The sequence below is a fragment of the Leiobunum rupestre genome, chromosome 11 (assembly GCF_980474605.1).
Source record: "Leiobunum rupestre chromosome 11, qqLeiRupe1.1.hap1, whole genome shotgun sequence".
In the NCBI taxonomy this organism is placed as follows: Eukaryota; Metazoa; Arthropoda; class Arachnida; order Opiliones; family Sclerosomatidae; genus Leiobunum; species Leiobunum rupestre.
In genome coordinates this window covers 32475533-32547621 of record NC_143394.1, presented here as the reverse complement: position 1 = coordinate 32547621, position 72089 = coordinate 32475533, and the positions used below count along the sequence as shown (strand labels likewise).

The following is a 72089-nucleotide window of genomic DNA, read 5'->3' as shown; positions in this document are numbered from 1 at the left end:
CAGCGTGTCCATGTACTGTCTTTCATTGTGTTCGAACCTTGTTTGGTCGATCCATGGCCCCAACCAGCCGTTCCTTCCCGCTTCGTTACGACGTCCGTGGGTTGTCCGCTTTTTAAGAACTCTCTCGAGGACGGAGGAAATTGGAAAAAGTGTTTCCCCGCTTTATACGTTTCCGTTGGGAATGAGAAAACAATGCCTCCGCGATTCATATAAAAATGTTTGCCGCTTTCAAAATAACTAAGGACACGCGTCACACCATCGTTTGAAACACGCTTTCATGGACAGTTACTTGAAATTACATTGGTCGAAATTGGCAATCAAACTGATTTCGACTGAGTTTTTAAGGTCTGCTGTCACCTTCTCATTAGAATCGTTTGAATTTTGGGGGTGAAGCTACATAAGTATGAAGGTAGGCCTCAAGAAAGTGACGGAAGTGGAGGGGCTACCTGAAATTCGACCTGAATTGTTTCAATGATTCTGTGCACCTTTAACATTCATTATTCTGAACCCGGAACCAAGTTTTATTTTCTTTAATTATATTGGTCAAAATTGGCAATCAAACTGATTTCGACTGAGTTTTAAGGTCTGCTGTCACCTTAGCATTAGAATCGGTTGAATTTGGAGGGTGTACCTACATAAGTGGGAAGGTAGGCCTCAATAAAGTGACGGAAGTGGAGGGGCTACCTGAAATTCGACCTGAACTGTTTAAAAGATTCTGTGCACCTTTAATATTCATTTTTCTGAACCCGGAACAAAGTTTTATTTTCTTTAAATTACATTGGTCGAAACTGGCAATCAAACTGATTTCGACTGAGTTTTTAAGGTCTGCTGTCACCTTCTCATTAGAATCGTTTGAATTTTGGGGGTGAAGCTACATAAGTATGAAGGTAGGCCTCAAGAAAGTGACGGAAGTGGAGGGGCTACCTGAAATTCGACCTGAATTGTTTCAATGATTCTGTGCACCTTTAACATTCATTATTCTGAACCCGGAACCAAGTTTTATTTTCTTTAATTATATTGGTCAAAATTGGCAATCAAACTGATTTCGACTGAGTTTTAAGGTCTGCTGTCACCTTAGCATTAGAATCGGTTGAATTTGGAGGGTGTACCTACATAAGTGGGAAGGTAGGCCTCAATAAAGTGACGGAAGTGGAGGGGCTACCTGAAATTCGACCTGAACTGTTTAAAAGATTCTGTGCACCTTTAATATTCATTTTTCTGAACCCGGAACAAAGTTTTATTTTCTTTAAATTACATTGGTCGAAACTGGCAATCAAACTGATTTCGACTGAGTTTTTAAGGTCTGCTGTCACCTTCTCATTAGAATCGTTTAATTTTGGGGGTGAAGCTACATAAGTATGAAGGTAGGCCTCAAGAAAGTGACGGAAGTGGAGGGGCTACCTGAAATTCGACCTGAATTGTTTCAATGATTCTGTGCACCTTTAACATTCATTATTCTGAACCCGGAACCAAGTTTTATTTTCTTTAATTATATTGGTCAAAATTGGCAATCAAACTGATTTCGACTAGGTTTTAAGGTATCTTATAAACGTTTTAATTTTGAGGCGCGGCTACGGAACCACGTATTGTGGGAAGCGTGGAAGCTAGTAGCAGCAAACACAAGTAGAACGCAGCTAGCCTTTAAACACGCTAACGCAGTGTTGTGTAAAAATGTCATTGGACCCTCGAATTTCAGCGAGTATTTAAACAATTTCGGAACGGGGTTGAATTTCGCGTTCCCCCGGTTACAGGGCACGTGACCGACTCTTATTAACGAGTAGTCAAACAACAGAAACATTTTTAAACCATGTTACCATTCACCTTTCCGCTCCCCCAGCCTTCTTTCTAGAAAAAGGGACGGAAGTAAACAGATAAAGAAATTAGCATAATGGAAGGAGAGAGGGGGGGGGGGGGGGCAAAAAGGAAAGACAAAGAGCGCCATCTAGTTTCGCAGCGGGGAAAGGTTTAGGCAGCAACCATTTCTCTTCCGTATATCCTAGGAACGGTATAAACGGGTCCACTTATTAGGGAAGATATGTATGAGGAGGGGGGACCAATGTTATTCCGATGGAAAGGGGGGGGGGGTGGTGTTATAGATCACCGAGTGGAGGAGAGTCATCGCGGGGGCACGCAGACCCCGAAAGCGGAAAAATTCCTAATAGTAAAAACGGCAGGGAAATATATATCGGCCGGGTTCGCCACTTGTTGATAAATGGGGAACGCTGCAACTTTGACCTTTTTGTCTTTGGTGAAACTATAAAAGCGGCCAAAGTAAACGCCGAAAAAGGTCACGATTTTTCATCCTGATCCTCATCCTCTTGGTTTTATTTTTGCAAAGAGAATTTTAGTGCTCGTCTCCCCGCGGACCCCAGGATTTCTTTTCGCGTCTAAACGATGATCGTCCGTCTGGAACTTTTGTCAGTTTATTTCTAATTTCTTATTGTAGGAAAAGTATAGAGAATTAATTGGTAAGAACGCTCTGGATAATGAGTAATAAGTAACATTTTGTGGAACTTTGCTTGTTTTATTACAGACAGACTAAGTAGAACTTTGCCATAAAAACTTGTAGAGGTTAACAGTACTCCTAAGTGTAGGGAGCTGTTGGCTCGTGTGGCATGACACCAGCGTCTTACGCAATTTAATCCAGTCACCTGATTTAAAGGCATTAAAGGTCGCTAGGTGACTGGGACCTAAGGTGGTGTCTTGGGTATTATGCTAGAGATATCTGTAGGTTACAAGACCCACCTTCATTCTGTAACATTTAAACCCATTTTGAAACTTTTGAATGTCATTTTTATACAGCAGTATAGAAGGAAATATGACCAGAAAACTCTAGGTTACAAGACGCATGATCAATTTATGAACTTTAAATTCGGTTTGAGACTTTCGAAGGTAGTTTTATAACACCGGAACCGAGAGAAAGTGGTCATCAAAACTGTGATTACAAGACCCAAGGTCAATTTATGACCTTTAAAATCAGTTTGAGACTTTCGAAGGTAGTTTTTTAATAACGGAACCGAAAGAAACAGGCCACGAAAATTGTAGGTTACAAGACTTAATATCAATATATGACCTTTAAACCCAGTTTGAGGTTTTTGAAGGTCACTTTTTTTAAAGCAGTACCGAAAGGAGCCGGCTATGAAAGTCATTTTTAAAAAATTTAAGGAATTAAACTTCCAATGAAAACTGTAGATGTAAACTAATAGTGTGACCATTTTTAGATATTTGCAAATAGCGAAATATGTTAATAGCCATTTTTTAAATCAAAATCTTAATATAACTGAACATAAGTTCACGGCTCACACGCCATATGGCAAACAAATTTCCTCGATATTTCCTGTGATTTTCGTTGAAATTTCCAAGTGCAAGAAAACTAATGTTTTAAGTGCTCCTGTAGTTAGAGAAGTGACTCTATTGGTAATTTAACTTTCACCAATTACCACCAACGTCATCAATCCCCCAAACCAGAATTTCCCTGTTTATAGCAACAATTACGGAGTGGTAAACAGTATTCCAGGTCATCAAATATACTTCCATGTCCCTAAAATGTTTGGTAGTTCGTATTCCTGACAAGTGTAGACTTAAATACACGGTGGCACCTATGTACTTGGGTGATATTTTTTACGCCAGAGAGAAGAGCCGAGCGCGTGCAGACGTAAATAGAGAAAATAGCTCGAGATGGGGAGGAGGAATCGGGGGTTGAGAGGGATGACGGCCAGGATGAGACGTGGGGCGCGTCACCGACCAAATGAATCCTCAACTCGTAGATTACTCATCGAAGCATTTAAATTCGCCAGCGGCACCATCAACCGAACCACGGGGAAATAAAAAAACGCAAAAAAAAGAGAAGCCCTGGAAAGACACGTTAATGATTCCACCTGTTTACAATGGGAAATCATTTATTAGTTTCCGTCACGTCGCTTGCGTGGCAGGTAACTCTCGAAGGTAATATTTGACGAATAGTCGCTTCGGCTCGGTTGACGTTCAAAAGAGGTTTTTCGTGATTTTTCAACGAGCCCGATTTTATCATTTGGCCATGGACAGTTCCGTGTCCTCCGCCGCTCTCCTCTCGCGTCTTGCCCATCTCCCACATCTCGCCAGCCATTGTCTGATTATAATTGCAAAACATTTCGCTGCGAAAGAAAAATGAAAATGCCGAACTTGGACATCGGGGCCTCCGATAAAGTTCTATTTCCCAAATTCTTTAGTTATTTTCATTCGCATCATTTTATTTCATTATTTTAAATTTATTTTATAATATCTTGTTTGTTTTGATTAAAATATTTTTGATACATTCTTATCTAATTTTTTAATTGATTGTGTTCCATTAATGTAATTATTTCAGCTTACCCGATTTAGGAAACTAATTAGATGCCGGGCTGATTTTATTTTTGTGTATAGGGAAGGAGCATACTTTTGGAGCATATATTATCACCTCAATATAGTCACTCTTGATGGTTCTTGATTGTACCATGGGTAATTTTATTAGTAACCAACAGTGTGTTAGCCTAGCTGATTATTTATTATTATTATTAATTATTTTAAATTTACTTGGTAATACCTTATTTGAATTTAATAAAATATATTTCAATTATTTTTATTTAATTTTTAAATTGATTGCACTTTGTATGGTATTTTTGTCCCGGTAGCCACCCAGAATAGGTTTTGCCTCATTGGTTGGCAACAAAGTATTCTTACCTTCTCGAAATAGGAATTCCCTGATTTCTGCTAACAAACCTCGTCAAGCGAGCTAAGTGCATTCGTGCACAGCTAGTCGCGTTTCGAATTTGACAATAGATTTATCAATTTCACTGTTTGTCTACTATAGTTCATAATTCTCATAACGCCATATAAAGTGAAATTTATCTTTTCAAATATTTTAATTAAAAAAATGGTTTTCAAAATTTTAATTTGAAAAAATGTTTCAAAAATTTCAATTTTATTGAAAATGTTTCAAAAATTTCAATTTAAAAGTTAGTTTAAGAAATTACAATTATTTTTTTCTAATTTTCAATTTTAATAAAAATGCTTAGAAAATTTCACTTGTAATTAAAATGTTTAGAAAATTTCACTTGTAATTAAAATGTTTAGAAAATTTCACTTGTAATTAAAATGTTTAGGAAATTTCACTTGTAATTAAAATGTTTAGAAAATTTCACTTTCTAATTAAAATGTTTAGATAATTTCACTTGTAATTAAAATGTTTAGAAAATTTCACTTGTAATTAAAATGTTCAGAAATTTCACTTGTAATAAACTGTTTCCAAAAATTTCAATTTTAATAAAAATGTTTCAGAAAATTTTAATTTTAATAAACTGTTTCCAAAAATTTTAATTTTAATCAACTGTTTCTAAAAATTTAATTTGAAATAAAAATGAAAATGAAAATGAAAATGAAAATAAAAATAAAAACAAAAATAAAAATAAAAATAAAAATAAAAATAAAAATAAAAACAAAAATAAAAATAAAAATAAAAATAAAATTAAACGTTTCCAAAAATTTCAATTTTAATAAATATGTTTCAAAAAATTTAAATCTGAATAAACTGTTTCCAAAAATTTTAATTTTAATCAACTGTTTCTAAAAATTTAATTTGAAATGAAAATGAAAATGAAAAAAAAAAATAAAAAAAAATAAATAAAAAAAAATAAAATAAAAAAAAAATAAAAATAAAAATAAAATAAAAATAAAAATAAAATTAAACGTATACAAAATTTTAATTTTAGAAAGAAAAATTAAATTTGAACGTTTCCAAAAATGTAAATTTAGAGAAAAAGTGTTCCTCTTTAGGAACGGTCCTCCGCGAATCGTGTTAATCGTGGTTTAGAAAGCGCGTAAGCGGGTCCTTCACGTCGAGAGAATATTAGCAGCACAGCGCGTACGTAAAGCACCGCTCATTCTCTATTCCATTCCAAAACTCAATTCCGATAAAAAGTGGTTTCTCTAAAGAATAGACGACTGAATGTACTCCCCATCGGACTCAATTGGTCTTCTCTCGAGGTAGCCCGGCTCGAGTCCTTTGTTGGGCGACCTTTTTTTCATCATTTTCTTCATCGTGCCAATTGGCGGCGAGTCATCCACCAGCGCATCACCACCGCGGATGAATTGTCCGTCTTCTTTTAAAAGCCTTGCCCCTGGGCGCAATCACCGACAGCCTTCCAACCACCAGCCGTCAATTTTCAAAGGAAAACTATTATTTATCACCTTGATCAAGTACTTACGTAAAAACACGTCCAGCTACTTGAAAAAAGAATTAAGCGCGCCGCGGCAATATCTTTTCAAAAGTCCCAAAGAATCGAGTAAACCCGGGGGATTAGATTTAACCTCCCTCCGCCACGTTGAAAATATAACCCCGATGTTCGACGTTGCTTCATTTTAGTAGTTAGCAAATGGTGTTAGTCCAATTTACATTTTTCGTCTGTCTGATACGAGTGAGGGTGAGTTGATGAAAGGGACTCGGTGAAGTTGCCCAAAGCGTCGTTAAGACTCGGTTGTCTATCGGCGGGACAGAAGAATAGATGGTCATTGATGGGGTTGCTAATAATGAAAGGTGCCATTCAACTCTTTCGGGTGACGCGTCCCGTCATCTTCCCAGAAACGTTCCATCAAATTTTCCATCTTATTGATTTCCTCGCTTTAAAACCGCAGCCGCGATACACGCGGACGGAAGAAAAAAAATTATAATAGTTTTGAGCGGAGAAATATTTGGGAATGTGTTGATAATCGAAAATCAAAAATGAAGAAAAATTTATTGCCGTTCCCTATTTCAGTTCCAGTATGTAGACTTCTTTTGATTATGGTGAGAACTTTTATAAAAACGGACTGATTACCGATGTATTTTCCAATTAATATTCTCTCGAATTAAATATCTTTACGTTCAGTATTTTGAAACACGTACATTGTATTGGGGATGGTAGAAGAAACTATAGTGGCGTGACCGGGTAACAAAAATTTTTCCATTGGTAGTATTGACAACAAACATTTATTGTATTGCTGGTCTTAACAACAGCTATTAAAATGGTAGTCTTGAGAAACAAGTATTTATTTCATTGGTAGACTGGATAACAAATATGTATTTCATTGAAAGTCTTGATAACAAGTATTTATTGAAATGGTAGTCTTAACAACAACTATTTACTTAAATGGTAGTCTTGATAACAAAGTATATATTTCATTGGTAGTATGGGCAACCAAAATTTATTGATTGGTAGTATGAACAACAAGTATTATTTCATTGGTAGTCTTGACAACAAATATGTATTTCATTGAAAATCTTGATAACAAGTATTTATTAAAATATGGTAGTCTTGACAACAAGTATTTATTAAAATATGGTAGTCTTGACAACAAGTATTTATTTCATTGATAGTCTTGACAGATACGTATTTCATTGAAAGTCCTCACAACAAATATTTACTAAAATGGTAGTCTTGATAACAAAGTATTTATTTCATTGAAAATCTTGATAACAAGTAATTAATAAAATATTAGTCTTGATAACAAATATATATTTCATTGAAAGTCTTGAAAACAAATATGTGTTTCATCGGTAGTCTTGACAACAAATATGTATTTCATTGGTAGTCTTGGTAACAAGTATTTATATCATTGGTAGTCTTGAAAAATACTATTTATTAAAATAGTAGTCTTGACAACTACTATTTATTAAAATGGTAGTCTTGAAAAATACTATTTATTTAAATGGTAGTCAAGCTTGACAACTACTATTTATTTAAATGATAGTCTTGACAACAAGTATTTATCCCACTGTTAGTCTTAAAAAATATATTTATATCATTGAATTATTGACGACTCTTGTTTTTAAACTAGAAAACAGACCGTCTGCTTAGAGGACCTTTAATTCGGTCACGCCAATAGCGGCGAAAGTTTCTTCTTACATCCTCATTGGTACATCATCAAGATAAAATTAAAATATATTACATTATTTTTGGGCAAAACTAAACTTAATAACTTAAAGCCATTTAAAAATGATCAAAAATAAATTATATTAAAGAAACATAAAACGGATAAACGGGTTGGACCCTAGCCCTCTTCAGTTGTACATAAATAATTGACACAAAGATTACATATCAAAATTTAAATTCGTGGTAAAAAAAAGTGTTTTTTTAAGGTTGGAGAGAGTTATCTAAAATACCGTTGAATATCATAATGGAACTAGTCTCAATTTGCTTAAAGCATAAATATTTTAAACTCAATGATAAAGTTTATTTACGAAGTGTTGGTTTAGCAATGGGTAACTCAATTTCAGAGGCTATTGCGAGCTTATACCCGATTGATTTTTAAGTTTGGATAATGTCACTCCACAGATCAAAACACAAAGAAGATACGTTGATGATGTGTTTAACAATAGAAAAATTTTGCGAATCCCATAATGATATTAATAAACTTGATAGCAAGATTCAATGTACACTCGATATTGAAAATTAATATCATGAACTCATTTTTTTATATTTGTATCAATTCTAACCCATTAAACCAAATAATAAAATAAAAATTTATAAGAAACCAATTGCATCCGAGCAAATGCTTAACTTTAGCTCAAACCATCCGTTAAAAACTAAACTTTTTATAATAAAAAGTTAAATGTAGAGACGAAATAAATTTTGATTTAAAATATTTAAACAGTAAAATGATTAAAAACGGTTATCCTCCTTAAAAATTTCATTAGTAAGAATGAAACTTGCATTAATCAGGTACAAAAAAAAGGAATATTACTGACCAAATTAAAATTAAAAGTGGTAAAGAGAAAATAGCTTATAGCAGAACAACATCAATAGGGAATATTTTATCTAAAAATGATAAAATGCCAGATTTAAAAAACCACAGTTTAATAAATATTATAAAATGTATTAGTTACAGTGAACTAGGAACATTTCCTTCCGCGTAAAGTTTCCAATAAATTATTTATTTCACACCGAAAATGTATCGCAACCCTGTTAATAAGTCGCTGAAAACAGGGCTGCTATACATTTTCGATGCGAAATTAATAATTTCGAACGAAATATGCATGGTAACCCTGTTAAAATGAAAGTTTCCGAAAACCGCCGCTTGATGGAAATAGTAATAACGCCCAAATCAGAATTTTAGTTTCGCTATCGAGTCGCATGGGATTAATCAAGTCCAAGTAAGGATAAATTTGGGTATATTACCGTTGGATAGAATCTTATTGGGTCGAATTCCCAATGGATCGAATCAAAAAATATACTTTCCCAATTGATCGAATTCTAATTTTGCAATCCCATTGGGTCGAATCCCATTTATTCGAAAACCTTTATAGAATATTTTTACTAATAAAACAGCTGAAAGTGGTTGTGTAAACGCGAGTAAACCAAACCTTGATTTAGCGTTACAATTACTTGATGTTGTTACAATTACTTGATGTTGTTACAATTACTTGATGTTGTTACTTTAAATTTGCATGTTGGTTGAATGAACAATTAACTTTAAATTCGATATAATACAAAGGTCAATAAAGAAAGCAATATAAAATTGAAATCTGTTTATTTCGTTAGGTTAGGTTAGGTTTCATGCTTTCATTTGTGAGCAAACAAAATGTCGGTCGAATGGGACAGTCGGTCGAATGAGAATCGACCCAATGGGACAAAAGCATAAATTTGTGGTAAAAACCCAAATAAATAAAGACCAAACCAAGGTGATTGGAAATAAAACTTCGATTTATGTTTTATATAAATGTAATTTATATTTATTTAAACCACGTGCTCCAATGCCAAACGCCAGTGTGGCCCGTGTGGACCCTTAAGCTTATTTTAAAGTAGACTCATAGGTCTTTGAAACAAATTGATTTATAAGGGTGCCCTTTAGTAAATCGCTGGGCCTCTCAACTGAAAAATCATGGCTACAGGTCTGATGAAGGGCTTGCCACCAACCTCATACGCATTAAAACCCGGCTACCTGAATTAAAGCCATAGAAGAGTCACTAGATGACTTGGGCCTAAAGTGGTGTCTTGGGTATTATCCTAGCTGATTATTATTATTATTTTATAGGTGAAACGAGTAGGAATATAGAAATACGAGTTAAAGAAAAGAATAAATGTGTTGAAAAATTGTAATTGCTTAGCGGTATACTATTAATTTGGATAATGTTGAAACAGTTGATTATAAAATAATTGGACAAATATATTTTAGCATGAATTTGAAACTACTAATGATAACTCTTTATGTATATGTAATCTTTGTGTCAGTTATTTCTGTACAACCGAGCACCCATCGAAATGTAGAGTTGTAAGTCTGCAAATGTTTCGCAAAATTTCGGAATATTTTCCTTATATTTCCGAAAAAAAAAGGTTTTAATTCCATAATTAGTCTAATATTGTTCGCAAATTTAAATATTGTTGAATCAAAAAGTAAAACTAAACCTCTAGACTAGTCTAGTATAAAAACGTTAAAAAGTAAGTTATGTTTCCGATTTCCGGAAGCGTTTCCTCAATAGTCGTTTAAACAAATCCTGTTCAGCGATTTGCCAAGCAGTAGTAATACAGAGAGTCAGGACATTCTTGTAAAAGCGTTATATTTTAAAGCGCGTGTTGCTTAAATATTTCAGTATAGAAGGGGTCGCTCAATTTCGCACGCGCCTCCTGAAAAAAAATGTGCGCGCGCTATAAACTTAAGACTTAAAAATATCATAAACACGTGACTATATAATTAAGTGGCTCGCGCGCATTCACGTAGGGGGAAATGAAAAAGAGAGCGGCATTTATTGAAAAGCCTATTCGGAAAAGTTTCGGAAAAATATTTCGGAACATTTTCCGCATTTAATTTTTCCGGAAAATTAACAACTGTAGAAACATTTTCTGTATTTTTAATTTAATTTATTTCCGTCAATTTTTAAATGGTTCTAAGTTATTATGTTTATTTTTGGCTCAAAAATTAAATATATTGGTGTTATTTATTTTAACTTAATGAACGTACAATTAAGAATTTTTGATCAAGATTCCAGATAAATTTACAAAAATATCCTTAAAATTTTCAACGGAAATATAGATGCTAAGAGCGTCCTCAAAGACAGTAATAAAGCGTGAACAAACGAGTGTCGTATCTAAATTTCACACCTCCGCGACTATAAACCGTCAAGCTCGCTTTTTCCCTATAAATCCATCAGCTTGTAAGGGCAAAGTCCCATGACGATGTCCCACAAAGTATTTAACCTTGTTGACCCTTCATACCAGAGCACCCTAAAATAAATTAAAACCACCAATCCCCAAAAGGTCGTTCTTACAATCCGTCGCGAAAGTAAATCTATATACTACAGCGGTCGAACGAAAAATTGTCAATGAAACGTACTCGTTCGGTAGAGAGATAAGGATCGGTTTCTTTATACGGTACTGGCAACTTCGTCTTGGACCGTAGATTCGCCGTATATTTTATACAAAAAGGAAAGAGGGACCAATTTTGTTCTCGTATCATTTTACAAGGGAGGCGTCGCGCGGCTAAAATCGTAAAACAAGACGTTTCTCAAAAAATCCAATAAAACTATTTACGGTAAGAAATATTGAACAAGACCAAATCTAGCGGACCTCTTAATAGAAGACCGTTTGCGTTTCATCGCCTACCAGACGGCGCTGCGAAGAAAAACACATCGCGTATTTATACGTTTTTTTCTTTTCATTTCGACATTTTGCGGGGGACGATGAAATTTATGTTAAAGGGCTGTGAGCCCTGTCAAAACAGCTGGGCCACGGCCAAAAAATTCTTCTTTCGTTTCATCTGGGTACGTTGGACCTTTAACCGGCACTAAAGCGGAACTACAAAAACCACCGAATGAGACCACCGTGCAGTTTATATTACGTGGGAAAATTTGTTTATTAAAAATAAATTTTCATTATGTTATCAAATAATTTAAACGAATTCCATTTATTTTTCAGATTAGTGTTTTGTAAGAATTTTATATGGGTTCATTTTATTTCTGGAAACATGCATCCTCCCGCTTATATTTTAAAACACCTTTTTAAATAAAACTAAATAAAACTAAATAAAACTAAATAAAACTAAATAAAACTAAATAAAACTAAATAAAACTAAATAAAACTAAATAAAACTAAATAAAACTAAATAAAACTAAATAAAACTTAATAAAACTAAATAAAACTAAATAAAACTAAATAAAACTAAATAAAACTAAATAAAACTAAATAAAACTAAATAAAACTAAATAAAACTAAATAAAACTAAATAAAACTAAATGAAACTAAATGAAACTAAATAAAACTAAATAAAACTTAATAAAACTAAATAAAACTAAATAAATCTAAATAAAACTAAATGAAATAGCCAGAAGTTTCAACGATTGACCGGTTTCGTCCTATTTCGGACTCATCAGTACCTGGCGGGAAATCAAGCTTGCGACTTTCAATAAAATTTTTAATGTTTAGGCTTAGGTTCTCTTTTCGGTGTAATAGTCGCGAGCCAGATTTCCCGCACGGTGCTGACGAGTCCCAAATAGGACGAAACCGGTCTACCGTTGGAATTTCTGGCTATTTCATTTGTTTTTTACTCGAAGATCTATTTGGTCCGAGACTCGCGTCTTTGTGTTTGTTCGAAGACTTATTGGAACAAGTTATTTGTAAGATTTTAATTTCTTCAAATTTGTTTAGGGTTTAGCTTTTTCATCGCTTTTCATAATGGACTAATCTACTTATTCGCTAATTTTATCACTCTCTGCAATTCAGTCCATAGCCGTGGTTCTTATTAACTTAATTTGTGCTACCATTACTTTACTTTTAATCCGCTTTTCTTTAAACTACCAAAGCCAGTATTAATGAATTTAAAAGTTGCTTGATGATTTAGGCCTAGCTGATTATTATTTATTTACAGTTGAGGAAGAAATATTGGAAGTACGTTTCATATGGCCTACGTGGACACTTATCTCGTATAAGGAAACCTAAAAATATATACTTCTGGTTTTAATAACTTATTCAGTCGTTGAATATAGTTTTACACCCTAAAAAATTCTAGAATCTATAGATCATATAGATTGTCTAGGACAAAGCGATATAATCTGCGCGGAGAGTGGGACGGTCAGATATTCAAATTGGTTCCAAAGGTCCCGACGCTCATTGAAAAACACAGTCAAAGATGAGCAAATACTCAAAAGCCGTCAAACTATTCAATATTTCCACGCACCACTCTCGCGTAAATCCGAGGCCATCCATAAAACTATCAATGCTCCGTAAATTCCGCTTCGGTTGGAAAGGAACGACTCTGGTCGCATCCGAAAGCACGTCCCCCTGATGAGGTCCTATCCGTAACCCCCAGGAGTTGATTGCGCGGGTGATAGGGTCGGTGGTCTACACCCAGAGCGCGCGCTAGAGAGAGGAAAAAAGATTGACGCTGAGTTTCGTTTTAATATTCTTCCGGTTTTTTTACGCGTCCGTTTGACGTAGAATTTACACCGAGTAGGGCAAAAATTTGCATTCGCGGGTTTCACCTTTCGTCGAGACCTTAGTCATCAAATACCTACAGGTCAGCTCCCATCACAGTCCCGAGAGATGCCTACCCGCCCGCCAAAACTCGCGTGAAAAGAGAGAACTGTTTTTTAAAACCCAAAACTGGAAAAGCGGATCCGAGAGAATACGGGGAAGGGAGGCCGAGAGTAATCCATTTACGGTAGATTTCTCTCTCTTCTTGGAGGACCCCCTCATCCCCAAATGGTACCTGTGAGAATTCAAAGACTGACGTAATCGAGTTACTCGGAGCGCGGGCCCCCGACAAGATTGAGGAGCGGAAACCCCAAAACAGAGAGACTTTAGTCTGCCCAGCCAGGATCACAGCGAGACTTCTTCGACGAAATAACCGAATAAAAAAGATGGAGCGAAAAGGATCCTTCCTTTCTTTTAGGCAAAGTGAGGACCCCAAATTTAACTGACAACGATCGCGCTCTCGGAACTTTCAGTTTATTTACTTTCCCAACAGCCCCACTCCGAAACTCGCTCGCCAATGAAAAGGGAAAACTATCGAGCTGGGAATCGACACTGGTCGTATAAAGGGTAATGTTGCGGACGGTAATTAGTAATTGTATAATTATAACTATTAAAGTAATCTGGGAGCTAAACACTTAGCAAATTTCCGTACACCCATTACGTAATTACTGAACGACCACAGCTATCACGGATCGATTACAAAATTATTGCGGAGTGATTACGGAGCGATTATTAACAGATTAAGGGGAATCGATTACCAAATGATTACTAAAGGATTAAGGGGAATCAATTTCAAAATTATTACGGAGCGATTACGGACGGATGGTTTACTAAATGATTACAGAGCGATTACGGACGGTTTGTTTACTAAATATTTACAGAGCGATTACGGATGGATTGTTTACTAAATATTTACAGAGCGATTACGGACGGATTGTTTACTAAATATTTACAGAGCGATTACGGACGGATTGTTTACTAAATATTTACAGAGCGATTACGCACGGATTGTTTACTAAATATTTACAGAGCGATTACGGATGGATTGTTTACTAAATATTTACAGAGCGATTACGGACGGATTGTTTACTAAATATTTACAGAGCGATTACGGACGGATTGTTTACTAAATCATTACAGGTTGATTGTTTACTAAATTATTACAGACTGATTGTTTACTAAATTATTACAGACTGATTGTTTACTAAATTATTACAGACTGATTGTTTACTAAATTATTACAGACCGATTATTTACTAAATTATTACAGACTGATTGTTTACTAAATTATTACAGACCGATTATTTACTAAATTATTACAGACTGATTGTTTACTAAATTATTACAGACTGATTGTTTACTAAATTATTACAGACCGATTATTTACTAAATTATTACAGACTGATCGTTTACTAAATTATTACAGACTGATTGTTTACTAAATTATTACAGACCGATTATTTACTAAATTATTACAGACTGATTGTTTACTAAATTATTACAGAACGATTATTTACTAAATTATTACAGACTGATTGTTTACGAAATTATTACAGACTGATTGTTTACGAAATTATTACAGACTGATTGTTTACGAAATTATTACAGACTGATTGTTTACGAAATTATTACAGACTGATTGTTTACTAAATTATTACAGATCGATTACGGACGGATTGTTTACTAAATACTTACAGAACGATTAAGAACGGATTGTTTGCTAAATGATTTCGGAATGATTAGATATGGTTACGCATGGATTACTAAATAATTTATGTATATAGTTCGGAGCGAATAGAAAATGAATACGGGTCGATTTGGTATCGATTACAAAATGATTACGGATCGATTACTGAATTATTACAGAGTGATTTCCGAGTTATTACATTACCGTAATAATTTCAGTATGAGTGTTTACCGAATGGTAAGTGGTCAGCCCTACTCGTTTAAATAATTTAACAGTTATCATAAGTAATATTAATAAATATAAGTATGATATGTATAAATACAAATCACTACTGGGATTATATGGGAGAAAATGGGTGATTTTGGGCGCTAATTTCGCAAAGTTGACTCGTATAATATCCCGAGAGAGGATGGGTGACTATAGAGAGGGCCGTTGGAGAAATTGCTTCCGAAATTAAACTAACTCGCCGTGATTGAGAGTGATTAGGAATGGGCACCGACACCGCGGCCGCCCTTCTCCGATCGCATTTAGGATCCCACGACTGTTCAAACTCTTTGCCCTCGATTCGACGGCTCCCCCTCTCCCACCAAGATCTGTTTTCCCATTCGGCGTACGAGAGTGGATCGGAGGAAATAGGAGAGACGCATCAGAAACGATGAAGTATGTCCACAGTCACTCTCTGGCGCGTCCGTCTTTCCACTTTCTTCGGCTCATTCATATCGTCGGGCCGCACTCCACTCTCGAAGCGTAAAATGCGACGTCCTTTGTCAGACGCTAATGCGAAAGGGATATACCATTCTTCGAGGACTACGGCACCCCAAATGCCATCGAAGATAGAGTCCACTTTGTCTAACATAGACTCTGTCCTTTTATGGTCGTGTAGCAATTCCGATTTTCCCCCCACTTGCCACTATGGAATCTAATCGACGAAGTAGTCGTTTTGTTCAATATTTATGTTTTAACTAAAGTATCTAATGTATCTCTTAGAGGAAAGTATTCATCTTCTTGTCTTGAGAATGTTATTCACTTGAAACGTGTAACTTCGCGAATTTATTAATCAGCTAGGCCAAGAACCCATAAAATAAAATTAATTACTTCTTGGTAAAATGTCATTTTTGTCGAATTAAATGTTAATTTTATTTTATAGCAATTTGTAACCGTGGTACACTCTTAAAAAAGGGCGTTTTAATGGTATATTAAGGGTGTAATATCTGTAAAAAACACTCTTTAATGTTAATTTAAACGATCTAAAGGGATTTTTATTGCCCCAAATTAAAAACTTGAAAAGGTGTATAAAGGGTGTTATATTACCCCGTAAATTGAGTGATTTAACACCTCGTAAGGGTGTAGCTCCCTTAAGGCAGTAGTTTAGTACCCTAAAAGGAGTATTTTAACACTTTAAAGGGAGTATTGTAGCACCCTGAAGGGAGTCGTTTGGTACCCTAAAAGGAGTAGTCTTGTACCCTGAAGAGAATAGGTTTATACCACAAACTGTATAACAAAGTAACCTAAGCATCCCAAACAGTGTAAATATGGGACAAGAAAATACACCTTTTTTTTAAGAGTGTAGAAATTTTTTATTTACGTGATGTTACACTATTTTTATAAGTAAGAAAGCTACGGTTTGTGGTCAAATCAAACAAATCAAATTTATTATAATGTTTTAAAAAAGGCCTAAGTCTTCATGTGAATATGCCTTAGAGAAACCTAATTATTCGTCTTCAAAATAAAGATTTTTCTGGGAAGGGATGAATTCCATGTTTTTATTTTTTTCTTTAAATATTTTTAATAAAGCCAGGATTATCAGTTATAGCAAGAACCCATAGACGAACCAAGAACAGAGGAAAGGAAATTTTGCTGGATCGCCTCCTAATCGATTTTTTTAAAGAGGCGGAGCTATTGAGTCTTCTTCCATTATTGCTACTTCTAAGAAGAAGGCGCGAACCCTTACATACACTGAAAATTACATTTTATTTTTAAGTTGCTTTCAAGTTGGCTTTAAGGTGTCGTTATTAAGTTTCAAGTTGGCTCTAAATTGGCTTTAAGTTGGCTTTAAGTGTCCCCCATTAAGCGAAATTAGAGTTGGTTTTAAGTGGTTTTTAAGAAGGTTTTTAGTTAGTTTAAGTAGTTCTTAGACCGCTTATTTTTTTGGTTACTTAAGTTACTACAGGCGGAAAATATAAAAAGGCCGGGCTTATTTTGAAAATATAGATTAGGAGGCTCCACGATGGGCTAAAGCTATGATTACGTGTTCTTAGTACGTCTATGGGTTCTTGGATAGGCTAATACCCAAGGCACCACCTTAGGCCTAAGTTATCAAGCGATTTTTAATGCCTTTTAAATCAAGTGGCCGGGTTACAATGAGTAGGAGGGTGGTGACCAGCCCTTCATGCCACACTAACTATTACAGTTAACATTTTATAATAATCAGCTAGGCTAATACCCAAGGCACCACCTTAGGCCTAAGTCATCATGCGACTTTTGAAGCCCTTAATTCAGGTGGCCGGGTTACAATGCGTAGGAGGGTGGTGGCAAGCCCTGCATGCCACGAGATCGAGCCAACAGCTCCCTACACTAACTATTACCGTTAACCTAGACAAGTTTTATCTACATGTTTTTATGGAAGGGGAAACCGAAGAGCTCGGGGGAAACCCCTTAAACCACCGATTTTCCAATGGAATTTTGCGGGCGATTTATTAGGGCGTTTATTACTGAATAATCGGCGTCAAAATACGTGATCGTACAAATCCCGTACACTCTAGAGAAAAATTGATTTAGAAATCTTAAAAACAACTTAAAAATCCTGAAATCTGGGTGAAAAAGAAGTTAAAAAATCCCAAAATCAGCCTAAAAAATTGGAAATCAACACGAAAACTGCGCTCTGAAATCCCAAAATCAGTTTCTGATTTCTGAAATTACTTTGAGATTAAAAATATCGTACACAAACCTTGAAATGTCGGACCCCTCGGTTAAATATCTTGTGAAGTTTTGTAATTGATTTTGATTTGATATTAGGTTTAAAATTTAGTGGTATCCGTCTAGTTTAGTGTATTATGTGTGTTTCCAAAAAATGTGTAAAGATTTCAAATTTCCGTGGGAAAAATTCTCTTAATAGTCGACTCGAGATCGTCAAAGACACACAAAATAAACAGTACAATTTGCAATTTCAAACTAAAAATAGTTTTCAATTATTTTAAACCAAATTAAAAGCAGCTAGCTAGTAGAAACAGTTAATCCCGCTTAAGTTAGGACTAACCTCAACAATACAATCTGCATAAGTGAAAATATAATTTTTTTGACATAAGATTATCTCTTGGTCACATGTAAAAGGACTAATTAATTTTAACATTTTATTCTAGCAAATAAGCGTTATCAGAAGTATATAATATCTATCTTGTGACATAAGTATCCATTTCTCTACCTTACTAACGTTATTTACTAATTTACTTATTATCAAAAGTCAAAATTTTAGCCAGAGATTCCAAAAATAGACCGGTTTCGCCTTTTTGTAGCTCATCAGTACTGTGTAGGAACTCTGGCTTTACTCGGAAATCTGCCGATATCAGTAAAACTAATATACATATATAGGGCACTCTAAATGTATATTATTTACTATTATTTATTATGTTTCCAATGCAGTCATACATACATCAAACTATTATTTTTAAAAAAAAACTGGGGATTTTATGTAAGTAAATACATTAAAAAGCCGTTTTTACTCTACTTTTTAGACCCTTTTTCAAGATTTTGTGGCAATTTTACAAGTTCAAATCAAAATGAATTACCCACAAAACCTCATTTAAAAGACCCTAGAACATACTTATTAAATTCATAATTATCAACTTTCAATAGACCATAATATACCTTTCTATAAAAAAAGCTACGCTTGTTGAACGTAGAAGTTCAGGTCAGTTTATGCTTAAAAACCGACTGGCTCGTCGAATTTACTCATGTCCAGGGGCTTTTCGTAGTAAAACGTCATCGATACGTCACCCGTGACGCAGCAGCAACATCAAAACCAGAAGGCCAATGTTACTTTATATAAAGGCCTATTTCGCACAAATCTCAAAAAAAGTAAATTCGCTTACTACGATTAAAAAATCGCCTAAAGTCATCTTTACCCTGAACACCGACGTTCGGCGGGAACACGACTACAGGCGTTTGACCTATTTTTGACCTACTGTCTGGCGACAACGCGGAATGTTTAAAGAGTGCGAACAAGGAAGTCATTAAAAAGTGCGTCACATTTCGGGGGTGGGTCGATTGACGCGGGAGTGATAAAAGGGGTGCCAGGGGGGCCAACGCGGGGGGGGGGCGGAAGAGGGTGACGGATTGCGGGGTTAGCCATGCCGTGGTCCAAATTAAGCCCCGCTTTGCTGTAGCCTAAAAAATCTATAATTGTATTATAGGACTATCTATAAAGCTTAAATGATAAACGGGATACTTATATGAGAGAGGGGGATCTCCGAGATTGCAGCCGGAGATACGATAAATGATAGAAATTTCACGCGCCGGGAAAAAGGTCGCCCAAAAAATTACAAGAGAATTTATCTTCTGTCACAAAAGTCATTTAGGCCTACGCGCGGAAGGATACAGGCGCCACGCTAGAGGAAAGCGCCTAAAGCCTTAGTTACGATTTCGCTTCGACGAATTTTCTCCCTTACCCTTTCCCTTCTAAAGAATAATGTTTCCAGAAGCGTCTATAAAGGATTTATCTAGGCAAATCTTTTGTCTATTCCGATTCGGTGGCCTTATTTCTTACGGAGCTAGGCGCCCTCTCCCGGGGAGAAAAAAACGGCTAAATGAGGGCTTAAGACTAAGTGCGCCATCTTTCTTTCTTTTCGCGATTCAGCGACGCCATATTCTATCTCGCCGCCAATCCCGCGATTCAGCTTCTACAATGTATAGAATGTATTTGCCCGTGGATATACGCATTAAGCTCTCAATTTTCATTTTCATTTAAGGCTTCGACGTCGATTCGAATGCCCCCTTTTTATCGCGAAAGCGGGGGGCGTATTTTCTTCACTTAGTCGTTTTATTTGTAATAACTTGGTGATTCGAGACGGTATGACACCTCGCTCTGATTCAGTAAATTTGAAAAGATATTGGTAGGATTAGTAATAAAATATATTTGACCCAGTTATTTTCAGCTAGTCGAAAGGGGAAGTGGGTGATGCAATACATACGTGACTCGTGACGTCATCGTTAGCTTAGTTTTGGGCGTCAAGTTGGCAAGAAAATTCCCTTACTTTAAAGGTAGTTCAAGTTTGTGTTAGCAGAATAATTTTTGGTTTAGTTCATAGTCAAGTAAGAAATATCTTACAGCAACAATTATTCAATGCAATTCAATTTGGCTAGAATAACTATGGACTAATAATTTAAGGCAGGAATCCATACCTCTACTTGGAATGCTTATCGCGGCAGATTTTCGTGTCGATGTGGATGACAGTTTTTGTGACGTCACTATGTTAACTTAGAGGGGAGCACGCGCAAAAGAATTTTTTCTTTCGTAGGCGGGGTCAAAGCCGTCAGAGTTATCTTACCATACGCGATACGGCAGGATAAGCATTTCTAGTAGAGGTATGGATTCCTGTCTAAAGGGATTTACTGTTTCCCGAGTTTTAACATGGTAGGCGTGGTCTAATTCGGAAAGTTTGCTGCTGTATATTTTCCCAGCTTGAAGTTAAGTCAAGAAGACCTTTAAAGTAACTCAAAAAAGGGTCCATATTTCTTTAACAAGGTCTTGTAAGAAAACAAATTGAACTGAAACACTTCCAGATAATTACAGGTTTATTTGAAAAACTACTAACCATATTCAAACAATCTTTTATTTTAGAAACTATGAAGAAAAGTTCCAAAGGAACACGAAAAAAATGTATATCTTTCACTGTTTTTAGATAATTTAAAATATTTAGGTTTGAGACTGTTGGCGCCATCTGGTAAGACTTCCAGTATTTACTATTTGGCCTTTAATGGCTTTACCCTAGGCTTGAGGAATGATTTTCTCACATGGCAAATGTGTATCGGTCTTTTCAAGCGAAAATTTTTTTTATTCGATTTGGCTGGTGAATAGTCGATACCGATGACGTCAAGTGTTCGTACTTCCGGTTTTAAAATCCTTGCTAATCTGGACATAACCTGGTCGACAAACGTCATCAATCCTATAATGCCTTTAGGTAGTGGTTTGATTATTATAATTAAAAATCAATCATAAGTAACGTAATAACAATTAGTTATTCGACGATAATAATATACTACTACCAAGGACGTTAATAATATACTACTACCAAGGACGATAATAATATACTACTACCAAGGACGATGATAATATACTACTACCAAGGACGATAATAATATACTACTACCAAGGACGATAATAATATACTACTGCCAAGGACGATAGTAATATATTTCTGCGAAGTGCCAAGTACGATAATAATATACTACTACCAAGGACGATAATAATATACTACTACCAAGGACGATAATAATATACTACTGCCAAGGACGATAATAATATACTACTGCCAAGGACGATACTAATATAATACTGCTAAATGCCAAGGACGATAATAATATACTACTACCAAGGACGATATTAATATAATACTGCTAAGGACGATAATAATATACTACTACCAAGGACGGTAATATACTACTTAGTTCGTTTGGCTGGTCGAAAAAAGCTTCGGCCAGAAAATTAGCATTAAAATCGCAGGTAGTGTCAAACTTAATTGGCCTTTTTATCGAGGAGCTAACCACTTCCTAAAAATCTGAACACCGATTACGGGAGTACAAAAATTAGTACAGCCTTTTGTAGTAATAAATCTGTAATCATTTACGTAATCATTTTAGTACAGTCAAAGCTACAGGCTTGTACACGGATTACGGGAAGTGATCAGCCCCTCGCTTTTTATTTACACTGACGTCCATTCAAAAACCACATCGAAAAATATTTTTAACACAACTAAAATAAAATTTAATTTTGTCGAAATAGGGGATGACAAAGAATTTTTAAAAGCAGCGAATATTAGTCCGGGACATCTTGTTTTAATTTCCCAAAATACCGCGAGGCAGCGTGTCAGAAGGGGGAGGAAAGGAGTACGGCAGCGAAGAAGATGACAAGTGGTATTTCTCAAAGTAGAGTGAGCCGGATTTTGACGCATTACTAAGCAATCTTCCCTTACGGAAAATAATTTTCCGGTTTCGCTTATAGGTTCCCTGCAGCAGCGGACGAGGAAAAGAGAAAATGGGTGTCGAAATGGATCGGATTTTATAGGAGGAGATGGGAGAAGTGTTTAGAGGAAAAGAGAGCCGCGAAGGAGGATTTTGTAATGACTTCAACCGGCTTTCTCCGATGCGCCCTGGGAAATAAAGCCAGCCTTAACGCTAGCGACAACGATAATACATTTTTGTTACCAAGATCGTATTTAGGTTACTAAGAATGTAAGAGTTTGTAGGGCTGATATTAGCAATAAGGTATTCATCTAAAGATGAATGTTTGTATATATATATATAGGTATCTAAAGTTTTCAACTTAGGTTGGCCACATTTGGTATACTATCTCATAGTACCCTGCCTGTCGTTTTCGACGGTTACGGTCAGCAAAACAACTTCAATTAATTGAATTAATTTAATAATTAGGTTATACAAATTGGCATATTTCTTAGTTCTTTAGGCATACACACGAAAAAAGCTTAAATTATTGCAATTTGTTTTAAAAGCCTTCTTCTATAGACCCTAGGCCGTATAACAAAAGACAAATTATTATGCAGTCAACGTAAATTTGGTTAATATGGTCAATAACCAGTAGGTTATATTGGGTAAGGTGCCATGCGTTGAGACATTTATTATAGCGTTCCATTTTCATGTTGAATGTGTCCGAGTTACGCTATGGCTTGACTCTAGCTTGGCTCTGGCTCTGGCTCTGTGCTTGACCCTGTTCTGACTCTGGCTCTGGCTTGAATCTGGCTCTGGCTAGGCTTTGACTCTGACTTTGATGTTATAAATAGGATTAGTTACCTAGGATTTACCGGGTACCCCAGATAGTTTAGAATAAACAAAATATGTTAAGGTTAGTGAAATTAACAGTTTAATTATAGCTAATATGAATCTAATTAAATATGTGTATCTACTACTATTAAAAATGCCTTCCCTCCTAATTACAAGCACTGCTTATCTAGGGGGGATATTGTGTATTAAAAATGTAATGCTAGATGACTTGGGCTTAAGGTATTAGTTGATTATTATTATTATTATTATTAAATTTGACTTTTAAAATGTATATTGCTTTGCAACAAATAAATAAATAGGCTAATACCCTTGTCACCACTTCAGGCCCAAGTCATCTAGCGACTTTTAAAGCTATTAATTCAGGTGGCCGGGTTACAATGCGTAGGAGGGTGGTGGACGCGAGCCAACAGCTCCCTACACTAACTATTACCGTTAACCTCTACAAGTTTTTATGGAAAGTGGAAACCGAAGAACTTGGGTAAAACTCCTTAACTAGTGGGAAGACAACTTGCAAACTCAACGCAGAAGGAGTAGCTTAGAGTTTTCACCCAGTGCCATATGTATGCCATAAAAGCAGTTTATTTAATGAAACTTTGTTCGCGGGATATGAAGAAAATTACGTCACTTTCAACTCCTTGACGAAAAATGCGTCATCAATTTTATAGTTGGGAAACGGAATTTGATTTCCTGGCGGGTTTCTAGCTATGGCTATATATAGTTTTGGCACGAGATTTCGTTTCCATAGTTACCTTTCAATAGCGCATTTACGGTCCGCTAATAAAGTAACGTGGCAAGTCTACGAGCGCGTGCTACACTCGCCAGAGGAATTGGCGATAGCATAAATAGTTTTGGTCTTAGCTAACTTGTTAAAATGTTCCCGGAAATTCGTCATTGCACGGCCAACTTCTATAACGCGCTTCCGCGATCGGGGTTGGCCGTGGCCCAAACATAGGGGCTGATTCGCTAAGCCTGGGTTAAAAACGTGTTCTATAGTCTAAGTCTTCGTTTTTGTTTACAATTTCCTAGTCAGGGACTCAAAATTACTATCCCAATAATAATACTAATGTCCGAGTCGTCGTTAAATTAAGTGTAACAAATTACTTTCTTTTATTAAAAAAGTATAAATATTTTAAGTAGGCCTATGTGACTTTCTTTAAAAGTTAAACTTTTAAAGATTTGTTCAATGAATCTGGTTTTAACGGTAAACTTTAAAGCGATTGCATAAGCACGTGACTATTTTTAAACGTTTCTACCGTTTGATGGCGTTCAAATGTTTCCCCGAAGAAATTTTACCCAAAATATCTTGCATGTCATTACATATTGTATTGATTTTAGAAACAAATTATCAAATGAAATCGCAGTTAATATTAATGAGGGAATATTAAAATAAATCTACACTATTTAAATAATAATTTTTCGAATTTATTTGAGTGTGAGTTTTATGTTTATGTGCGTAAATTAACGCATTTAATGAATAACATATTTCGGTTCAATATAATGTATATTATGTATAAGTAACATAATCATTCATAAGTATGCCTCTGTCTAACATTTCCATGAAAAAAAATCAATATAAAAATGGATATTTTCTAAAATCCTTGTTCCATTGAAAAGGTTACCATGGAAACGAAATCTCGTGATCGCGAAGCACGAGCTAAACTAAAGATTATAAAATACCGAAACATGCACGAAACTCAGCTCGTTTTCAAAATTAATTTCCCTTTTATAAAGTTGATGACCAGTTTTTCGTAAAAAAAATGCTTTGCCATTGCATAAGTCTATGTTATTGTTCCATAAGTTTGTGACTTTGGGTATAATTTTACTGAAAGCTATAGTAACGGAATGACGTCATCATAAGAATAAAATTTCCACCTAGCGAGGCGCTGTCAAAGGCTACGTGTGACGCGTTAGCAAGCGGACGCAAAACGGCGACGAAGCCCATAATGCAGTCTGTCTTGTGAAACTTTTAGTGTCACACTTATGTGTCAATAATATATACTTATGGCCATACTTATTAGTGATTATGTTGCTTGTGATATTATTTATAGAATTTAACATATTATTTATAAAATTATAGACTACGCGTACACGTTGGCGTTTCTGTACGCTGACTAAACCTCGGCACTATAGAATGGGTATTGAGGGCAGTCGGAGTAAATATGAAAGTGCGGTCCCTGGCCTATAATAATGTAGAGTGAAAAAGGGGAAATGGGTAATCATTTCCGCGCTAAGTGTGTCGACTGTCCCAAAATATGGATGGGAATCGATCCATTCGGCGCACCATCTCGAATAAATAAATCCGGATGAAAAGATTTCCCTTCGTCTCATTTATCAACTGTGACAACCTACGGATTACGAACACGCCGTTGCTCTGTTGGGCTTCAAGAAGCACATTCCGACGAATATTGGACGACTTAAAATCTGCATGTAGGCTAGCTCCATCTGCATGTAGGCTAGCTCCATCTGTATGCAGGATAGCTCCATCTGCATGTAGGCTAGCTCCATCTGTATGTAGAATAGCTCCATCTGCATGTAGGCTAGCTCCATCTGCATGTAGGCTAGCTCCATCTGTATGTAGGATAGCTCCATCTGCATGTAGGCTAGCTCAATCTGTATGTAGGCTAGCTCCATCTGCATGTAGGCTAGCTCCATCTGCATGTAGGCTAGCTCCATCTGCATGTAGGCTAGCTCCATCTGCATGTAGGCTAGCTCCATCTGTATGTAGGATAGCTCCATCTGTATGTCGAAAAACGACCATACTTTTTTTATTAATTGACCCAGGTTTAAATCTGACTCAAAAATGGCCTTTAAAATATTTTAAATAACATTTTTAAATACCATTATATAAATAACATTTTAAATACCATTATTTAAATAACACTTTAAATACCATTATTTAAATAACACTTTAAATACCATTATTTAAATAACACTTTAAATACCATTATTTAAATAACACTTTAAATACCATTATTTAAATAAAATATTTAAATGCCATTTTTTAAATAACATTTTTAAATGCCATTATTTGAACAACATTTTTAAATGCCATTATTTAAATAACACTTTAAATACCATTATTTAAATAACACTTTAAATACCATTATTTAAATAACACTTTAAATACCATTATTTAAATAACACTTTAAATACCATTATTTAAATAACACTTTAAATACCATTATTTAAATAACACTTTAAATACCATTATTTAAATAACACTTTAAATACCATTATTTAAATAACACTTTAAATACCATTATTTAAATAACACTTTAAATACCATTATTTAAATAACACTTTAAATACCATTATTTAAATAACACTTTAAATACCATTATTTAAATAACACTTTAAATACCATTATTTAAATAAAATATTTAAATGCCATTTTTTAAATAACATTTTTAAATGCCATTATTTAAACAACATTTTTAAATGCCATTATTTTTCGTAATACATGATAATGCATGATAGTATGTGATATTTTTCGTAATACATGATGATGCATGATAGTATGTGATATTTTTCGTAATACATGATAGTATGTGATATTTTTCGTAATACATGATAGTATGTGATATTTTTCGTAATACATGATAGTATGTGATATTTTTCATAATACATGATAGTATGTGATATTTTTCGTAATACATGATAGTATGTGATATTTTTCGTAATACATGATAGTATGTGATATTTTTCGTAATACATGATAGTATGTGATATTTTTCATAATACATGATAGTATGTGATATTTTTCGTAATACATGATAGTATGTGATATTTTTCATAATACATGATAGTATGTGATATTTTTCGTAATACATGATAGTATGTGATATTTTTCGTAATACATGATAGTATGTGATATTTTTCGTAATACATGATAGTATGTGATATTTTTCGTAATACATGATAGTATGTGATATTTTTCATAATACATGATAGTATGTGATATTTTTCGTAATACATGATAGTATGTGATATTTTTCGTAATACATGATAGTATGTGATATTTTTCATAATACATGATAGTATGTGATATTTTTCGTAATACATGATAGTATGTGATATTTTTCATAATACATGATAGTATGTGATATTTTTCGTAATACATGATAGTATGTGATATTTTTCGTAATACATGATAATATGTGATATTTTTCGTAATACATGATAGTATGTGATATTTTTCGTAATACATGATAGTATGTGATATTTTTCATAATACATGATAGTATGTGATATTTTTCGTAATACATGATAGTATGTGATATTTTTCGTAATACATGATAGTATGTGATATTTTTCATAATACATGATAGTATGTGATATTTTTCGTAATACATGATAGTATGTGATATTTTTCGTAATACATGATAGTATGTGATATTTTTCATAATACATGATAGTATGTGATATTTTTCGTAATACATGATAGTATGTGATATTTTTCGTAATACATGATAGTATGTGATATTTTTCGTAATACATGATAGTATGTGATATTTTTCGTAATACATGATAGTATGTGATATTTTTCATAATACATGATAGTATGTGATATTTTTCGTAATACATGATAGTATGTGATATTTTTCGTAATACATGATAGTATGTGATATTTTTCATAATACATGATAGTATGTGATATTTTTCGTAATACATGATAGTATGTGATATTTTTCATAATACATGATAGTATGTGATATTTTTCGTAATACATGATAGTATGTGATATTTTTCGTAATACATGATAGTATGTGATATTTTTCGTAATACATGATAGTATGTGATATTTTTCGTAATACATGATAGTATGTGATATTTTTCATAATACATGATAGTATGTGATATTTTTCGTAATACATGATAGTATGTGATATTTTTCGTAATACATGATAGTATGTGATATTTTTCATAATACATGATAGTATGTGATATTTTTCGTAATACATGATAGTATGTGATATTTTTCATAATACATGATAGTATGTGATATTTTTCGTAATACATGATAGTATGTGATATTTTTCGTAATACATGATAATATGTGATATTTTTCGTAATACATGATAGTATGTGATATTTTTCGTAATACATGATAGTATGTGATATTTTTCATAATACATGATAGTATGTGATATTTTTCGTAATACATGATAGTATGTGATATTTTTCGTAATACATGATAGTATGTGATATTTTTCATAATACATGATAGTATGTGATATTTTTCGTAATACATGATAGTATGTGATATTTTTCATAATACATGATAGTATGTGATATTTTTCGTAATACATGATAGTATGTGATATTTTTCGTAATACATGATAGTATGTGATATTTTTCGTAATACATGATAGTATGTGATATTTTTCGTAATACATGATAGTATGTGATATTTTTCATAATACATGATAGTAGGTGATATTTTTCGTAATACATGATAGTATGTGATATTTTTCGTAATACATGATAGTATGTGATATTTTTCATAATACATGATAGTATGTGATATTTTTCGTAATACATGATAGTATGTGATATTTTTCATAATACATGATAGTATGTGATATTTTTCGTAATACATGATAGTATGTGATATTTTTCGTAATACATGATAGTATGTGATATTTTTCGTAATACATGATAGTATGTGATATTTTTCGTAATACATGATAGTATGTGATATTTTTCATAATACATGATAGTATGTGATATTTTTCGTAATACATGATAGTATGTGATATTTTTCGTAATACATGATAGTATGTGATATTTTTCGTAATACATGATAGTATGTGATATTTTTCGTAATACATGATAGTATGTGATATTTTTCGTAATACATGATAGTATGTGATATTTTTCGTAATACATGATAGTATGTGATATTTTTCATAATACATGATAGTATGTGATATTTTTCGTAATACATGATAGTATGTGATATTTTTCGTAATACATGATAGTATGTGATATTTTTCGTAATACATGATAGTATGTGATATTTTTCGTAATACATGATAGTATGTGATATTTTTCGTAATACATGATAGTATGTGATATTTTTCGTAATACATGATAGTATGTGATATTTTTCGTAATACATGATAGTATGTGATATTTTTCGTAATACATGATAGTATGTGATATTTTTCATAATACATGATAGTATGTGATATTTTTCGTAATACATGATAGTATGTGATATTTTTCGTAATACATGATAATACGTGATATTTTTCGTAATACATGATAGTATGTGATATTTTTCGTAATACATGATAGTATGTGATATTTTTCGTAATACATGATAGTATGTGATATTTTTCATAATACATGATAGTATGTGATATTTTTCGTAATACATGATAGTATGTGATATTTTTCATAATACATGATAGTATGTGATATTTTTCGTAATACATGATAGTATGTGATATTTTTCGTAATACATGATAGTATGTGATATTTTTCATAATACATGATAGTATGTGATATTTTTCGTAATACATGATAGTATGTGATATTTTTCATAATACATGATAGTATGTGATATTTTTCGTAATACATGATAGTATGTGATATTTTTCGTAATACATGATAATATGTGATATTTTTCGTAATACATGATAGTATGTGATATTTTTCGTAATACATGATAGTATGTGATATTTTTCATAATACATGATAGTATGTGATATTTTTCGTAATACATGATAGTATGTGATATTTTTCGTAATACATGATAGTATGTGATATTTTTCATAATACATGATAGTATGTGATATTTTTCGTAATACATGATAGTATGTGATATTTTTCATAATACATGATAGTATGTGATATTTTTCGTAATACATGATAGTATGTGATATTTTTCGTAATACATGATAATATGTGATATTTTTCGTAATACATGATAGTATGTGATATTTTTCGTAATACATGATAGTATGTGATATTTTTCATAATACATGATAGTATGTGATATTTTTCGTAATACATGATAGTATGTGATATTTTTCGTAATACATGATAGTATGTGATATTTTTCATAATACATGATAGTATGTGATATTTTTCGTAATACATGATAGTATGTGATATTTTTCATAATACATGATAGTATGTGATATTTTTCGTAATACATGATAGTATGTGATATTTTTCGTAATACATGATAGTATGTGATATTTTTCGTAATACATGATAGTATGTGATATTTTTCGTAATACATGATAGTATGTGATATTTTTCATAATACATGATAGTAGGTGATATTTTTCGTAATACATGATAGTATGTGATATTTTTCGTAATACATGATAGTATGTGATATTTTTCATAATACATGATAGTATGTGATATTTTTCGTAATACATGATAGTATGTGATATTTTTCATAATACATGATAGTATGTGATATTTTTCGTAATACATGATAGTATGTGATATTTTTCGTAATACATGATAGTATGTGATATTTTTCGTAATACATGATAGTATGTGATATTTTTCGTAATACATGATAGTATGTGATATTTTTCGTAATACATGATAGTATGTGATATTTTTCATAATACATGATAGTATGTGATATTTTTCGTAATACATGATAGTATGTGATATTTTTCGTAATACATGATAGTATGTGATATTTTTCGTAATACATGATAGTATGTGATATTTTTCGTAATACATGATAGTATGTGATATTTTTCGTAATACATGATAGTATGTGATATTTTTCGTAATACATGATAGTATGTGATATTTTTCGTAATACATGATAGTATGTGATATTTTTCGTAATACATGATAGTATGTGATATTTTTCATAATACATGATAGTATGTGATATTTTTCGTAATACATGATAGTATGTGATATTTTTCGTAATACATGATAATACGTGATATTTTTCGTAAAACAATTGAGATTATTTGGTTAAACAAACCCAAGTGTAAACGGGATATGACAAGTGGTTAGCCCCTCGCAAATTACACACATAAATTTTATTCAGAAAAAAATTCTGATTTAGATCATTCAATAAAAATAATTTTGCAATGTTCTTCTGGAGATAAATAAGTTCTTGATTAAACCATTGGGAGGATAAAAACCGCTTTGGTCCTATTCGACCGAAATCCCATTCGTTCGAAAACGATTTAACATTGAGTCCCAATCGATCGAAAATACCCCAATTGTGCGGTTTACAGCCCAATTTTGCACGTTTATATTATTTAAATAAAAAGTTCAAAGCATAAATATATTTATAAAAGCGCGCCACCCTAGGGAAGTGAGAGACTAACCTAACCTAACCTAACCCAACCTAACCCAACCTAACCTAACCTAACCTAACCTAACCTAACCTAACCTAACCTAACCTAACCTAACCTAACCTAACCTAACCTAACCTAACCTTACTGTTAGTACACCTGTAGCAATTTTGTTTAGGTATAACGTTTTTGGCGTACCCTGCTATATCTTGGGGCAAAAATAAAAAACAAAACAAAAGGTCCCAATGAACCGAATCCGCCTTTTGGGCTATATTTCGGAAACATATTGAAGTCGGTCGAATGGGATTTCGATCGAATGGGAATATACCTAAAAACCATTTTACGCTATTCTTTAATACTCTCGTTAATCTCGATGGGTTGGTACGATCTATGCCTGAATAATAAAATTAAGAAATGACAGGGATCAGATGAACCAAATTATTACTTTTCAAAATGTACAGCCAAACCAATCAGTTTCAAATGGCACTTTAAAAAGAATACCCAAAAACGCGGGTAAATTTGTAAGTAGCGTTGGGTGTCTGCTTGAAAGATGGAATGGTCCGGGAGATATCAGAATCAGGCGAGGGGGCGTCCGTATACTTTTGGCAGGAACAAAATGACGGCAGTAATAGTGGCGCCCTCTCGATGCCGTCATTACACACTTCCGTTGCGTAAGTGTGGGAGTTCTAAAGGTAGGCCAGGGTCGGGGTCAGACCCCTGCCCCACCTCCCTTTCCGTGAAATTCTTTGCCGAGACCAGCTGCGGTTCAACAAAGCGAAAATCAATCGATTTGCTCTCACGCCATATATAGATGTTTTTTATTCTCGTTGGCCAAATATTTTGTTGTTAAGGTTCACATTTGTGTGTCAGATTACTTTTTTCCGCATGTAAAATGATCACGCGTTTATGAAGGACCAAGTATTTAATTTTTGTCTTGTGTCGTAGGACAAGCTCGTCACAATATTTCTTTTTTAATAATAATAATCAGCTAGGCTAATACCCAAGGCACCACCATAGGCCTAAGTCATCAAGCGAGTTTTAAAGCCATTAATTCAGGTAGCAGTGTTACAATGCGTAGGAGGGTGGTGGCAAGCCCTTGATGCCACGCGAGCCAACAGCTCCCTACACTCACTATTACCGTTAACCTCTACATGTTTTTATGGAAGGGGAAACCGAAGAGTTCGGGGGAAAGTTCCTTAAACCAGCGAGGACAGAGCTTGCAAACTCAATGCGGAAGGAGTTCCACAAACTAGGATCGAACTCGGCTCCTCTTGCTGCGAGGTGAAACTGTTAACCACTTGGCCACCCCACCTTTTAAGTTGCCCTCATTATTTTTCAGGTATGACGTCCATTGTACATAATTAGTTCGACTAACAGTCACTTATCGCGTAAATAATAGACTTATAGTTTCAAGAGATAACGCGAGGAAGAGAAAAGACGTAAAAATTCTACCGAAAAAAGAAATAAAACAGAGCCACCTATTTGTCAACCCGAGAAGCTTACTTAACTGCTAAATTCAAGCACTTAATGAACTTCTTCAAGGGTATATAACCTGCAAAGCAATCTTTATGGAAGTCCCCTTCAATTTTTTAAATTACCCTGTACAGTGGCGCCAAACATTTTTAAAGACAAAGGCAAGAGCGGTCAGCGCTGCAAACGTTGGTGTTCCCCCTGATGTAGAATAAAAAGTCACAGGCGTAGCCAGGGGGGGGGGGGGGGGGCGCAGGGGCATGTATACCCAGTCCCCTCCGAAACGTACGTTTGTACGTACAATTATTTTTTTTTCCAACTAAAATCCTGCCTACGTCATAGTAGACCATAGATACAGTTCAGGTTTAAATTAGAAATGATAAACGAAAAATGATCTGAGAGAGTGAATGGCATTATAAGGATGTTACCAAGATGATACAAAGATTGATAGAATTTGGTTAATTAATATTCATATAAATTTTAAGGTTTACGGAATAGTTTTAACAATTCAGGTCTTATACAAAGAAACTTATCTAAAGAAACTGTCTATGAAACAGTTTTCAATCGATGGTATGAAACTAGCGAGCATTTTTATATGAATCTGTGATCCTATAGATTGTAAATAAAAATTAAATTATTGAGATAAAACGGTCTGAAATGACAGACTCAATATTAATCAACTAGATCCGGGGTTACAAAAAGGCACAAAGTCAAATAAAGCAGAATCACGCCTCTTGGCAGGGTCGGTCAAAACTCAACTCCCAAGATTGAAAATAATTTAATAATATGGCATATTTTTAAAAAGACGAAACCATTAAGAATCCTTTAGGACGATAATGGGTTACATTGGGCGCGTGAACTCCACTACAGCCCCCGCCCCCCGGCGTGACTCTCATTCTCAGTCCTGGATGTGCTCGATTAGTCGCTCGTTTCCGTCTGAATAATCCTGCAAACAAATCGTCATTCATAAAACAGAGCGACCATTAAATGGGTGACGGCGTGGTGGTTCTCTCTCCCCGACTCGCCACTTAACTTGACTTTCCCCTCTTTTCGGCTTCTTTGAAAAATGACAACATTTTTGACACTTGGCCCCTTTTCGACGCTTCCATCCATAATTTAATGTAAGAGATCCCCCCTTTATCAAAAAAGAAAAGCCGGGGAAGAGGACCCCTTCTTTCTACCCCTTCCGTCTCTCGTCGGGGTCGGGGCTTTCGCGAGCGAACGCGACAGCGCCGCGGAGTGACACGGAGGAAAGAAGAGCAAAGCTTCCGCCGTTAACCAAAGAGGCAGGAGTCGAAAGCAAAATGAATGAGTTGGAATATTAAAAGGATTGTTGCAATTTTTATTATTAATTTATAAAACTCGACTCTTAAGCAGTCAAGAGTTATTAAGGTCTTGTCAGGCAAAGTAACGTTTAGCATTTGTCAGTTCAATGTCATCCGTTTAAATTGTAACCCAGTGATTTATTAAATAATTTATTTTGCGGTGCCGAAACCAGAGTAATTTTTATTTCATGTTTGTAACCAAATTACTCACAACGAGGGGCAGGTCACTTCCATTTTGGGTGCGTCTTAATTATAGTAAAATTATTAAATCAGGGTAATCGTGATTAAATCAGGGTAATCAAGATTAAAAATCTAATCAAGATTAAAAATCTAATCAAGATTAAAAATCTAATCAAGATTAAAAATCTAATCAAGATTAAAAATCTAATCAATATTAAAAATCTAATCAAGATTAAAAATCTAATCAAGATTAAAAATCTAATCAAGATTAAAAATCTAATCAAGATTAAAAATCTAATCAAGATTAAAAATCTAATCAAGAATAAAAATCTAATCAAGATTAGAAAATCTATCCCGATTTAAACGAGATTGAATCATTCTAATCATGATCTAATCATTTTAATCACGATTTAATCATTTTAATCACGATTTAATCATTTTAATCACGATTTAATCATTTTAATCACGATTTAATCATTTTAATCACGATTTAATCATTTTAATCACGATTTAATCATTTTAATCACGATTTAATCAATATAATCGGTCGAATCGAGAATTTATCATTAAAATCAAAACTAAAGTACGGTTTAATCATACTAATTTCGATATAATTTTTTTAATCAGGATTTAATCATTTTAATCAGATTTAATCATTTAATCATGATTAAATCAGATTGAAACATTCTAATCATGATTAAACTGGATTTAATCAACTTAATCCTGATTAAATTGTATTTAATCAAAATAATCACGATTAAATCGGATTTAATCTTTTGAGGGGTGCGTCGTTAATCAAGGAAGTGACTCACAAGAAGACGACCCGAGTTGTAACGCACCGATTTTGTTCAAACTCGGGGGTTTGGTAGACCTTCACGTTACTTGAAAAACCCTAAAGGGAAATGTCTCCATAGGCAACCGTTTTGCCATGGCAAGCAAAAATGTTTTTGACAACATAAAATTTTCCCATTGAAAATAACAAGGAAATCTGACCAATTTTAAGGGTACCGCCCCCCCCCCCCCCCCCCCTGTAAAAAATTAAATATTTTGAAAATGCTAAATGTAGAAAATATAAATAAAAAAATAATGAAAAAGTTCGAAATTGATTAAAATTTTTAGAGGGGGTACCCTTAAAATTGGTCAGATTCCCATGTTATATTCAATGGGAAGATTTCCATTTTGTGTTGTCAAAAACATGGCAAAACGACTCGAGTTGATTTCCACCGATTTGGTTTAAATTTCGGGGGAAAGTAGACCTTTATGTAACTTGAAATTTTCAAAATGGATAAATTTTCAACTTGCTTTAGTTTTGCCATGGCAACCAAAAATGATTTTGATTACTTAAAATCTACCCTATGGATATTAACACGGAGAAATCGTAGATTTTAATAATTTTAAAATATTAAAAAAATAAATTGTGTTAAAAAAATTGTACATGGTATAAATTCAGGTTGATTGGGGTAAATGCGTGTAGATTAAGGAAAACATAAGCGAATTGGATAAATACAAGTATATTTTACTTATATTATTTAAAATGGGTAAAAAATAGCAGTCGTAAAATTGCATCTTTTTTTAATGACGAGAAATTAATTTTTAAACGAGCCAAATTTACCGCTAAGCGAGCTGCCATTTTCTTTCGCCTTCCCTCCGCAGACCGCACGCGGAGCAAGCGCGCGCGGGGAACAAAGCGCTGTTAAAGCCTGTTATAGCGCGAACAGCGCGTTATTAAAGTTCTAAAACGTCACCCCGAAACAAAAAATGGCAGCTCGCTTGGCGGCAAATTTGGCTCGTTTAAAAATTAATTTATCGTCATTAAAAAAAGATACAATTTTACGACTGATATTTTTGAGTTTATTTAAACATGATCTTTCAAATAGACCCAAGTTTTACCCAACCTGGACTTTTCCTTTAACCATTCACATGAAATTGTTCGAATTATTGTATTCTTGATATAAATAAAAAGTTCAAAGCATAAATATATTTATAAAAGCGCGCCACCCGAGGGAAGTGAGAGACTAAACTAACCTAACCTAACCTAACCTAACCTAACCTTACCCTTAGTACACCTGTAGCAATTTTGTTTAGGTATAACGTTTTTTGCGTACCCTGCTATATCTCGGGGCAGAAGTAAAAAACAAAACAAAAGGTCCCAATGAACCGAATCCGCCTTTTGGGCTATATTTCGGAAACATATTGAATTCGGTCGAATGGGAATATACCATTCTTCACATGCAAAAGTTTTACTTGGGGGAGATTTGCTTCTTGTGACAAACTTATGGAACAATATTATAGACTTATAAATTTTGGTTGTGGAAAAATTTGGGTAAACTCAAGTAAATTTGCTATATTTAGTTAAATGCCATTAAACATGCAAAATTTGGATACATTCTAGTACATTTTACCCAGATTTTTCCAGTGGCTAAATTACCACAAGTAATGTAATTAGAATAAGTATTCCACTTAACGATAACTGTTAATAATGGCATGTGTGGTGTGATTGTATAATCGAAATTTTCGAACCGGAATATCGTCATTCCTAACTCTCTTTGTTGGCAGAATCACGGCCAGGTTTGTTTGATAGAAATAGTTTTACGCACTTACATTAACCACGGCCAACTTTGATCACACGCTGTTCGCGCTACAGCGGCCAACACATTCGACGAAATTCCGCGAGCAAGGATTTTCCCCCTATAAACTGTACTATATTGTGTAGGAGGTCAGCGCCACGCTCGGTTGTTATATTGTCTTCAAGGTAAAAACTATACTAAAAATAATAATTCGCTAGGGGCGCTGATGTCATACACATCTTTTGCTCATAGGTTAACACAGAAACGTCAACGAATGAGATGGCCACTGTAGCGCGAGAGATGCGCGAGACATCAAAGTTGGCCGTGCATTAACAGATGCCTCGCAAAATTATTCTTCAATGACTGGAAAACAGGGTTGCCGTAAGTTCTCAAAAGCAAAGAAATGCATGGAAACACCGTTAAAATCATTGAGTTGGGAATATTAATCTAGAGGTCCAATCATAACGTCGGATTTTAATATTTCGCAAAACAAGTTTTTAAAAAATAAGAATACTTCCGTCTGCTCCCAAATGACGAGAAAACTTTATCATTCTACCCCTGGCACCGTCTATCTCTCAATGGTTCGTTCAAATAAGACGCGTTTTCCAGCAAAAATATTTTTTTTTTTTCAAAAATAATAGATGGCGTCATGGGTCACATGAAAACGTTTTCATTTTAGAGGAGGCGGCACATTCGTAATTTTCAAAAACTTGTTTCGCGGGGAGCAGATTTGATTGGATCTCTAGATTAATATTCCCAACTCAATGGTTGAAATATCGTCTGCCTCCCAAATTCAATTCATCAGTTTCCAAAATCCGCCGCTTGGAGGAAATAGGAATAACGTCCATTGGAAAAAATTTACTTCAGAAAGCAAATAAGTGTTTATATTTATTATTTTTATATTTTATAAACATTATTTTGCCAAATTAAGCCATTTTACTTTTGGAAATTTTTCAAAAGGTTATGCAAATATTTTAAGGAGTTGTAGGGGGTGAGTTGATAAGTATGCCTGTTTTTCCCCATTTTCCTACCATGAGTTAAAAGAGCGCCAGAGAGCTTCAAAGTGTGGCCTACTAGCCCCTGGAAGTAGGCTGCAACCTGCGCAAAACCAAGCAGCAGGGACTTTAAATACTGTTTAAGTTTACTTTTTAACGCTGGTTACCTCGATTTGTTTTACCTATCACCGGAACTTAAACCTTAATGTTCGCGTTTCCCTGTATTCAATAGGACTTGGCTCCATGTTTTCTCGGACATCGATACCTGGCAGTTACAAAGACTAGTGACAGCTCGGGGTTACTTATTAGTCTTTGTTATGGTTTTTATTAAAGAAACAAAACATAACAAATGAGAAAGGGTATGTAGTATTTTATGAAAACGAAATAAGGTCACTTTAGTTCGATCAGGGCTCCACCTAAATAACGTAAACAGACAGTGTTGCCAAATGCTTAAAATAAAATTACTAAGGCCTGAAATATTTTAGAAATAATATGATTTTAAAAGACTGGATAAAATTAACCTTAAACTGAGGAATATAAAATTATACCACTTAAATCAGGTTGGGTCTACTTAAAACATTTTTTATTAAAACCAAAACTAAAATCAATAGTTACATTGTTAACCGGTTTTCCGCTATATTTACAAATTATCGTTTATTATTGTTCACTCGGGTTGAATTAATTATCGAAAATAGCATACTATATTGTACTAGTGTTGTAAGTCGGAAAATGTTCCGGAAATTGACCGTGGCCTTTTCACGAGTGTCTCAATCCCGATCCTGTACGCATCTCTGATTCGCTGTTTTTCTCGTCTGCTTCGTGGCGTTTTCTGTTTAACGAATATGCATTTTCGCGTTTATCGAGATTTTAATTTAATTTATCGACGATGGATAAAAATTATTGTTGCGGGTTTTGTTCTAAAGAATTTAATCGTCTTTAACCAGTCATTTGAAAAGAGAACATACATCAATAATTTTTAACAGATTAGGAAGGACCAAGAATGTATTTATTTATACTCAGGGAGAATGAATATGGAATTGGAGAAACGCTAAAAATAATCTCGACATATTCATTCTCCCTGAATATAATTAAATACATTATTGGAAGGACTAATAAAAATTATACATGTACATAAACATTTCTTAAAAATATAGCATTTTCCGCTATTAGCGGACTTCTTCAATCTCCAAATTTATATTGTAGCTAAATTTCTATTTCAGGGGTGACAATTTCTAGAAAATAAAGTCAGTAAACTGTGACAGTGTAGGGAAGACTATTTACAGATATTATGAAAATATAATATAATTTTAAATATATTGCATTTTCCACTATTAGCGACTTAGTCAATTTCAATCAAATTTAGGGAAGTTTAAAATTCAGGGTTGTACATTTTGTAAAATAGATTAGTAAACTGACAGTTAAAGACTAAAAAATTAAATTTTACAGATATTTTAACATCATTATCATATGACTTTGGTACTCCACGACTAGTGTAAAAAATAGTTCTAGTAATTATATAGAAAAACAACGGTTTATCGTACACTATAAAATTATTTTTTATTTTAAAAAGGTGCGTTTCATGTTTCATAGTTTTAAATATTACATCTACACTAGCCTATTAGTGTCTTCATCAATTTCAAACCTAAATTTAGTAAATATTTTTTAGAGTTGTAAATTTTATTGACATGAACTTAGTAAAGTCAAATATTAACACATTTGGTAAAGTTAGTAAACATCAGATTTGGTTGAGCCTTTGATACTAAAATTTCAAACCTAAATTTAGCAAATATTTTTTAGAGTTGTAAATTTTATTGACATGAACTTAGTAAAGTCAAAAATTATCACATTTGATACTATAATAAACAGAAAATAAAGTTGAATATGCATGAGAAAATTTTAATAGTGTTTAAGAAATTAACACGTCAAGTTCTTATACATTCAAGATAAAAATGTGTTTGTAAAAGATAGTTTATATAACCACAAAAAGCAGACGACGCCACGAAACCAGACGAGAAAAAGAGCGAATCAGAGATGCGTACAGGATCGGGATTGAGACACTCGTGGCCTTTTCCCGGAAAATTTTCCGTATTTTTTCGAAAGAAATAGAAAAAAGTTTTCATTCCATGATAAGTCTAATATAGTTTGCAAATTTAAATAAAGCAGCATTTTCGTCTGATTTTATCGAATCTTAAAGTAAAAGTAAAACCAAACCTTTAAACTAGTTTAAACTGATTAACAATGTAACACTTTAAATGTTTTGTAGTATGTTTACTGATATTAGACATTTTATATTGAATAAAACTTAAAAACATTAAAAACCCTTAAAAAGTATTTTTGTTTCAATTTTTAATTTTTCTGATTTGCGGAAAATTTTCTGGAAATTTTTCCGCTTTTTACTTTTCCGGAAAATTAACAACACTATATTACACTATGCCACTACATAAACATTGGCTGGATATTATCGACTTGTACGATAATTATCGTAGTCAGGCAGCGCTATATACACACACGAGGAGAAAGAAAGAAACATTTTATTTTGACGAATAGAATCTTCCCGTGTAAATATTATTAAATAACGTGATATTACTACTAGTCTTCTCGCCTGGCTCCCTATTTTATAATTTTTATTCATCTTTGTCCGTTGGCGGGGAGTCTAGATTTGGGTTTTGAGAGGACGATATGGAAGAAACCTAAATAAAAACGCGCCCCAAGGTTCTTACGCGCCCAGAAAAAGTTCCCATAAACAAGTACTGATGTAGCTGACAAAATCAGCAGGATAAAATTCTTTTGAACGCGCTACTGCCATCTATATTTCATGTGGTATAACTAGAGTTCGCTTTTGCACTTGTAGATGGCGATAAAATGGTCAAACGTAAATCAATATTTTTAAAAGGTTAAATAACGTTTTCCAAATTATAAAGCTGTTTGATTATCTCACTACGTAGAATTTTTCGTAAATTAACAGAGGCGTATCCAGGATTTTGTTCGGTAACGCCATTAGATTTTAAAATAAAAAAGTTTTACCAGATGGCACCATAAGTCTGAATCGTAGAAATTTTAAGTTATTTGTAAACCACGTAATATAATATTTTCACGTTCGTTATATGCTGATTTTTTTTCAGAGTTTTAATGTTGTTTTTGTTTGTACAAAAACATCGCTTATAAAAGAGTTTCCAGAGTTTTTGAAATAAATCAGTATTTATTCCGCTCGATTTATTCCCTTTCCACCAAACATTTTAATTGGCGCCCTCTTCCACTTCGCGCACATCTGTGGGACAGTGGCGTAGCCAGGGGGGGGGGGGGTCACAGGGGGCACGTGCCCCCCCGAAACCTATGGTTCTATATACAATTTTTTTATGTTTTGTTTCACTTTTTTACAATGTGTGCCCTTCCCGAAACTAAATCCTGGCTACGCCCCTGCTGTGGGATAGAGAGTGGATGGTATAGCTACTCCAGCTTACATAAGTAGAGAGCCATACCCTTCAGAAAGAGCTCCTGCTTCCAACGCGTTATATATCGTGGTGAATTCAGCGGTTACCGACCAGTTCGCTCTGGAGTCGATTTTGGGACCTCTGCTCTTCAACATCTTCGTCTACACTGACGCCCGAGTGTTATATTTATTAGTATGCGGATGACAGCTGTATGCGGATGACAGCTACAAATCTCTCGCGTTACCAATAACATTTCCCTCGACATCAAGAAGTGCACCTTTTTGGTTATTTATCGGAGGAAGCCTATCTACACGGTAAACAAGGTCCCGCTAACTCGTGTTTACACTATGAAAATTCTCGGTGTCGTTGTGTCCAGAGATCTGAAGTGGGCGTCCCACGTTCATTACGTTGGTAATCGAGGTCGTCGACAATGTGGCCTATTTCGAAGAACCACTGGTTCTACACGCGCATCCACTACGCTATTTCGTTCGATCTGCCTGCCAGTTATGGACTACGTGTCTCCTGTTTGGAAACCTTACCTCAAGCGGCAACCAATTTGGCCTCGGTAGTGGATAATGCAATGGACTGTTGCTTTCGACTTTCCCACGTAATTGCCGTTGATCCCATCAGGCAGACAATTCCCGAGGTTGAGCGTCTGGTCTTTTCACATCCGGCATAATCAGCGTCGCAGTAAGGGGACAAGTTACGATGTGTCATCCGATTTGAACAAGAGACCCAGCTGGGTTGTCGTTTGTCGTAGATACCGAAAAATACGTTTTACGACGTTCCAGTCTGCAACTGTTGGATTTACCATAGCTTGAAATGTACGATTCACGGCGAACTCGATATCAGGCCGAGTACCCATTGCAGAATATCGAAGGCTCGTATCTGGCATAGAGGCTGGCGTTTTTACATCTGTACAGTCAAGCATCTTGAATCTTTCCAAGACTTTTCCGAGATAGGTGCTCTGATGGTGGAAAATTGAACCATCTTCCGTGAAGTCGATCTTGAGGCTAAGATTAGTGGTGATCTCGAATTCATCAGTGAAGCGACGGAGGAAAGCATCAATATCTGTATCTGTAGTTCCGGCAATGAGGATAAGCAATGTCCCTCCAGACGAAAAAACGTAGCGGCAATGATCACCATCAACACGTCTGAAACCGTAATTTCGTAGTACTCGATCAATTCGCTCGTTTTAGTCCGTACAGACTCTTTTTAAGTCTCCAGACTTTGCCGCTACAGTCATCAAAACCTTCTGATTGGCGCATATAAATCTTCTGTAACGTAACTTTTACACGCAACCTTCTTTTCGCCATAAAGGGTTGATCGCATCATGGCTAACTTACCTATTGTGCCGTTACAATTAAGTTCTTCCCGGGTTAAACGCGTATCGTTCACTATTGGAGATAGCGTAGCTGCTGCTCTAGAAAATGGTAAGCTTACAACTATCATTTAATTTAGATTTAAATGGTTTTACCAGGGTTTAATAGGGCGAAACAAACAGTAATTAAACACTCAAACATAAAATAAATAACGCAACATAAACGATTTCCCATACATCAATTCCCACAATATTTACATTAAAAGTCAACGGTTTTTATACCATAGTCATCCGTCCCCTTGCATTGGTTCACTGCGGCAGTGCACTCATTGGAGATCTTGTTGGACACAGTTGGATCACTCGCTCACGCACCAGCGTTACCTGCCCGCGCAACAGCTTGGGCCGACGCACGGTCGGATCGACTGACTCAGCGAGTTAGGTTTTTATGAGAGAGGCCGCGGCTAAGTTAAGCCGGAGACCGAGCACAACTGATATTAGGCCACTTAGGACAAAAGATATGTCATTTGTCGCGATCGTAGAAGGCAAGGTTTCAGCTCCGAGTAAAGGTTGAGTTCCAAGCATGACTTAGGAAAAACTTAGGGTTATCGGCTCAGCAGCTTAGTTTTGTTCGAGCCTCCTGTCCATCAACGGAGCGTCATTGTTTTCATTACCAAATCGTCGGCAAGGGGCTGACCTTTTATTACCCAATTGGTGAAGGGGTTACACCCCTTACCCCTGGGACACACACGTGCAAATTCTCTTGGCATATGGGGAACACAGTACCATCGGTACACCTTCAACATTTGGGAAACATACGCGACACTTTTCAACATGTGGGATTCATTTATAAATCCGCTGGCAAACCATATTTAGAAAAGTTAAAGAAAGCACAAGTATTCGCGGGGTTAAGGAAAGAGAGGAGATGGCCAATATGGCATTACTTTTTACGCAAGGGGGGAAAGACAGCAGTGCTATCGCTTTAAGCGGACAATAGTGAACGACATCGGTGCGAAGAAAGCGGGGAAGCGGGACCCCTAGGCATACGGCGTCATCACTTCCCTACACACAACGGGAATCTTAGGGAATGGTCGAATATGGTTGGCCTAGGCAGAAATACGGCACTGGCCTTATACTTCGAAATAGAACCATCTTCGTTCGTTTTTGTACGAAAGATCCATCTATTTCCAATGATTTTTCGGCCTGGAGGAGGATTGACCAATTCGTAGACTTGGTGTTCCTTCATGAAAGAGAGCTCTTCAGACATTGCCCTTTGCCATATGACGGATTTGGCACTTGAACAAGCTGCTTCGGCTGTCTTAGGAAGATCGTCGCAGATCAGGAAAACTTTGTCTACAGGAATGCAGGTACAGCAAGTGTTTGCCCTTGTCATCAGATTGAATGATCTCGGAGGACGGGACCGGTAACTGCAGTGGGTGATTCGACTGATCTAGATATTCGAAGTCCGAATCGTCGGAATTCTGCTCTCTCTGATTAGAGACATCCGTACATTCTCCAGGTTTAGTTTCGAGTATGCACTTCTCAGGATCGAACTTGACATCTCGATATCGGATGACGTCATTTAGCTCTGAAACGTAGACTCAATTATTTCCATCCGTGTTATCTTCATAACCAACGAGAATGCCTTTCAAAGCTTTCTTAGACAGCTTCCTTCGCTTCTCCTTTGGCTCATAAAAGTAACAATCGGTTCCAAAAATTCGCAAATGCTTGACTGAAGGATTCGGCTTTAAAGCCCATAGCTCGTACGGCGTCTTCCCTTTGATGCGAATTGGGCTGTGCGATTTAGAATATACGTCGTCGTGTGGACAGCTTCAGCCCACAGCTTTGGAGGTAGATCGAGTTTCGAATACAGCATCACTCGAACAGACTCTATGATTGTTTGATTCTCACGTTCAGCTACTTCATTTTGCTCAGGAGTGCATTTTATTGAGGTTCGATGCTTCCGGCAAAAGGGCGTATTAACCCTTTTAAAGGTGTGATTAAACTCTTAAAAAGTGCGTATTAACACTTTTAAAAGTGCTATTTAACTGTAACAATTGGGATTATTAACACTTATAAAGGTGTGTGTTTCACTCTTAACAAAGTGCGAATTAACACTTTAAAAGGTGAGATTTAACTCTTAAAAAGTGCGTATTAACACTTTTAAAAGTGCTATTTAACTCTAACAAAAGGGATTATTAACACTTATAAAGGTGTGTTTCACTCTTAACAAAGGGCGTATTAACACTTCTAAAGGTGTGATTTAACTCTTAAAAAGGGCGTATTAACACTTTTAAAAGTGCTATTTCACTCTAACAAAAGGGATTATTAACACTTATAAAGGTGTGTGTTTCACTCTTAACAAAGGGCGTATTAACACTTCTAAAGGTGTGATTTAACTCTTAAAAAGGGCGTATTAACACTTTTAAAAGTGCTATTTAACTCTAACAAAAGGGCTTATTAACACTTATAATGGTGTGATTTAACGCTTAAAAGATGCGTCATAACCGATTAAAAGTGCGTTTACATGTTTTTGGATTTATGGTATCACAAACTATGGAGAGTGCTTAAAACGGGTTTAATTGTTTGGTTAAGGTGTTGAATCGGGGTTCGACTCATCGAATTGTGTTAAAATGGTGTTAGAACGCTGTGAAACGAATCCCAATTTCTTGGAATGTTTATCTTTTTTAAACATTTGTATAGTGTTAAGTCACACTATTTTTACACCTTTAAAAGGTAACTCCGTTTCGGAAGTGTTAAAACGGTTTGAACGAGGTGTAACCCTTTCTTAACACCTTTTAAACACCCCTATTTCTTAGAGTATACTGAACGCAACTTGGTAGTTTTCTAGGGATGCAGAAAACGCCGCCTCTGTCTCATCGGTTCGTAGTGGTTCCGTTCGACTTCCGGTGACAATGCTGTAAACGCTTCGTATCGTCAAGACGTCACAGACTTGAGTTCAGTTGATCATCACGGACAGTAGCGTAGCGCAGTGGAAGCCTGCTGGGACCATAACATGTTGAAGTTTTATAGCAGCAGCGCTTCGCAGAGATAAACAAGAACTCGTAGAAACGATAAACTAGTTTAATTTATTTAAAATAGTAAGAGCAAGTTACAAGATTCAAATCTGATTAATTAGTGACACACACTGATACGCAATGTAAAAAACACTTCTCCGTGGTTTTTCTTTCCCGCTGTCGGTTATCTTCAACAGAGTTAAGTTAGAAGAAACCACCTATGGACTGTGAGAAGGATGATAAAATACGCGAAAAAGAAGATTAGTCCATAATTAAAAAGGATAATATAACTAAATCCTAAACAAATTTGAAGAAATTAAAAAACTTACTACTAACTCGTACCCAATAGGTCTTCGAGCAAAAAACGCGAAACCCGGATCAAATAGATCTTCGAGTAATAAACTAAATTAAAATTAAATAAAATAGCCAGAAATTCCAACGGTACTGATGAGTTCCAAATAGAACGAAACCGGTCTACCGTTGGAATTTCTGGCTATTTTATTTAATTTTAATTTAGTTTATTACTCGAAGATCTATTTGATCCGGGTTTCGCGTTTTTTGCTCGAAGACCTATTGGGTACGAGTTAGTAGTAAGTTTTTTAATTTCTTCAAATTTGTTTAGGATTTAGTTATATTATCCCTTTTAATTATGGACTAATCTTCTTTTTCGCGTATTTTATCTATCTTCAACAGAAACACCTTTAGGTTCCAATGCTCAGCCAGAAGAACTATTGCGTCCAACTCAAGGCCAGAATGCCGGTATATCTGATTCAAAGATATCGAGCCCTCCTGCACAAATATACAATTCTACAACGAAAGTGCGACTTTATAGCCCCAAAGTCAGAACCAAAAAGAAAGTTGCCAGAACGTTGCTTAGAGAAAGAAAGAAGATTAAAGCTAGAGAAAGGTACGTTGCCAAAAAACTCGATCCTGAATTCCGGAAAAGATAAAACCTTAGGCAACCTTAGATTTTAGTTCGGGGCCAGATGCATTTAATAATGCTCAGTCAGAAGAATCTACTTTGGGGCCAGTTGCATTTAGTTCAGAGGGACCAGTTGCATTTGAAACACATTCATGTTCAAATGCCGTGTATAGCCAGAAGTTATAAATAAGTGTAGCGCTTACCATAAGTCTATAATAATATTATTCTATAAGTTTGTCTTATTGGGGAACATTTTACTGAGAGCTAGTAACGGAGAGACGTCATCACAAAAAGGAGCTGTTGAAGGCTACGTGTAACGCGTTAGCAAGCGGACGCAAAATGGTGACGAAGCCCGTAATGCAGTCTATCTTGCGAATAGCTCTCAGTAAAACTTTTGCATGTGAAGAATACGAAGTTTCACACTTATGTAACAATATAATACACTTATGCACTAACTAATCGAAGCCGTGTATGGCCAGAAGTAATAAATAAGTGTGGCACTTACATATCGAAGCCGTATATGGCCAGAAGTAATATTTCACTCAAATTAAAGGTTTATTACTAATTCATGATTTTATGTTACCTGCTTAAATGGAATACGGGCATGAAATTCTTGGCGAACTCGTTCTCCCCAGTTCGATTTAGAATGCTTATCCGAGCTGTCTAACTCACCCGCCGGTTTTGATAATATAACGAATATTTTATTATAATAGTAGAATAGTAGAATATAGTGGAATATTTAAGTTCCCACCAAAATAGGCCAAAATTAGAGATATATTTCTGTGTTAATTCTAAGAAACCACTCTGGGGCTTCGGGGAATAGTATCTGCTTCTGGGTCGCCTGTCGGTACCAAGCGCCCCCTATTTTTTCCAGAATATTTTCTCTCGGACAATGGTCATACCCAGAGTTCGGGTCGGGAGCTTTTAGACCTCCCGCCCAATTATCCTGTCACCTTTGATGGCGCGGCTTAGTTTATTTTTACTTTATTCTTGGGGAATTGTGCATGCTTTATTTTTGTCGCGCCGCTTTTCTTATAGTTTTGGAATGCCAGGGACGACATATTATAAATTTATCATACCCGATGCCAGGGCAATAAAAACAAACTCTTTAGAAGTTTGTGGGAAACCGAATGTTTCGAACTTTCCAATTAATCTTAATTTTTGAGGGTCAGTGAAAACCCGTGAGCTTTTGAAAAATATTTATCACGGTGAACTTGGACACATCACCAAGGAGGGGTCATCTAGACCCAGGATGTAGTTCCTTCGTTGGATTGGAAGATTTTCGAAACTATGGGACGGCATTAGGAAACCGCCCTCCAACGTGTCCGGTATATATACCGAGGACTTGAAAATTAGATATTAAGAAAAGAGAGAACTGTTCTCCAATAAAGACGGGAGCAACCTGTCCACCAAGTCGATGGCACCATAATATAAAAAGAGAGACATAGTCTCCACTCTCAATCTTCGTGAGTTCCGCCAGCCGTGAATCGGTAAATTGTGCCTAGGATGTGCTCACCGACATCATGCAAGTCGATCATCGTATAGTTTGAGTATGAAACCAAGAACGATATATCTCTAGTAAAACAATGGTTCGCCACTGACCCCAATCATATTATAATCCCTGGCATCCATCCAATGTTTAGTAGTAGTTTTAATTGTTTAATTAATTAGTAGTTGTGCATGCTGCATGTTTCATTTTGGGGAAATGTACGCGTAGAAATTAACATTAGTAAAATTATTGTATAGCCAAATTTAAATTTCTTAGTAATGATTGATACATAATAATAAATCCATTTTAATTAAAGTAACTCTAGATATGACCAAATTATTTCGCTCAAAACCCTATCCCTAGTTTTAGGCCTTGTAGTAATAATTTCATGTTAACGCTTGGCATAGTAGGGCCACCGAGGGCAGCTAGTAGGCCTACGGAAAAAGTTGTTACAATAATTAAAGGTGTGTATTCTATTTTGTCAATATTAAAGTATTAGGTATTTGAACATCTTTATTGTTTTAATTTACAACATAATGGTCCTCCTGAGAGTCATCTTAGTACCAACCATTACATCAGGTTAATCTTTTGGGCTTTTTGGTACCCCTCCAGAAATCCTCTCGGGCGGCGCCCAGTTCAACGTGCCCATCTGCCCCCCATATCAGTATGCCTCTGCTATTAGTTACTTAAACCATGGACTAATTGCTTAAACCTAGCCCTACCCTATATATAATCTCGGTGAGAATCTTGCACATAATTTTTTCTTTCCCTTACCAGTACGGGTTTTTGTCTAGGCACTCCTTTCTAACTTAGTAACTATAATTGCTTGAGGCTACTAATTTGTGGTCCAGATGGTATGAGGTCTCTAGTGTGGATGTGATCTAAACTTCTCTAAGGCGTTTAACTCAATCCACCATGAATGTCTTCTCGAATCTCTTAGGTCTGCGGGTGTTGTTGGTGATGCACTGGCGTGGTTGGAAGATAAAGTGGGCGCAGGCAAAGGGTGGTTATTGGCGACAATGCGTCAGGGTAGGGTATCATTGGCCAGGTGTCCCCCGGGGTTCGGTTCTAGGGCATCCTGTTGCTCGTTGCTGATGGAAAGAAGTTATTCTACAAAATTTAAACACTGGATAACTATCGTGAGCTCCAGTCTAACTTAATCAAATTATGTTGGCGCCATCGATCGGGAAATCTAAAAATTTATATATTTTGCAAAAGTGTCAGCTTATAGAAACAGATGGCGCCAACACGAGTCCCGCGAATCCCAGATTTGTTGGGATCTCTATTTACTCTACCTCATTGTTTTAACTATGGAAATTTTCGTTCTGCCATTAACACCCGGCCCTAAATGGGTTAGAGTGTGCAATAACTGGTGGCTTTACCGGGGAGTCGGGGTCCGGCTCTTGTAACCCATAAGGGCGGTGGCGCACTGGGAAATGTTAGCTCTGATCAAATGGTCCTATCTCCACCTCCGACTTCGGTCAGGTTTGGGCAGGATACTGAGCTTCGGCTCAGGCTAACGGAGAGGGTCCGTGCAAATGGCCGCCTCGGTGGATTGGGTGCCCTGCTGTGGGGTCCTGTTTCCCGGCCTTTTGGAGTCACACTGGGATCTCCGGTGCCAGCTGTGCCGGGTTACTTGGACTGCTGTGTGCTCGTCGTTCCCCTTTTGGAGCTCTCTCCAAAGGGTTTGACTCTTTACCTACGTAGGTAGGGTGTCGGCTGGAGTTGCTACAGCATCCACTCTTACTCCCACTGCTGTGTGCGAAGTGGGGATTGGTCCACCCATTGCTGCACCTTCTGCTGGGTTGAGTGGCTTGCGTCAAAGGTGCGACCATCAGTAGTGGGGTACTGCTAACCATGCTGGATTTGTCACCTGTCCGGGCTATGTGGACGCTGGCGTAGGGCAATATGATGATAGGCCTCCGGTGGTATGGTCTATGTTACTAGGTACACCGGGCTATAAATTCTGACACACTGCCATTAACACCCACTTGGGTTTTCTGTAATATTAACGTGTTAATTTTCCAGTGATATTTTTCTCATAAATAATAATACAAATTCCGTTGTAAATAATGACTTTATTTTCATGTAAAAATACTATTTAATTAAATCAGACTCTGCTATAGTAGAAACCATAATTAGATTTCAATGAAATCTTAAGGCTCCCACCTACAACACTTAAAAAACCTTATTTTTTTCAAGGTCCCTAAACCACCCTTAAATTGGAAAAAAAAACGCCACTTGTTTAATATTTTTTTATACAATGGAAGGGAACTTAAAATTTGTGAAAGCAGAAATGATGTTAATCAAAATATAATAGTTAGATCTTGCTAGAAAACTAAGTTTTGCGTGTAATTAAAAACGAAATAAATTTTTGGGAACATATATTCAAAAATTATAGCTTTGGGATATGATATTTCAAATAAATAATTTATTTTGTTGAACATTGGTCCCTATTTATTTTCTATTTTTCAGAACATTTGTCACTATTTTCCCCTATTTCTATCATGAAAAGTCCTTTATTCCCTTAATTATTTTCTAAATTTCGGTGGGAGCCCTGAAATCTGCCGAGTCTTTTTTCCAAAATTTCACTTATCCACCACTTCTGAATATTTGGAAGCAAGGGTTTGAGATTTACATGCAAGTATCATTAGACCAATGCTTTTAGGTGTTTTCAAGGCATTTTCATACTCAATTTGCAAAAGGTTTAACAATATATTCTGGAAAAAATATAATCAGTAGTGATGCACCGATTTTATCGGCCTAGGATAGCCGATATATCGGCCGATATTAACAAAGTTACCTATCACAATATTATGCTTTTTTGTTTACTCTCGTAACCACCTGTTAAAAAATGATATGATCTATGGCTTTTGGAGTCGAAAAACCACTTATGATTCCTGACCGTTTTGGACGCGAATAATTATTTCCTACAACAGCGATTTAAAAGGAAATGTAAGGTTGTGGCAATAAATGTTTTCCATTAATTAGTTAGTTGAGTATCGCCTTTTTTTAAAGTTTTTCCTGAAAATATTTTTCTAATACCAGAAGTATCGGCTAATATCGGCCTCGCTTAAGCCGATATTGGCCGATACCGATATTTGAAAAATTAGCCGATATATTGGTTACCGATATATCGTTGCATCCCTAATAATCAGAAGGTAGGTTCTCCAGCTTTGCGTATGCAAAGTAATATTAATATTTCCTTACAGTTTTGTTCGTTTCACTTTCTGTCCACTTTCGTTAAAATGAAGTACTGCTAAATATGTTCCAAGGAAGAAAAAGATATTACAATAACACTAACTAGTATCAGATAAAATTTATTACTCTACCTTGATAACATGGAATCCTATTACAAATGAATTTAATGGAAACTTCTAACAAGTAAGTTTGATACTTCTCAAGACAGTCAAAGTGTTAGGGGCCTTGTAAATACAATTTTTTCATACACTATGGTCTCTGACGTGTAAAGATAGAGATCCAGTTGATGAAAACACTATGTATCTCTATCCAAAACCGCTCCTAAACTGGAACTTCATCATGAAACCAGTTTGGAAAGTCTTCACTATGGCCCTGATTTCGGTTGGCTTTCCCATTGAAATGTGATCCTCAATACTCGTAATTTTAATGCAAAGACGTGAACTAGAAAGTTTTTGTTTAAAGTTTATAAACTGGGCTTTTCAGAGAGAACAAAAACACAAATTTATACTCATGATGGGAATCAAAGTTTAGAAGGGAAAATCTCTCTACAACAATTGAAAAAGATAGCATCTTAAAACATAAATCAAACATGATTATGTAACCGGCTTCTACCCTTATTTACAAATATTTAAACGGATAAACGAAGACAACGGTTACAGTTATAGTTTAGACCCTTAAAATCTATTGTTAGGCCTACCGCAAGCAATGCCAATGGATTGAATGGAATAGTTATTTTATTCGTGACGAAAATAATTAAAGATTAAACACAAAAGAAACTCACAATATAGTCCAGCCCTTCTACAAGTAGTTGGTCGAATACTTTTTACATTTTTCATACGAGGTTGAACGTCGTGGCCTTATCATAAATAGATTAGAAAAAAACCAACAACCATGTCTCTCGGCACATGTGGTTTTATAGTTTTTAAACCCAACAAGAAAAAAAAAACGAGAATCATGACGTCACCGAGTAATAAAAAATTACGACAGAGAGTTTCTGCAACGGAGCGGGCGACATCTACTTGTTGTCGTCCGAACCGTTGCATCCTCCCCCCCCCCTTAAACAAAACAAAAAAAAAATCAAAAGAAAGAAAAATATCTCTCGATGTATAGTACAACACGTCCAAAAACAATTGGAGGGAGTTACTTCCAAAGTTTGTTGTTTTTGGGTATTCGAGGACAATTTTTGACGCGATGGCCTTTTTGCCGGCACTTGTAACAAGTCATGTTACTTTCGTCAATGGTGGTTGGAGTTGCTGGGGTTGAGTTGTTCAGTTGCGCGCAATTGCACGCGCCACATTGGTGGTTGCTGGTAGCAGCGATCGTGGAGGTACCTCTTTGAGTAGGCGGTACGGTGGAATGAGCGGTGCGCATGTTGGGTGGTGGAGTCGATTTAGGCTGGGCATCCGTCGAAGGGATGGAGGCTTTGTTTGGAATGGAAAGTTTAATTTGGTCGATTACCGTCTTCCGGATTTTCGGTGGTGGCGAATCCAGCGGAATTTGTAATTGCGGGTCGTTTAAGATATCTTCGAGACTAGGGAGGTCGAGACTAATCGCGGGTGATGGGGATCGTGGCGGAGTATGGGTGCCAATGTCCAAGAATTCCTCTATATCGTCATCGTTTACTGATTGTAGTGCGTCCGGATCGAGTCGGAGTACCCCTCCATGGGAAGACAACCAGGTAGCTTGTAATGTGGGGTGATGGAGTTTAGATGAGAGTGTTGGATAATGACGAAGACCGCCGTTAGTATCCAAACAATACGGGCAAGGGCAGTATTGAAGGTGGGCTTCCTTCAGAGTCCAAGGACCGACCACGAGGAGTCGCCTTCTGTCCTTGATAATAAAGACATTTGGAACTTTTACCGTCTTGTAAAGGATCTCGAGTTCGATATTGGCAACTTTCCCTAACATTAACCATCTGGGAAAATGCCGCGCTCGTTTTTCGAAGAGTTCCCAGTCTTCTTCAATTAATGGGATGAAGCTTTTGACCCCAATTTCGTTGGCTAATGTACTAGTCAGTACGTCGAAAGGAAAACTGAGGTTTACTAGCGCTGGGACGATAAGTGACACGTCGTCTGCCCCGGGCGGGCAATATACAAGGACTTCATGAGTCGCCGATAATTCCTAGAAAGAACAACAAGAGTATATTTAATGAAGTTTACTCCCAGCCTTACGTATCCTCTCCCGTGGAGGTTTCGATACGGCCTCTCGGGTAAATGAGAAGTCCGTTTTTTTGAGATTGGTTAGTTTGTTAGTTCTTAAATATCGATCGACGTCTGCTAGTGATCGCAGGCGGCAATTCGGGTGTAAGGGCGGATAATAATAAATATCCAATGCGGGTCCTTTTTGAGTCACCGTTTTTCGGTAACACAGTTCCCGAATCCAACCCAGAGTCAAGGGCTTCAGCCACCTCTCATCGCCCTGCGGAGTATTAACAGGGTCTCCGGGCAGAGATGAAGACGACTCGGAGTCGGATTCACTGTCCGAAGAAACTGAAGATCTTGCCGCAACGTCGCCGATATTCGATTCCTCTGGAGGCGTTAGGACTTCGGGTGCTGAAGGCGGTTCCCAGGTGAAATCCTGTGTAGTGGTCGGTTCTTCAACCTCCAATGTGTCCTCTTGTCTTCTAGGTTCAAGAGTGGATTGAGCGGAACCAGAAGGTTGTGGATCGTCAACGGCGGCGTCTGCCTCATCAGGAATTATTACGTTGAAATTTGTCCAATATAATTTCAATTGACTGATGTGTTTTAAGCCTCGGCTGATGTTGGTCAAGGCGTCTTCCAACTCGTACACGAGTGGGGTGACTTGTCGGATGACACGATATGGCCCTTCCCATTTCGGGCTTAATTTCGCGGCATGATATGTCGCGCCCTGGGAAAGGTCGTGTGTCTAATTTTTCTTGAAGTTCTCGCCATTGCTCTAGACTCATAAACGAGGCATCCGCCCCTGAATCTAGACGAGCAATGCGAGAACCGTGTAAAAAATCGACCTTAATTGCTATAGGGGGGTCAACCGATTTCTTCTTAAAAGCGCCTAAAATCTTTTCGGGTTTGTTTGATTTTTGTCGGGGGCGCGGTACCCGTTTTTGCGCTCCCCGCTTGAGTTTGAGGGTGACGGACATTTTGTCGAAATATGACCGATGCCGTTACAATTAAAACATCTGACCTTTGAGTTGTTACCTCGTGGTCCTGTTTTGGAAGATACGTCGTTTTGACTTGGAGCCGTCGCTCCTGTAGACGCATCTTGATTGTATTTTTCGCTACGCGAATTGGAATTACGCTGATCGTTGCGCGGTTTTTGGTTATGCGGACGATATGAATTCTGAGAATGTGGGCTATGATGACTCGGTTTCGAAACATGTTTATTGGGAAAGTTTCGAGGGTTTACCCATTTTAATGCGGACTCTATTAAGTTACATTTTACTTGTAAGGAAGCTAAACTATGAATAGAGGTTGTTACAATTTGAAGTCTAATTTCAGGGCGTATATTTTGTTTTAAGATCGCCATTAAGGCTACATCCGATTGTGGATGTGACAATTGTTGATTTACTTTAATAATTCTTCCGAAGAAGTTATCAATTGTTTCATTAGGCCCTTGAACTGATTGTAGCATATCAATAATGCTATTCTCTTCTTGTTCAGAAGGGAAAAAATAATCCCGAAATATGCCTTGAAATTGCGCCCACGTTGTTCCCTCTAAAGTACCATTAATTTGGCGATACCACGCCAAGGCCCGATCTTCTAATACCAAAGGTAACATTCGCATTATCGCGTGGTCTGACAATCCTTTATAAATTTTAAAATCGTTTAAGGACATAAGAAATTCAGGTGCGTTCTCGTGACGCTTACCGCTAAATGTTAGGTCTTTCGGCGGCTCCGGCGGGCTTCGGCTCGCCTGTAACGCTGCCCCTAACATTTGAGCAAAGTCATTTAAATCCATTTCAATCCTTGCTTAAGTTGCAGCCTGAATAGAATTTAATTCGGGCCCCAGTTCGGGTGCCAAAATGTAACCGGCTTCTACCCTTATTTACAAATATTTAAACGGATAAACGAAGACAACGGTTACAGTTATAGTTTAGACCCTTAAAATCTATTGTTAGGCCTACCGCAAGCAATGCCAATGGATTGAATGGAATAGTTATTTTATTCGTGACGAAAATAATTAAAGATTAAACACAAAAGAAACTCACAATATAGTCCAGCCCTTCTACAAGTAGTTGGTCGAATACTTTTTACATTTTTCATACGAGGTTGAACGTCGTGGCCTTATCATAAATAGATTAGAAAAAAACCAACAACCATGTCTCTCGGCACATGTGGTTTTATAGTTTTTAAACCCAACAAGAAAAAAAAACGAGAATCATGACGTCACCGAGTATTAAAAAATTACGACAGAGAGTTTCTGCAACGGAGCGGGCGACATCTACTTGTTGTCGTCCGAACCGTTGCAATTATATTCAAAAAAGATCATACTCGCTAGATTCGAAGTCCACATCCATCAACTCATGTTTCACTGCTCAGTTCATACATCGGAGTAATTCACTTCGGTACAGGCTCTTCAGGTAAATCACCATCTTGAGTCTTTGTCACACATTTAACTCGACACAATGGGAGACGAATATATTATGAGAGTAGGAATAGGTTCTGTAAAGTCTAAATCTAAACAAAAAAATATAAAATGTACATTTCATACTAGTTTAATAATTTTAAGGTTTTATACCATTTGGCCGGACTATCGTTCCCTTAGTTGATTTTTTCAGTTTCGAGGTTTGAATACCCACAGATTTAGTAGTTTTCTAAAATTAATAGCATTTATAAAACTTAAATAGCTTTTATAACAAAGAAAAATTATATCACTTACACTAGAGGCATAGGTGTGAAATGATAAAGCCTGCACCAAACTCTCATCATCTTGGAAACTTTTGTCTTTTACATGTGTACTTCCAAATGTAGGCCAGGCCATTGAAAGAGCTTCCTCTACATTCAAGGGATCTGGATTCTCTAATGGTGCAGGGAACATAGCATCCACAAAGCTTGATTTTCCACTGGGGTCACTTAGTCTCGCTTTTTTAGATTGTGAAGGATCAAGAACATTTGGTACTGCGGCACGTTTACGGTTAATTTTTTTCCCCTCAGAATCAAAGTTATAGCAGTCATCAGTGAAGTGGTTAGAGCATACTGCTAAGTTGTAAGGAGGAACCCAATCTTTGGATCTCCCTAATATATGGATCCATCGCGCTCTAACTTGAGGATCCTTGGGAAAGGAATGAAACTTGACTCCAAGTTCTTTCGTATTCTGACGATTATTGGTGCAGTTATAAACTGCACATATATTGCCGCCTCCAGGCATCTTTAGGGTTTATTCTTTCTGTCTAAATATTTTAATTTAAGACCATTTGTAAATATGTTCTCTTTCCAAAGAAACCGAAATGAATCTGCTACTATGCCTAATATTTTTAACGCTTTTCATATTTAAAATCCAATCTTAAAAATATATAAGGCTAATTTTGGAAAATATCTGTAGCTGTGGTTAATTAGTAAACGTCGTACGTAAACCTACCGCCGTCAATTCGCCGAAAAAGGTTTCACGAAACTCAAAACAAAATTTATTCGAATGTTAGACGATACTAAATCTCTTATAACTTTCATAGATGGCGCCAGTTTCACTATTCAAAAGCAATTAGAACTAAACTAGCTTCATATAAAAACAAAACCAAATGATTAAATCAAAGCCTGAATAACGCAAAAAACTATGAAATTAACAAAATAATGATAAACAAACTTTACAAATATTTAAATATCACGAAACCTGACAGAAATTGATCAAATTAAAAACTGAATAATACCAAAAAAAGTGAAATGAACAATATAATGAAAAGATAATATTAACGAATTAACTATAATTACACCCAAGTTCTCGAGAAATATCGTCTTGAAAATCGGGGAGAAAAACGAAAAATCTTTGTTTTTCGTACAAATTTCGCGTCATATCTCGCTAACGGCTAAGTAGATCTCTTCCATATTAATATATGCTACTCTACGCTATTAAACCTTTCGATTAAAAGAAAAACTAGACTAGTAACTCTTATATTTCTAGAGAAATATAGTCTTGAAAATCGGGGAGAAAAACGAAAAATCTTTGTTTTTAATACAAATTGGTTACGTAATTTCGCGTCATATCTCGCTAACGGCCAAGTAGATCTCTTCCATATTAATATATGCTACTCTACGCTATTAAACCTTTCGATTAAAAGAAAAACTAGACTGGTAGCTCTTATATTTCTAGTTCTTTAGTTCTTTAGTTCAGTTTACGCCCGACAAAGGGTTATAAACCCATCACGTCGAGACAAGGAGGAGCTAGTCGTACAGGTTCAGGTACGCAGCAAGGGCCTTTCGGAATTGGGCCCTGTTGGGGATATCGTTGAGATAATCAGGAAGGGAATTCCACTCCTGAACGGAGGAGGGAAGAAATGAATGCTTGCGCACGGAGAGTAGAGAAATATGGTCTTGAAAATCGGGGAGAAAAACGAAAAATCTTTGTTTTTCATACAAATTGGTTACGTAATTTCGCGTCATATCTCGCTAACGGCTAAGTAGATCTCTTCCATATTAATATATGCTACTCTACGCTATTAAACCTTTCGATTAAAAGAAAAACTAGATATGGTAACTCTTATATTTCTAGAGAAATATGGTCTTGAAAATCGGGGAGAAAAACGAAAAATCTCTGTTTTTCATACAAATTTCGCGTCATATCTCGCTAACGGCTAAGTAGATCTCTTCCATATTAATATATGCTACTCTACGCTATTAAACCTTTCGATTAAATGAAAAACTAGACTGGTAACTCTTATATTTCTAGAGTAATATGGTCTTGAAAATCGGGGAGAAAAACGAAAAATCTTTGTTTTTCATACAAATTGGTTACGTAATTTCGCGTCATATCTCGCTAACGGCCAAGTAGATCTCTTCCATATTAATTTATGCTACTCTACGCTATTAAACCTTTCGATTAAAAGAAAAACCAAACTGGTAACTCTTATATTTCTAGAGAAATATGGTCTTGAAAATCGGGGAGAAAAACGAAAAATCTTTGTTTTTCATACAAATTGGTTACATAATTTCGCGTCATATATCGCTAACGGCCAAGTAGATCTCTTCCATATTAATTTATGCTACTCTACGCTATTAAACCTTTCGATTAAAAAAACTAGACTGGTAACTCTTATATTTCTAGAGAAATAGCGTAGAGTAGCATATATTAATATGGAAGAGATCTACTTGGCCGTTAGCGAGATATGACGCGAAATTACGTAACCAATTTGTATGAAAAACAAAGATTTGTCGTTTTTCTCCCCGATTTTCAAGACGATTTTTCTCGAGAACTTGGGTGTAATTAATGTTAATTCGTTAATATTATCTTTTCATTATATTGTTCATTTCACTTTTTTGGTATTATTAAGTTTTTAATTTGATAAATTTCTGTCAGGTTTCGTGATATTTAAATATTTGTAAAGTTTGTTTCTCATTATTTTGTTAATTAAAAAAAGCGAAACATAAAATTGGTTAAATTTTGGTGTTCCATATTTTATCAAAACTACCTTTTTTTTTGGGGTTAAGTTTTCCTTCTGAATGATATAATCTCAATTCTGTATTTTATGACATGCTAGAATCTAGCATGTCATAAAATACAGAATTGAGATTATATCATTCAGAAGGAAAACTTAACCCCCAAAAAAAAAGGTAGTTCTGATATAAAAGTATAATCAGGGCTATAGCCTTGGTATAATACAGTGGCATAGCTAGGAATTTGATAAGGGGGGGGGGGTGTACCATTGTAAATAATACAATTTTTTTATTTACAATGGTACACCCCCCCCCCTCTCCTTATCAAATTCCTAGCTATGCCACTGTATTATACTTATACCAAGGCTATAGCCCTGATTATACTCCATTCAATAAGAGTGTGGAGTTCAATAAATCATGGTAAAGAAAATATAACAAATCAAACCTAACATTTTTTATAATTATATAGTTTTACATTATCTTTTGGGAAATGGATTCTCCAATGAATGTTTTAAATAATTTTTTATGAACTGGAAAAGTATTGCACACCGAAAAAAATTAAAACCACTTTTACACTAAAGAAAATTGTAATAATAAAACACAAGTTTGTATTGTGATAAAAAAATTTAATTGAGCTATGTCAAAGTTACATTTTTGGTCCTAATAGGCTTATCTACTTGTATTTGAGATGTGACAAATAGTGATAATTTAATGCGTAAAATACATTTTTAACTCAGTAAATAAAACGTCAATTTTTAATTATCAGCTAAATCTTTTTGATCAAAATACCTAGCAACCAGACATATTAAAAGATTTAAAGGGGCTAATAAGGGTTCTTCATTACTCACTAAAGTGGCCCTCAGTATCGCGCAGGCTCTGGCTAAAGAACGTAGTGTAGAACACACTTCTGGAGTTAATGGCTTTTCTAAGCAAGATAGTAACGCGTAAAACCATCTCCCTTGTTGTTGGGTAAAACCAGTAACTTCCATCCAAGACACGTGGTAACCGAGTACATGCTCTACCAATGGCTGGGACATCGAACATACGATACTAAGTAAAGGAGGGTGACCAAGAACTTGCTTCTCTTTTTCAAGGAACTCTTCTTGATTCACTTCGGCACTCGGGTTCCCAAAACAAAACTGACACCATCCAATATCATCGTCCATTGAGGGAAATTTAACTGGTGGTTTTAACTTCCCGTGTTTCATCTTTGCAATATATTTATACTTTGAAATTTCATGTCTGATATCAGAGAAATCAGCTATTTGTTGTATCTGCCACTCAGCCGAAGGGGCATATCCTATCGGGGCAGGCATGCACTCAGTGTGAGTAACCCGAATAGTTTGATTTACAATGAATTTGCTAGTATCAATATCAGCTGTAACTACTTTAGGACACTTTTTATACTCTTGTTGTACTCTACGTAGATACTCATTCCCAGATGTAGGAGGCAGGTTAAGATCAAAATCTTCGCAGCTATTCACAATAAACGCTTTTGGCATAATATTTTCTTCATTGTCACTGTCTTCGCTAATCATTTTATATAAGTTATTACAGTTCGGCTTAAATTTCTAACGCACTTTCAGTTAAGTGTTAAGTCAAACAGTTGAGAGCAGCAGAGTTGCCGGATATCAAGCCTAAATTACCGACTTACCGTATGGATTTTTGTTTTGAATCGTATTTAAAAAAATATCGTACCGATAAAAGCAAGTATAAGTAATTAAAAGATAGCCCGCTTACACTACTGGCTGCCAAAGACTAATAGCGTCTGCTAATACACTACCCATTTAGTTATCGATGACAACCAAAGCAGTTCGTAGCGATAGATTTTAGAAGCAGGAAATACCATAGAAATCTCATAGGTAACTAGAATGCTGCCGTGTAACTGGCAAATGGACCAAACTCCGTGGCAGACGATAGCCAGATCTCAGCCAATCAGAGCTCAAAGAGTGGTTCTGCCAAGAATTTAATGTCACCAGAGAGAGTGACAACTCCTAGCTCCCGCTATATTTACGCGGAACCAAGGAGGATTATTATCCTCCTTGCCGGAACCACTCTACGGTCTCTCATTGGCTGAAGGTTCAAAACGAACTGGCGACAAGCTCGGCCGTAGGCGGCAGCATTCTAGTTACCTATGAGATTTCTATGGGAAATACTCAACAAAATATTTAAAAAAATTATAAAAATAATTCAGTTTTGGCAAAGATAATTTAAACTCGTACCCTAGATTCGAAATCACTCTCTCGCGCATTGCCGATAGCGTTTACCCACTTCCCGCTGGAACTCAGAAAAAATTGCTCCATGGTTTGCGCCTTACCGCAACCTATGGAGCCCGATTTTTCTGAGGTCACGTGCCGGGAAAAGGGTAAACGCTTCGTAACAAAACCGTCAATGGGAAAGCTCTCAGTTGTAGAATCTAGGGTACGAGTTTAAATTATCTTTGGTTTTGGTTAAAGACCCTGAGGTACTAAAGATTTAAATTTTAAATTTGGGCTAAGTTATACGAATTAAAGATAAAAAAATTTAAAATTATTTACCCTCTTTAATTTATTAGTAAAATCTTAGTAAAACATTTGGTCATGGACTAATTGAAGTATTTTAATTAGTCCATGATTTGGCAAAAGCTCAAAATATAAATCATTACCAGGGACGATAATGTCATTACTTAGTTTTTTGGAAAATATTTGGCAACAGCGCAGCAGCCAGTAGCGTAGTCTGAAGAAGTATCTGCTATTAATGTTTTAACAAAAATGTTATTGGGTTTACCGTTTTCATTTTCATAATTAATCGCTATTTTTAGGCTATGGATTGCGCAGCATTACCCAAAGGATGGAAAAGGGAAGAAATTATAAGAAAAAAAGGCTTATCTGCTGGGAAAATTGATGTATATTATTACAGGTAAGTCAATGTTATTTAAATTGGTCAATTTAACTAAGGCTTAACATCTTAAGAGTAAAAGTGATGAAGTTCTTGATATCGTTGAGCATGGGCATAGCAATAGCATGACCACAGTTACCTAGATACTCTAGCACATTGGAGTATGATAAATGGGTATCTAACGTTTTTCAGTCCTGCGGGGAAAAAGTTTCGTAGCAAACCCCAGCTATCTAGATATTTGGGAGATGCAATTGATCTCAGCACATTTGACTTCCGCACTGGAAAAATAAACTCACTCTTGCTACGTAAAAGTAAACGTCAAAGGGGAACCCAATTTGATTACAGTCGTGGAATGAGAAATGATGCATCCCTAGTTCCACCCATAAGACAAACTGCTTCTATTTTCAAACAACCAGTAACTGTGTATAAATCTCAAGAGAGCAAGGTTAAGAGTGATTTTAAGCATGGACCTCAAGAGAAACCCAAACAAGTGTTTTGGGAAAAGCGACTTCAGGGTCTAAAAGCTTGTGACAGAGACGAAGAAGCATTCCATAGCTTTGAATTACCAAAATATGTTAGAGGTAATTTATGAAGATCTGTTATTGTTATTAGTATTGAAATAGCATTTTATTTACCAGGTGTTGGACCTAATTTAACTGAAGAAACATTGCTAAGAAGCATAGCAACTGCATTACACGTAACATCTCAACCAATAACGGGTCAAACTGGAAACAAATCATTGTTAGAAAAAAATCCAGGGGTATTTATCAATCCTGACCAACCTCTTGTCCAGGTTGGTTGATTTAATTTACTAAATATTATTTTTTTAGTTGGTCATTTCATCATTTTAGGCATATCCTACAAATCTGTTTTTACACCCAATATAACATGAAATTGTAATGCAGAAATATTTACCATTATTAATTCTTATTATGTTGGGTGATGTTGTCCTTTACGGAAAAGTATTTAATACATTTTTCTCTACAGACATTAATTGTTTCTGAAGATGATATACAGAAACAGGAAGAAAGAGTTTTAGAAGCCCGTAAACGTTTAGAAGAAGCTCTTTGCAGTTTACAAGGCATTTCTGTTTAATTTTTCCAAAATATTTTGTACTTCACCTATCCCATAATTATTAAACATTTTTATAACATATTTCTTTGGTTTTACTTAAACAGACAAACACACCACTAGCCACAGGGCCCATAACCTTCAACTGAAGTTAAGAGCAAGCTTTTTTCCAACAACTTTTATGAAAGCTGGTTTATACCATAAACCAGCAGGGTTTTAACTTTCTATTGTGATTTGTGAGCTGCGATTTTTCCCCATAATTTGAAATAGATTTATTGTTTGCGTATATTACTCATGTTTCAATCATAAATTAGTAGCAATGTTAATCACAACCAAAAGTGTCTAACTGGGACTTCTTCACTTAAGGTTTTTCTATGTGAAGGGTATGTTTGAGCCGAGATCCTGGACCATGTTGACAGTGTTATTGACTTATTCCTATAATCAACCATGAATTTTTTTGATGGCCACTAAATGACGACATCAAAGAGAGATGGTGCCAGCAATGTAATTTGTGGCGTTGAAGTCATAGAGCTTCTTCAGAAGCTTAAAATGATCCGATGTTGCCTTTTTTTTGTTATCCCCATTCTCCCAATGGCTTCATATGACGCATTAAAATTCTCTTACAACACAACTTTTTACCTTTTTCTATCCTCAGAGTAATTACCACACAGGAATCTTCCGGTACAGCTAAAACGGAAAATCGTTTTCTAATAATCCTTAGGGACAAGAAAATACAAAATTATATCTACAAAAGTGCAAAAAAATAGGTGTGCCCAGTTTTTATAGTTTGCCGTGTTAGAGAACGGTTTTTGTGTCAGACATGGAAATTTTATCAGATCAATATCCCTATGCGTTAATTAATCCATTAAAACTGTGATGCTAGCGCCACAAGTACTAGTACCAGTGACGGCGATCCCGTGGGGGCTCTGGGGCTCGAGCCCCCACAGGGAAATCCAAACGAGGGCAGAGCCCCCACAGAAATTAAATTGAGGAAAAATAGCAACCAGGGTAAAATTTATAATATCACTGCCTTTATTTGGGTCCAAATTCAGTCTTTTGACAGAAGTTATTTTGAGATTGCAGATGCGAGTAGCATTAAGATGATATAACCGTAAAATTGATTTCGATAGATTCGTCCAAACAGAAAATCGTCCCGTCGTGTACCCTAGTTTACCTCAAATACCTTCGTTAAGTATGTGGCCAAGAAGGGCTTAATTATATAGCTATGTATACAGATATTTTTCTAAAGATATCGACTTAACTTTTATTATCAATGTAATCCATGCCGGATGAGATATTATAAAGAACACTTTTAAAAATATATAGAAATTTAGAGCTATACATTTTCTTGCTTCAGTTTTAAGTATATGCATTTTTGGATGAAAAAATAATGGCCCGGGCCCCCACAGAAATATTTTCCGATCGCCGCCGCTGACTAGTACTACAAATTTAATCATCAACTGTGTAGAATTTTTTTCCTATCTTAGATTGTGACCTTTAGTGACATTTGGCTTTCCAACAAAATAAAATACTTAATCCCATTCATCTATGGCGAAAACATTTGTAACTATATCTGCTCGTATGATGTTTAGGTTTGCATCTCTTTTTTTTTAAACATGGTCACTCATTGTAACCCCTTGGCACATGCTTAGTCACTGTTATACCTAGATCTGCTATTAGAGAGATGTGAAATAGCTTTACTGCTTTTCCTAGGGAAATTCCATAGAGCTGAAACGTCGCTGTCAATAATTAAATTACAACTGAGTATGGTACCACAATCAATACTTATTTCCGAAGCTGCATGGAGTGGTCTAATCAGAAAACCCTTGGAGTTAGAGGATTCAGAGGAGGAATCGTCTGGTTTACCGATGGGTCTAAGACTCATTCTGGCGCAGGTTCGGGAATGTATTGTCTTAATAGCAATCTCGGCTTTAATGAAAGCCTTGGTGTTTATATTAGCATTTTTCAGACGGAAATTGCCGCTATCTGCTTCTGTGTTGACTTTTCTATTAAAAAGAAGCTTCATGGAAGTGTGTCAGAATTTATAGCCCGGTGTACCTAGTAACAGAGACCATACCACCGGAGGTCTATCATCATAGTGCCCTACGCCAGCGTCCATAAGCCCGGACAGGTGACAAATCCAGCATGGGTAGTAGTACCCTACTACTGATGGTCGCACCTTTGACGTAAGCCACTTAACCCAGCAGAAGGTGCAGCAATGGGACGACCAATCCAAACTTCGCACACAGCAGTGGGATTAAGAGTGGATGCTATAGCAACTCCAGCCGACAGCCCACCTACGTAGGTAAAGAGTCAAACCCTTTGGAGTGAGCTCCTAAAGGGAACGATCAGCTGTCGAAACGATAGGAACTACAGTGATATCTGTAGGCCAAGGGTACATAGACCATAGGTCAACAACTCTTTTGGTCTCCAGTCTCCACTGGAAGGTTGGGCATCCAGTCCCAGAGACTGGAGTCTGGAGCCGCCGATGTATGACTTTGGCAAAGGATATTAGCCAGATTTGCTACCCCTAGCTATTCGATTCGGTGTAGTTAAGCGTTAAAACAACAGCCATGGCATTAGGCTACGTCATAGATAACGAGGCTAAATATATGATCTCATTCGACACATAAACACGAGACCACCATGGGCGACAGCAGTGCCGGATTTAGGTGTCCGTAGGTCCTAGCAAAAGACATAATTACCAAAAGTGTGAAAATCCCTGTACTTTCGTATGCTAAAGGTTTAATGAATGCTCGACTCGAGATCGACCACATAAAAGACTATTTATTGTCGCCTTTCTGGATCTTTTTTTTAGTCTATGGTATTACATCGTAGGTAGATGGCGATAGCATCTCCACAGAACGCCGAAAAATCAAAAAATATACTAACTTTGACCAGTGCTACTTAGTTCCTCCGTTCCTCACCACGAGGCGTTATTTGTTGGTTTTAACCTCCTTCCCTCCCCAATATATATTTTCCCTTCTCCCCCCCCTTTTATTTCGCTCGTTCCATTCATTATGAAATAGGTCCGATTGGCAGAGGTATCCTGAGGCCCGGGGCAAACTTACTCGTGGGCCCCTTCGATTTGCACCCCCCCCCTTGAGCCGTGAAAACTTCTCCCAAGTTATCTTGATTTGCACCCCCCCCCCCTTGAGCTTCTTCGATGGGCCCTACAGCTACGAACCCCCCTCGTGGGCCCTTTTCACCCGGGCCCCGGGGATATTGCCCCCCCTGCCCCACCCCCCTCTGCACGGCCCTGACCATGGACACGAAAATAGGCTACACCCACGAGCAACCTACATCATTGACTAGAAATCGTTTTTCAACAGGGGGCGGCAGCCGCGGCAAACAATTTTTACACGCTCTCGAAACACTCAGTAGATGGCGCGATTTCCAACCTTTATATCGAGACGATCAAGGCGGGGATATTATTGCATAAGCCAATGCCCTTAAGCAATAGCAGCCGATCTTTCGCTTTCAGCCTGACAGCGAAAGATCGGCAGTCCACGCGTCAAAAACCCCTTAAAAAATCATGGGACTCCTAAAAAAATTACTTTAGAAGGGGGTAAAGAGTCCACGGGACTCCTTCAAATTAGATGTGTAAAAAGAGGGAAAATTTCGATAATTAAATAAAAAGTAGAATTATTTTTCTCTTTGAGGCATCTGTATAGTGTATACTGACCGCCGCTATTTCAGCTCTCCGAATATTAGTTGGACTCCCCGCGGAGCTAGAGCTCCCCTCTCTACTTATCTGTGAGGTCTATAGAAATTTACAATGACCAATGAAAAATTTGGAAAACTTGGACCTACCAGGGAAAAACCTCTTTTAACTTAAACAGGTGTGGCCCGTGTGGGGAATAATTTCCATACTTCGTTAGTCTTAGACTAACGAAGTATGGAAATTATTAGTCCATAATTAATAGTCTTGCTCTGTATTCCATTAGTCACAGTAATTGTAACAGTGCCATTGAAGACCAAAATTTTGCTTTATTAAAATGAATAAAGGTAGAAAAAATTAAGCTCTATGGGTTTGGAATAAAGACTTTAATGGTTAAATTAAATGGGATAATATTTACGAGCATTTTAATTTACCCGATCACGGTTAAATTAAATGGGATAATATTTACGAGCATTTTAATTTACCCGATCACGATTATATATGAAAATATGTCAACTTTGATGCTGTAGTTCGATTACTGACTGTCTCTTTTAAAGGCCCACGAGGGGTCGGAGTGTGCAATAACTGGCGGCTTTACCGGGGAGTCGGGGTCCGGCTCTTGTAACCCATCACGGGCGGTGGCGCGCTGGGAGATGGTAGCTCCGTCCAAATGGTCCTATCTCCACCTCCGACTTCGGTCCGGTGTGGGCTGGTAACTGGGCTTCGGCCCAGGCTAACGGAGAGGGTCCGGGCCACCTGGCCGCCTCGGCGGATTGGGTAGCCTGCTGTGGGGCTGCGAGCCCCCGTATGAGGGCACGGCGGTCCTGTTTCTCGGCCTTTTGGACTCCCACCGGACTCCCACCGGGATATCCGGTGCCAGCTGTGCCGGGTTACTTGGGTTTGGCTCTCTACCGTAGTAGGTAGGGTGTCGGCTGGAGTTGCTACAGCATCCACTCTTACTCCCACTGCTGTGTGCGAAGTGGGGATTGGTCCACCCATTGCTCCTTCTGCTGGGTTGAGTGGCTTGCGTCAAGGGTGCGGCCATCAGTAGTGGGGTTCTGCTATTCATGCTGGTTTTGTCACCTGTCCGGGTTCGTGGACGCTGGCGTAGGGCATTATGATGAAGACCTCCGGTGGTGTGGTTTGAATCTTACCGGTACACCGGGCTATAAATCTGATGCGTGTCTCTTTTATAATTACAATAAAACTTTTATAGGCTTTGCCTGGTTAGGTGCCATTTATTTTCGAATATAATATGGAGGAATAAAGAGAGATTAAAGAACATATAAATTTAAACGAGGGGGGGGCGAAGAAAGAGGGAAGAGTCCAGGACTCGTCGAAAAAATAGATCGGCGGAGGGGTCCGGGTCCAGTGGACTCTCTAAAAAATACACACTATTTACAAGTCTGCTGTCAGCCTGACTTGATGACGTCAAAATGGAAAGATCTAGGGCCATCTTTCGGCCAACAGAGGCATAAAACTAAAATTGATTTTGCCATTTTCAAAAATTCAACACCGGCCCATTTCTAGGCCTTCTCTTAATCCAGGGGGCAATGCCTACATATAACAGTTCACTGCTAGCTAGGAGCAACAAACACAGTACCCCACTCAAGGAGACTGCAACCCGTCGAAAGTCGTACATTTTCTTGTGTACATTTTTAATTGGTTAGACGCTTTAGAACTTAAGCGCCTGCTGCCGTCGGAAGGAAAAAATTCGGAAATTGTCTTCCCCTTTCCGTAAAACGTTCAGCATAAAGGTTCGTCCAATGAAATTTGTACACAACCCAGCCTTAGCGTGTTCAAAGGCTAGCTGCGTTCTCCTTGTGTTTGTTGCTGCAAGCGCCAAAAGACGACAGACTTTTTATCAAGAAGTAGGCTCAAGCGTTGAGTGGTGGTTTCAAGCCCTTCAACCCGCACTGGCAACCCCTTTTTACATACCCCCTCTCGCCAGCCGCGAATTGTCATCACGGTATTATTTTGAGCTTAGACTAATTAATATAGCTTAATATAGCGACGTTTCGGCTCCCCTAAAATGTAAAAATACTTCTTCCCTTCCCTCTTTCGACTGAAAGATGCGTAACTCACTCTGCGCAAGTGCGAAGGTATCATAAGGTGTCAAAGGAGTTCGGTATGTTTGCGTCTACAGATTTTTAAACATATTTGATTCCGTTTAAGCATATTTTATCCGATAGAGGGACATAAGTATATGTATTTGTACCCCGCTGCTCCGCCTTAAGCACTACAGCGGCCACCTAAAACAACCAGCCCTGGACAAAAGTGCGCTTTGCGAAACAACGTTCGGCCAGTGAGACAGCCATTTTGACCGCCTCACATATAGCAAACAAACGCCCTCATCACGGCCCAACAAAAGGCGACACCATGGGCTGCCCGAGACCCACCCTCGCACAGCTGAGGACTAGAGTGGCTTCCTCTTCCACTGCAAACTACCCTCCTTAGTAGGTCACAGAATGACGAGTGTGGAACACCCATGAGGTTCCAGTGACCCAGAGGGACAGTGGCGTAGACAAGGGGGGTTTCCGGGTCCAGACCCCCCTTTGGGCCTACCTTTGACTCTACTAAATTCCCACCCCTTCTAGACCGCCCTCTTAACATTCACGTACTTCGACCCTCCCCTTGACGACTTTCTGGATACGCCACTGTAGAGGGATGTGAAGAGTGTTTATCACTTGGTAAAGTACTTCTATGGCAATAACTTTTTACTGAAATTATTTATTTTCTAAGTTTTAAAAGTAAGTTTATTAATTATTTTATTATTTTTTCACGAGCTTCTATTTATTTGCAATAGAGGGCGCTGTGGAAAAATCAACGTAAAATGACCCTCCTTCGCCTAGTTGGGTGGGGCACGGCCAACTTTGATCTCTCGCGCATCTCTGGCGCTACAGCGGCCATCTCATTCGTTGACTTTTCTGTGTTAACCTATGAGCAAAAGATGTGTATGACGTGAGCGCCCCTAGCGGATTATTATTTTTAGAATAGCTTTTACATTGAAGCCAATATAAAAACTGAGCGTGGCGCTGACCTCCTACAAAATCCTTGCTCGCGGAATTTCGACGAATGTGTTGGCCGCTGTAGCGCGAACAGCGCGTGATGAAAGTTGGCCGTGGGTGTGGAGAAAGTATGACTTATTGTGGAACATCGTAATTCAACCATCTAAAAGTTGAATAACCCTGTCAGAAATATAGTTCTAAACTCTAAATGTTTTTTTAAGAACAAAAATGGTGTTGGCATCTAGGAGCAACAAATTGGTATGAATATTCGCAAGTGCTGTCTCGTGTAAGCAAATATTGATTTTATAATTAGAAAGAATGTAACTAATTAATAGCTTTTCTTAAAATTAATATTACCTCCAACGCGTTCTTTACAAAATATCCCAACAATATAATGTCAAAGGCCCATAGTATAGGTTGGCTTCGAGCTTAGGAAATATAGCGCCATCTGCCTTAATATCCGGCAACTAAATATGTGAAGAAATAGCAAAATTGAATTTCAGTGTTTTTCGGTTGAAAATTTCAGCTTTAGTGCAAAGAGAATTTTGGACGACCAGGCAGCTTTCATATATTCAATTTAAAACTCGGTCGGTAGACGGCGATACTTAATGACCAAAATTTAATCTACGCACGAAGCCTATTTGGGGCAACAGAAAAAATACGAGAGGTAATACTTCCTTTAAGGATGGTTTATTTTTCCCAATGATAAAATATCCGTTCCTACCGCCTACTAGCGGATTTCAAATCCCCTATAGCAGACGGAAATTGAAATTGGTGGTACCATGACGTACAGGCGTAGTAGAATCATGGAAATATAGATGGCGCGGTGCTCCATTTTCGTGTGTATCAAAAGTGGGAGATAAACTGAGGAACGCAATTTATATTAAGGAAGGCTGAAAATAAGTTCGTCATTTAGCCTTGGCTCAATAAGAAATTCACACATCTCATTTGCTTCTTTAACCTACGTTTCGTAAATGGTTTTAGTTGACACTTAACCATTTTCTCGGTTATTTAAAGGAAGTATATTAAACCTCGAAAAATCTCCGTTAACACCCACTACGGACTTGTTTTTAACTTTAACCTTAGCTTCTGCTGAAATGTAAAGTTAGACGATATGTAACTTTATATGCCATTACTACCAAAGGTTATGAAAAAGAGTAGAAAACCGATACATGCATATAGCCATAAGTAAATAAGGTCCATAAGTATGACACTGAACGATTTCAGTTAATGACCGTCTGTCGCTGAGTGATTGCGTAATCGGAAGCAAAATGGGATTGCTAACGCGTTTACGTCTCAAATTCGAAAACAACTCCCTTAAGAAAAGAAGGGTGTGTTAATAAGTAACTTAACAGCGATAAGTATGACAATTTGGAAAAATTTAGAGGCTCAGTTGCAGTGCAGAAATTTAGGAGGATTCTTCTTATGCAATGATGGGTTGGGCGTCATTGAATTAGTGCGTGGGGTAGGCACCAGAGGGAGCTGTTGGTCCGTAAAGACAATCCTCTCTCTCTCTCTCTCTCTCCCTTTAATAGGCGCGAAGCTACAGTTGACACACTTTTGGGTCTTATGCTACTTTTGGTAGAAGCGAAAACCAAACCCTTGTTGGCGAAATTATGAAAGTAGCGTCTATAAACACAAGTTTTCTTTTATGCAAATGACGCGTTGATGTTAGCTCAAGAGGAAATCGATTTTTAATTGTTGCAATACCTCGGTGCCAAAAAATGGGCTATTTTGGTGTTGTGGTTCGCATTCAATAAGAAATGGGTTAGATTTTATCTAATTTTATTTAAATTACACGCTTTAAATACGTATATCTATCATAAGTAACGTAACAACGATAAATATGACAATTAGAAAAAGTATCATTGAATTGTTTTTCAGAGCTATAGCGCCATCAAGGTTTCGTTTTGCGGAGAGCCTCCTAGTGTCTAAATATGCACAAGGCGAAATGTACTACTCCCAAGGATGATAATATATTTACTCAGTTCTGTTGCAAGTCCAATTGGGAGCTGGTAGAGAGTGTCGGTGTCCAAAAATTAAAGGCTCGGTTACAAAATTAGCAATAAAACAATAGGAAGTGTCATCATGATTTTAACTTATATTGCTTATGAAAATTACCTATTTGATTTTACGATTCAATAATTTGTCGTAATTTGGTAATAGTAAACGTAATTTTTTATTGTGGAAAGCGAACTTCTTGTTGGCCTTGGCTGATCTTTTAAATAAGATAATTACCCGGCACTTGCAAAGACTAGAATCAGCTCGAAAAGAGTTCTCAGTCCTTAGCCACTTTTTATATGGTCATTGGCGAAACAGACAATCATTAAAAAATAGCGTCGATATAATTCATAATTTGCTCGTGGGAGTGGCTTGCGTTCGTTGCCATGGTAACGCGTATTGGTTGGCCATGACATTAAGACGCCCATGGCGGTCACGTGATTATTTCGCGGGATCGTGTAACGTGAAACTAATGCCATGGCGTACGTTTCAAGGCGGGACTTAGCTATGACGTATGCCAACGACGTGACGCTACGAGCAACAGTG

At 36.4% G+C, this 72089-nt stretch overlaps 2 protein-coding genes across 4 annotated transcripts; one reads left to right on the top strand and one right to left on the bottom strand.

The window, feature by feature from the left end:
• Positions 1-59555: 59555 nt before the first annotated feature.
• Gem2 (Gemin 2) lies at positions 59556-60698 on the bottom strand. The gene has a single exon (XM_090163008.1). It carries the CDS (start codon positions 60461-60463, stop codon positions 59681-59683), a length of 783 nt encoding a protein of 260 aa, XP_090019134.1. The 5' UTR covers positions 60464-60698; the 3' UTR covers positions 59556-59680.
• An 863-nt stretch (positions 60699-61561) lies between these two features.
• MBD-like (methyl-CpG-binding domain protein 2) lies at positions 61562-62957 on the top strand. 3 transcript variants are annotated; one of them, XM_090162835.1, is made up of 5 exons: positions 61562-61648; positions 61726-61823; positions 61995-62383; positions 62426-62595; positions 62790-62957. In XM_090162835.1, exons 2-5 carry the CDS (start codon positions 61729-61731, stop codon positions 62895-62897), a joined length of 762 nt encoding a protein of 253 aa, XP_090018961.1. In that variant the 5' UTR covers positions 61562-61648; positions 61726-61728; the 3' UTR covers positions 62898-62957. The 3 variants fall into 3 exon arrangements, with proteins under 3 accessions (XP_090018961.1, XP_090018962.1, XP_090018960.1); XM_090162836.1 differs by lacking the exon at positions 61562-61648 and having other exon boundaries at positions 61663-61823; positions 62441-62595; XM_090162834.1 differs by lacking the exon at positions 61562-61648 and having other exon boundaries at positions 61663-61823.
• Positions 62958-72089: the final 9132 nt, after the last annotated feature.

Coding starts and splice junctions, on each gene's coding strand:
- MBD-like (XM_090162835.1), top strand. CDS start 61,729: ATGGATTGCGCAGCATTACCCAAAGGATGGAAAAGGGAAGAAATTATA. Junction 61,824..61,994: donor ATTGATGTATATTATTACAG/GTAAGTCAATGT, acceptor AACGTTTTTCAG/TCCTGCGGGGAAAAAGTTTC. Junction 62,384..62,425: donor ATTACCAAAATATGTTAGAG/GTAATTTATGAA, acceptor GTATTGAAATAG/CATTTTATTTACCAGGTGTT.
- Gem2 (XM_090163008.1), bottom strand. CDS start 60,463: ATGATTAGCGAAGACAGTGACAATGAAGAAAATATTATGCCAAAAGCG.